Raw genomic sequence first — 65,893 nt, 5'->3', positions numbered from 1 at the left:
TCTCTGGTACATTCCAAAGGTTGCCAGACTGAAAAAGATCCCATTCGTGATAAAGGAACACAGGTATCTGTCATGAAGTGACATACTCATTCCAAAGATATCAATGTAGCCTGAAAACTGGTTGATAAAAGTACCCAAACCTGACAGTGCAATGGCCAGGGGAATGCAGACTGATCCCGTTGGCTTTTTTCCATTTGGTGAGAATGGTTCTAGCACCCCCCGAAAGCAGAACCTTAATACTGCTGTGTCAATGTTCAGCCCAATTAATCCACTGGATCGAAGTGAAGATGGAAACCTGAATAATGCAAAGGACACAGAATTTCAACCTTCGAACATTTCATTACAGGAGGCCCAGAAGGAAGTTATATACGATCAAACAGAAGCGACAAAAGAAAAACCGCCAGCGTCGGACACTGTCAGTGAAAGGAAGTACATAGTGTTTGAGAATAATTTGTTGAATATGTTTGACATATGTCCTCTTTGTACTGGCCCAAGTCAAGGTCACGTCATAAACAAACCTGGCAGTGGATTTGGAACTACGGTTCGCATTATACAGAAACACACAAGCTGTTCCTTTTCCAGAACATGGGACAGTCAACCAATGATGAACCAGATGCCAGTTGGTAACCTAATATTGTGGACGGGCCTTGACATGTGCTGGTTTAAGCAGGGGAACCTTCCGTGCCATGCGTGATATCATACCAGGACGTCTTAGTATATTACCAACAGTCACCTTGGAAACAGTGGAAACAGCTCTTTTCAGGTCATTGACCAAGTCCTGTAGTTAAGTCCTGGGCTGATTCCTCACCTTTCTTAGGATCATTGAGACCCTACGAGGTGATATCTAGCATGGGGCTCCACTCCGATTGAGATTAACCATCATGTTTAGCTTCTTCCATTTTCCAATGATTGCTCCAACAGTGGACCTTTTTTCACCAAGCTGCTTGGCAATTTCTCCGTAGCCCTTTCCAGACGTCAGGAGTTGTACAATTTTGTCTCTGGTGTATTTCGACAGCTCTTTGGTCTTGGCCATGTTACAAGTTTGATTCTTACTGATTGTGTGGGGTGGACAGGTGTCTTTATGCAGCTAATGACCTCACACAGATGCATCTGATTCAGGATAATACATGGAGTGGAGGTGGACTTTTAAAGGCGAACTAACAGGTCTTTGACGGTCAGAATTCTACCTCATAGACAGGTGTTAAAATACTTACTTGCAGCTACATCACAGAAATAAATTGTTAAAAAATCATACATTGTAATTTCTGGATTTTTCTTTTTAGATTATCTCTCTCACAGTGGACATGCACTGATGAAAATTTCAGATCCCTCCATAATTTCTAAGTGGGAGAACTTGCAATATAGCAGGGGTTTCAAATAGTTATTTTCTGCACTGTAGATACTAGATAATAGATACGAAGTTGTTTGGATGAAGACATGTTACATACCAAGTTACTTATGAGCCATGACAGTTTGATGAAGAACCACTTGTACATCCAGTGGAAAATTGGTGAGTACACATTTTTAATGGTCTTGGAATCCTATGTGAATGCTATGTCACTCGTGCTTAGCTGCACGAGGGTCGCGGGAATGCTGTAGCCTATCCCAGCTGTAAATTGGCAGGAGGCAGGTTACATACACGCAGACACGGGGAGAACGCGCAAACTCCACACACGGAGGTCCGGGATTGAGCCCCAGTCCCCATAACTGTCAGGCCATTGCTTTACAGCTCCTCCATCATGCCGCCTCATAAAGTATGTTGTTGCCTATACAGTACCGGCACGAGAGGCTAATGCGTGCTAATGCTATGCGTGCAAATTTCCCCGGCTGATGAGCGAGCCTCACCTGTGACAGCCACAGCTTTATCCCGTCAGCTTGCCCCCTGAGGAGGTTAAAGAAGGAGAAATTTGGGTGTGTTTTCTCAGTTTTGTTGCACAACACGTCGGCATTTTGGCTGAGCTAAAACCAATGGTCTGTAATTTTCAGCACCGATAACGTCAGGGGCGGGTCAAGGATGTTTCTTCCGGGTTCGGCTGTGAAAGCTGGTATATATCCAGATTTTGCTGGGATTTCAGAAATGTTTATTTTCATTTTTTTCAATTAATTTCCAAAATATATGCAATAATAATATTACTTCACATTGGAGGGTTTATTGTACATATTATTGATGTGTCCAGTTATTGAATTAACAATGTCTCAGATAGGAAATGTCATATGTACTGCACCTTGAAAATTTGAGTTTAATCTGAGAGTTGGAAAAGAAGTTTATCTACATAAAATCCCTCTCATTGATAGTGAGCACAATGGGAAAATTCAATTAATACTATGAAATCACCATATTCTTCGTTTTTACCCCAAATAATCAGCATTTTAACTAACTGCATGCATTTTTTGGTTTGTCAAGTTGACTATCCTTGATCATGGGCAAGATTCCAAAATATGCAAAACCATCAAAAAGAAGTAATTTTTATTTAATATCCACCCTTTTCTGAGCCGCTTCTCCTCAAGAGGGTCATGGGAGTGCTGGAGCCAATCCCAGCTATATCGAGCAGGAGGCGGGGTACACCCTGAACCGGTTGCCAGCCAATAGATACTTTTCACAGATGTCACACCGACCACGTGTTTGTTTGTTTTGGACAGCAAGATTGTGTGTACATATCATGGCTAGGAAGCGATAAATGTTTACTGTAATATTTTGGCCACTGTTATCATATGATCTTTTATCTTGAAAGTCCTTTGACAAACGAACAGTCTAACCAGAAGTGATTGAGGCCCGTGTGCTGGAATGAAGAATAAAGAAAGAAAGAAGCCACATGTGAAACTGAGAGCACTGTGGCGACGTCAGCAGGGTGCGACAAGACAGGATGATAAGGAAGTGTGCTCTTGAGGTTGGGAAGCAAAATGTCACCCATGTTAAACTGTACAGTTGGACTCGCATCTACCTTATTCAATAACACGACAGCAATATCATAACTTGGTGTCACCGTGACGGATGCATAACTACGGACTCACGGGAACGAAAAAAAACGAACTCAAGGGGGAAAAAAACGAACGAAGACGACGAAGAGGCGTTCGGTGTTCCAACTCACCCAATTTACCAGATGCGTGAAGCAACACGCCAAACTCATGTTCACAGCACCGCTTAAAAAAAAGAGCTGAAGAGGAAAACTGCAGTTTCCTCCTGCTGTGGATCGGCGAAAAAGGACTGGATATGTGGACAGTGACTGGAGACGGAGATAAGTTGCTAAAAACTTGAGAAAAAATTTATGATTACCTCACTCCGAAGGCAAACCCCATATAGGTTAGATATAAGTTTAACGAGAAGGCGCAAGGGGTGCCAAGCTTACAAAGGGGTTTAGGCAGAATGGGTGAAAGGCTTCGTGGTTAACATTGCAAGCCAAGGCGGGTTCCATCCAATATCCGGGGGGTTTCTGTAATTTCCTTACAGCACCGGCAATCTCTCTGGGAAGGCATTGGCTGGGAATTTCTACATTTACACCTGGGTAAAAAATATAATCAGTTAAAATAATATTTGGTTAGTTTTAAACACAAAGTTGTCCTTCTAATACAGTACAAATACCATATTTCAATGTATATGGCTATTCGCTACAACTACTGATCATTTAGTTTAAATAACAATAATTACTGTCTTGTAAGTGGACTGTACTGTCCAACTCAGAGCGTACAATAGATGTGATCTTTAAACGCAGAACGATACCGAAGGTTTCGAATTTTGTTTTATGCTCACTCAGTCGCTAGTACAACAACAAAAAAAGACTCAGTGTTGTGTGCAAGCAGCATCAGACGTTTAAACGTGTTTGAATCACATTATTTCATCAACAAGGTGTAGATAGATTTCTTGAGGCACCTACCTGTCTACAGTGAAGAAAATAAGTATTTGAACACTCTGCTATACTGCCAGTTCTCCCACTTAGAAATCATGGAGGGGTTTGAAATTTTCATTATAGGTGCATGTCCACTGTGAGAGACATAATCCAAAAAGAAAAATCCAGAAATCACGATATATGATTTTTTAAATTAGTTATTTGTGTGATACAGCTGCAAATAAGTATTTGAACGCCTGTCTATCAGCTAGAATTCTGACCCTCAAAGACCTGTTAGTCCACTTTTAAAAGTCCACCTCAACTTCATGTATTATACTGAATCAGATGCATCTGTGTGAGGTCGTTAGCTGCATAAAGACACCTATCTACCCCATACAATTAGTATGACTCAAACTTGTAAAATGGCCAAGACCAAATAGCTGTCCAAAGACACCAAAGACAAAGTTGTGGAACTCCACGTGGCTTTAAAGGGCTACGGAGAAATTGCCAAGTAGCTTGGTTAAAAAAGGTCCACTGTTGGAGCAATCATTAGAAAATGGAAGAAGCTAAACATGACGGTCAATCTCAATCAGAGTGGAGCCCCATGCAAGATATCACCTCGTGGGGTCTCAATGATTCTTAAAAAGGTGAGGAATCAGCCCAGGACTACACGACAGGATTGGTCAATGACGTGAAAAGAGCTGAGACCACTGTTTCCAAGATGACTGTTAGTTATACACTAAGATGTCATGGTTTGAAATCATGCATGGCACAGAAGGTTCCCTGCTTAAACCAGCACATGTCAAGGCCCGTCTTAAGTTTGCCAATGACCATTTGGATGATACAGAGGAGTCATGGGAGAAGGTTTTAGGAAATGTTTGAACTCTGTAATTGCAAACAAAGGCTACTGTACCAAATATTAACATTGGTTTTCTCAGGTGTTCAAATACTTATTTGCAGCTGTATAACACAAATAAATCATTAAAATAAATCATTCATTGTGATTTCTGGATTTTTCTTTTTAAGTTATCTCTCTCACAGTGGACATGCATCTAAGATGAGAATTTAAGACCCCTCCATGATTTCGAAATGGGAGAACTTGCAATATAGCAGGGTGTTCAAATACTTATTTTCTTCAGTGTATGTTTTGGGTACGAAGTTCCATGTCAATTTGGTCAGGTCTCGCTGAATGCTATACTTGTGTTGCGTTCATCTACTCTGGTTTCAACATGTAAGGTTGAATTACACCGGTTCGTCAAACATGGGAAGTATGAGAAAATTCCTCCTCTTCAGTTCCCATCTCTTCCACAGAGCATTCACAGAGTGATGTCACACGGAAGCAGCTTCAACAGAGCCTCGGTTTGAAACAGACATGGGAGAAATTTGGATTCCAAAGAAAATGTGCACTTTCATTTCTGTTGTGTTGAGAATTAAAAAAAAAAATTGAATGAGATTTTAGCTATATTTGTACGATAGATAAATAAAATACATTTCCTCTGGATTAGCACTTTAAAGAGACAAAAGAATTATATAGCACTCCAAGACATGTTACAACTGTCAATTTTATTTGAATGAATTATGATGAACATCAAATCAGTCTTAGATACATATTAATTTTGCTATTAGAGAAATATGGTCTGAATAGAAGAGTTAGTGTAGGTAAATCAAACAAAACAAAAAAATTACTGATCCAGCAAAAAAAAAACAAAAACAAAAAAAACTGGAAATATGCAGACCACAGGCCACTTCAAATAAGTATGATTGAATTTTGAATAAAAATTTGCATCCGTTATTCCAAAAAGATTCAGATCTGTTTCGTTGTCTTTCCTCATCGTCTCTGGTTCATTCCGGTGACATTCTTTAACTACAGGCACAATCAAAACAGGAACAAGTTTGATCGTTCAGTTAATCGACATTACCATTACAATGGTACACGATCCCATTATCATTATGAGTTTTGAAAAAAACCCATTAGATAAATTTGAAAACTAATTGCCTTTTGTGTGCTTCATCAGACATCAGAGAAGACTTACAGTAACAGCTGCTCCTATGACCCCTTGGAAAACTGCTTTGCCTGTTAATTGCACCTGTAGGACCAAACAATACATGACAGTTACAATTTATACATGCATGAAGAGATGGCTTCACTCTATCTTCTGAGCTCTCTTTTTACAGTGGCTGCATTTTTTCATGTACGAAAGATATCCCCCTCCCGGAAGCTGTCACCTTATCATGATGGAGGCGTTTCTGTGTCCCAGCAATCCCAAGAGATAGGTTCTCTGGGGCTGCACGCCCCTGGTAGAGTTACCCAAAACATAAAGCCTAACCTAACGAAAAGTAAAATGAAAAATATTTAAAAAACATCTCATACCTAATGCTGTTCAATGCGCGATGTTGTACTTTACATAATTGTGAAGTAGAATAAAAAGTAGAATAAAAATTATACACATTGTTCCCACATTATATATCTTCTTTTCCTTTCCCCTTGTCTCGTTAGGTGTCGCCAAAGCGTGTCATCTTTTTCCATGTGCGCCCATCTCCTGCATCTTCCTCTCAAACACCAACTATCTTCATCTCTTCCCTCACAACATCCATCAACCTACTCTTTGGTCTTCTTCTCGCTCTTTTGCCTGGCAGCTCCATCATCAGCACCCTTCAACCAATACCAACTCTTTCGCCTCTGGACGTGTCCAATCCATTGAAGTCTGCTCTCTCAAACTTGTATCCAAAACATCCAACTTTGGCAGTTTTCTGATGAGCTCATTACTAATCCTATCCAACCTGCTCACTCCTAGAGAGAACCTCAACATCTTCATTTCTGCCACCTCCATCTCTGCTTCCTGTGTTCTCTTAAATGCCACCGTCTCTCATCTGCAAATCATGGGTGGCCTCACCCCTGTTTTATAAACTTTGCCCTTCATCCTAGCAGAGACCTTTCTGTCACATACCATACCAGACACCTTCTGCCAGCTGTTCCAACCTGCTTGGACCTGTTTCTTCACTTCCTTTCCACACTCACCATTGCTCTGGATTGTTGACCGCAAGTATTTGAAGTCATCCACCCTTGCTATCTCTTCTCCTTGGTGCTTCACTCTTCCCCCTCCAGCCCTTTCATTCACGCACATATATTCTGTTTCACTTTGGTTAATCTTCATTACTCTCCTTTCTAGTGCATGCCTCCATCTTTCTAATTGTTACTCCACCTACTCCCTGCTTTCACTGCAGATCACAATGTCAGGTGCAAACATCATGGTCCAAGGGGACTCCAGTCTAACCTCATCTGTGAGCCTATCCATTACCACAGCAAACAGGAAGGGGCTCAGTGCGGATCCCTGGTGCAGTCCCACCTCCACCTTAAATTCTCACATCTCACCGCTGTTCTGTTGCCCTCATACATGTCTTGTACTATTCTAACATATTTCTCCGCCACACCAGACTTGCACGTGCACTAACTCAGTTCCTCTCTTGGTACTCCGTCATAGGCTTTCTCTAGGTCCACAAAAACACAATGTAGCTCCTTCTGACCTTCTCTGTACTTTTCCACGAGCGTCCTCAAGGCAAATAATGCATCTGTGGTACTCTTTCTAGGCATGAAACCATACTGTTACTTGCAGATACTTACTTCTGTCCTGAGTCTAACCTCCTCTACTCTTTCCCATAACTTCATTGCCTGGCTCATCATCATTATTCCGCTGTAGTTTCCGCAGTTCTGAATATTGCCTTTGTTCTTAAAAATGGGGACTCCCACACTTTTCCTCCATTCTTCTGGCATCTTCTCTCCTGTTAGAATTCTATTGAAGAAGTTGGTCAAAAACTCAGCCAACTTTTCCGAATTGCTTCCATACCTCCACAGGTATGTCATCAGGACCAAATGCTGTTCCAGTTTTCGTCCTCTTTAGTGCCTTTCAAATTTGAACGTTGGTCTAACTCACATCATACGTGTGGGGGATAGCCGTTAACCACATTATGCATAACACCCTCAATTTCAAATTTCAGCCTCATCATTTGATGTGATACTCTTTTCACCTCCAAGACATTCACCAGCTCTTCCTTTAAAATAAACCTACTCCATTTCTATTCTCATCTACGCCATGGTAAAACAATTTAAACCCTGCCTCTAAACATCTAGCCTTATGACCTTTCCACCTGCTCTTTTGGATGCAGAATATATCAACCTTTGTCCTAATCATCATGTCTAAAGATTTCTGAGCTTTTCCTGGTGTAGTCCTGTCATTCAATGTCCCTACAGTCAGTTGTTGGCTCTCTGCATTCTTCTTCTGCTGATGAATACGCTTTTCTCCTCTTCTTTGTCTTCAACCCACAGTAGCTGAATTTCCACTGACAACCTGCAGGGTGTTGTTAACTCAGGGCACGAAAGACCCGATATGAGATTCTTTTGATGAGCGCTCATATTTGTTTGACTAAGTTTAACACTGGATGCCCTTCCTGACACTATCTTCTGCATTTATCCGGGCTTATGCCCCATATAGGGCTACATTTCCCCTTGTTATAGTGTTCCCCCATTATTCGTGGGTACTACGTTTCTTACACCCCCACGAATAACACAAATCAGAAAATACAGTGATCCTTCTCTTCTTCACGCTTCACCTATTGCAGCTTCGATGCATTACTTTGTTTTTTCACCCCCGAAAAAAAGCCAGATCGGCATACGGTACTGCATTATGGGAAGACACAGTGATACAAGGCGAGTGATTGGTCCCTAGTGCGACATCAACTAATGACAGCATAAGTTGAGTCATCTCTTGTTATGCTAAGTTACAATTTTGTGGCCCCATCATGGAGTGAATGAATCAGCCTCAGCCTCATTTCGGTGGAGACGAGCCCTCGCCATCACTCGCCCATGCCTCATTGGAGCCCCAGCCACCTATTGCCATCACCTCGGCGCCGCACGACCCCCAGTCACCTCTTGCCTATGCTTCTCGGCCATGCTCCACCCCCAGCTACCTCTCGCCTATGCCTCGAAGGCAATCAACCTCAAGCTGCCTCTCGTCCAATTCTCCGCGGCGCTCGACCAGCAGCCGCAGCCTCATGCCCATGTCCCGGCAGCACTCAACCAGTAGCATCTGCCACTGCTCTACCATGCCTCGGCGGTGCTCGACCAGTAGCAGCATCCACTGCATCTCGACCTTGCCTCGGCAGTGCTCGACCAGCAGCATCAGGCATCGCTTCTCGCCCACACCTCAAGGGTTCTTGACCAGCAGCAGCCGCGCTTCTCAACCACCGCTCGGCAGTGCTCAACCAGCAGCCGCCGCCTCTCGACCACCCTTGGACAGTGCTCGACCTGCAGCCGCCGCCTCTCGACTATGCCTCAGCGGTGTTCGACCAGCACCAGAAGCACCGACCACCCCTCGACAGTGCTCGACCTGCAGCCGCCGTCTCTCGACTATGCCTCAGCGGTGTTCGACCAGCACCAGAAGCACCGACCACCCCTCGACAGTGCTCGACCTGCAGCCGCCGCCTCTCGACTATGCCTCAGCGGTGTTCGACCAGCACCAGAAGCACCCACCGCCTCTCGACCATGCCTCAACGGTGCTTGACCACCAGCAGTAGCAGCCACTGCCTCTCAACCATGCCTCGGCAGGGCTTCATCCGCAGCTGTCACCTGCTGGTTCCTCCTTTGCCATTGGGACCATCTTTGCGGACAACCACCTGAGTCACCCCGTAGGGACCCTGGTGCTTCGCGTCAGAGCCTACCTCCTGGACTGCTCACCCAAGCTACCCCTTCGGGTGGCCTGGATAGACTGGGTAGGGGTTTGTGGGTGGGGGTTTAATGAAGTAGCACATCACGGACTCTGGCTGCTATTGCAAGGGCGTACCATGTCATTATGCCCCTCACAACAGAGAGGTGGTAGTCTGGTAAATTTAGTCCATGGAGATGTGAGACCAAGGCTGGCTTGGAAAAGGTAAGAGGCATGGCAAATCGGTTGAGGGTAGGTATCAAGATTTACCTTGGGAAGAAATTTGATTAATGCTCATCAAACACCTGTTTGGAACATCCCACAGGTGAACATGGTAAGTGGGAACACGTGGGTGCCATGACTGGATATTAAACATCAATGTGTAAAAGATATCACGACAGGGGCTCAAGAACACTTCAGAAAACCAGTGTTAGTAAATACAGTTTGGCGCAACATCCTTAAGTACAACTTAAAACTCTACTACGCAAAGCAAAGCCATTTATCACAACACCCAGAAACGCTGCCGCCTTCTTGAAATGGCCAAGGTGAAACTGATATAATGGAAACGTGTTTTTGTTTCAACGAGTCCACACACTCCTGCCTATTTTAGCAAGACAAAAAAAAAAAAACTTGATTGTGCATCTGTTAAAACAGTATGGCTCTGTAGTAAAACAGTGCGAGTACTAGAGTGACTGACTAGACTGCCTGTCTGCCAGTCGTGACCTGTTCCCCATTGAAAAAGTGTAGCACATTATGAAATGTAAAAAAATACAATGGAAAACTGAGAATACAACCGGTGTTGAACAGCTCAAGCTGTATATCAAGCAAAAATTGCAAATAATTCCACCTACAAAGCTGCAACAACTAAGTGTCGTCAGTTCCCAAACATTTATTGAATGTTTATTTAATTAATATGGTAAATGACCCTTTTAGTGGGAAACATGGCCCTATCCTAGCTTTTTTGGAACATGTTGCAGCCACAAAGTTAGAAGTTAATAATCATTGGCTAAAACCAGTTGATCATGGTGGGTGATTCAAAAAGTGAGCATTGGTGAAAAGGGTTTTGAGCTTTTATGAGAGTGGTGAGGGGCCTTGCGATCTTGCTGGAGTTGCAGATAAAGAAGGTAGAAGTTGGCAAAGGTTGCAGTTCTTTCCAGGTAATGGGAATGGCCCAGCCGGTGATGGCTTGGTTCTTGGTGGGTTCTGATTTACAGTTGTCCTTTTGCAATGGTGTAACTGATCAAATATATTGAGCATGGGTGGAAAATTAGTAGGTTTGACAAACATGGTTCTCAAGTTCGCGCTGGAGGTCTTAACCCCCATGCCTGCTGTGTTCTTCTGGAGGGTGGGAGAAGATTAATGTCATCAAGGTACACAAATATGAACTGGTTAAGCCCGTCACGGAGGGTGTCATGGATAAATGATTGGAAAACTATAGAGGTGTTTAAGATGAACGGCATGACAAGGTACTTGAAATGTCTGAGAGGGGTATTGAAGGTGGTCTTCCATTCATTCCCCTCTCAGATACAGATGAGGTGGTAAGCATATCGGTGGTCTGATTCTATGAAAATCTGGGCTTTGCAAAAGGGTTTCTCAAAGGATAAGATAGACTTTTTTTTTTATGGTTATGTCGTTAAGTCCTTGGTAGTCGATGCATTGTCGGAGAGTGGTGGTTTTTTTTCCTACAAAGAAAAAAAACAGCCCTGACCAGATGTGAAGAGGGGCATAAGGAGTCCAGCGGCCAGGGAGTCTCTGGTGTAAACCTCCATAGCTTGATTCTCCGGACATGAGAGACTGAAGAGTCGGGTGGTTGGAAGTGGAGCTCCTGGTAAGAGGTCAATGGCACAGTCGTACGGGAGGTGGGGATGTAGAGAGATTGCCAAGTTCTTGCTGAATACTGGGGGGAAGTCATGATACTCTTAGGGAATTCAGCAACGGTCCATTGAGGTGACAAGAGGGGGGTGGGTCGTCTGGGGATGGCAAAGCAGAGAGTGGAAAGGAGAAAAGCAATGCAGACTTCATCCAGTGATGGATAAATGAATCCAGTCTATGGCAGTGTTATGATTTTGGAACCAGGGAATTCCAAGAACTAAGGGGGTCTCAGGAGAACGAATAACAAAGAGTGAAATGTTGTTGTGGTGATTACCGGTGTAGTGAACAAGGACCTGCCAACTGGGGTGTTGCAGAGTTTCCACGACTCTATAAACTGCATTTTTTTATATTGGCCTGCGGTGAGATGGTTTTGGTGGCTCCAAGAACTAATTAACATCTAACCTCGTAGTCTGGACTTCAAAAGGCACCACCAATCCGGACCAAGAAAAAGGCTGAGGACACGTCCAATGGACCTTAACCGGCTTCCAGTCAAATCTTAATTCCTGGAACATGGACCGATGGCATTACCCACTGGTGTTGAGAGGAATTGTAAACTTGGTGATCTGTGTCAATGGAAGATAAAATGTTTCAATATTTCATGAACACTGCAGAAATATTCTAAATATGTACCTGGATCTTTGTGTCAATGTGTCAACTCTGTAAGCCTTTTCAACTTGGTCTGATTCACCTCAGTGTTGAGAATTGTGCCTCAACTTTGACTTAAAGCAGTGTCTAATAGGATTTTGAACAGTAAGCAACTGATCTGCCACAACCAAAAATAATTATTCTTTGAATGAGAGGAAATTTTTGGGAATGTTTAGTTTATGATTGCAAGAGTTCAAATTTAAAACAGCCATGTGTCTGGTCTTCCACAATCCCAGTTGCCCATCCTTCATTTGAATATGCCTTTGGCGCATTTAAAAACTTTTTTACAAGCTCTTGCTCTTGCTGTTTTGAGTTTCGTTGTTTCCGGTCCTGCTGGGAGCACACCAGGCAGGTGGCTTTGGGCCAGCCCCCTCCCTTTTTTTCTTTCCTTCGGGCTCAGTAATCGACAAAGCAGAACAGACTTAGGAACTGGTTAAGTGCATCACGGAGGGTGTCATGGATTAATGATTGGAAAACTATTGAGGCGTTTAAACTGTACAGCATGACAAGGTACTTGAAAAGTCTGAGAGGGGTATTGAAGGTGGTCTTCCATTCATTCCCCTCTCAGGTACAGATGAGGTGGTAAGCATATCGGTGGTCCGATTCTATGAAAATCTGGGCTTTGCAAAGGGGTTTCTCAAAGGATGAGATAGACTTGTTTTTTTATGGTTATATCAGTGAGTCCTTGGTAGTGAGGTGATAAGCTTACGGCATGGTGCTTTCTGCGTGAGCTGACCCACTCTCGTGCATTCTCTCAGAATCAACTATGTCAAAACACAAAAAGAATTTGCCCCCGGTAGTTTAAGCCACTGTACAACAACAGATGACAAGCTACTTTCAAGACATGAAGACATTTTGAAAACCAGTCACTGAGCAATAAAAGGTTGCTGGTAATCTGACAGAGGGTACCATTTTTTGGGGGGGGGGGGGGCAATTGTGCAAAAAAAAAAAAAGCAAAGTCCTTCAGCAATCAGAGCAGTTTGAATGACTAATAGAGCAATAGTCTCGTCCAATGACCACTGTGCAAAGGGTACCGAGAAATGCCAAGAAATGTTTGGAGTTTAAAGTGACTAGTAGAGGGATAATATGGAATGTCTATTATGCAAATGTTGAAGAAACTCCTCTGTCTATTGTGTAAGTGGTGCAAATACTACTCAAGGACATGTGTGACCAGTTTTGGTCAACAGATGTACAAATAGTGAAGCGTGGCAAGACTACTACAGTGAGTGGATGAGTAATGTATAAATGGTCCAACAGAAATGTGTCAACAAACTCGAGACAAAAATTATCAGCGTGGTGCAGTGGAATTGTAAATTAGCTGTTAAAGAAGTTAATAGCAAGAGGGAATAATTTGTTGGAATTCTGGACAGAGAGCTTATCTTTGAGTTGTCTGGAGAGGCAATTTGGAAAAAAAGACCCCAAAGCACAGCATCTTCCCACCCACCTTCACTTTGCAGGGTAAGGAATTCAATGGAGTATTCCGATATGGATTCAACACCCTGAGTGAGCATGAGGAGTCAACAAGGGGCTTCTTTTCCCTGAACAGGGTGATTGAATACTTAACCGACTTCAGCGGAACAGGAATCAAATGAATGGAGTACCGGGGAGGAGTTTTGCCATAGGGATGTGCACCATTTTCCTGCTTTGCCTTGGATGAGGTTACTGACGAATCCTGCTTTGGACTGTTTGGTGGGATAACTGTTGAGTCTGGAAAACCAGGGTGCATTTGAGAGAGAATTGGCTAAAAGTTCCAAAGTGTGTGTGTGTGGGGGGGGGGGGGGGGGGGGGGAGTTTGAACACCTTATATCTTTTTAATGAATGAATGGCATTTGTCACCATATGAAATTGTACAATGAAATCGTGCATTTATAAAAGCAAGGTAAAAATAAATAAAGAATACAAATAAAAATCACTGTAAAATAGAATGCATAAAAAGCGTTGCTCAAGATGTTGAAATCAGCGTGCCTTTTGAATTAATAACAAGACAGGAGGAAATATGAGAGTTCAAGGTGATGATGCACAGATAGCAGGAGCTCAAACTGTTTAACTGTGTGTAGTGTCCTTAAGAATGTTCCGAGTTCTGCTGAGGCACCGTGATGAGTAAATGTCTGCCACAGAAGGAAGAGGGCAGCCAATTATTTTTGTGCTGCTTGGATTGTCCTCTGATGCCTTGCTCTGTGTCTGTCCAGTTTCCCTACCAGATGGAGACACAACACAATACCAGGCTCTGGATGGAGGTGTGGTAGAAGCTCAGCCGCAACTTTGTTTTTTTGTTTGTTTTGCAATAGGGTGATAGTCATTGAGACTAGTTAAGGATTTCTTTTTTGGGATGGAAATGATTGTCGTAGATTTCAAACGAGTTGGGTTCACTGCTAGGGGCCAGTCAGAGGTTGAAGATTTGCAGAAGATGCTGGAGAGCTGGGGGGCACATCTCTGAGCACCTTGCTGGCACTGAAGCAGCTGTCTATCACCAAGATAATACAATGCAAGCAAATACGCTGTCGAGTTCCTCTTCTCAATACTCGCTTGTGTCTCCTGGTGTCACATAGCAGCCTCTAAAGTTTGTGAGGCTCTGGAGACCCTGCCACACCTCTTGAGGTCTGTTTCTGACGAGATGGGACTCTATCCTCCTCTTGTACTCCTCTTTGGCATTATTGAAACATTTTTTCAGTTCAGCTTGAGCCATCCTGTAAAGAGTTCTGTCTCCTGATCTGAAGGCAGCCTTTAGGAGTGCACGGACCTGGCTGGTCATCCAGATTTTCTGGTTTGGAAAAACCTGGATGCTTTTCTTCACACACACGGTTTCCATACTGAACGATATCTTCAAGTACAGCATCTGTGGATCAGTCCAGCTCCTGTTGTACAAAAACGTCTGTCAGTTTGTTGAAAGCAGCCATGAGATTCACTGGGTGCAGCCTCCGGCCAGGTTATTACAGCATTTGTGGTGGGCCTGGATCTGCACCTGAGGGGGATGTATGGAAGGATAACCACTAGGAAGGTGTGGTCTGACCACATCACACACCAGGGGTGTGGTTTTGTAGCCCTTTTTAATGTTGGGGTACACGTGGTCTAGGGTTTCCAGCCCTTGTTGGACATTTAACATGCTGGTGGAACTTCAGGAGTACAGTGTACAGATTGGCCTTGTTAATGTCCCCGGCTATAATGTGAATGCCTTCAGGGTGGGTCTGCTGCTGTTCATTGATGACGTACAGCAATAGAGAGAGGGCAGATTTAGTTTTAGCATCCCGTGCAATGTAAACAAATGTGATGATGTCAACAGTTAGCTCCCTCGGGACAAAAAACAAGTTGGACATGTAGTCAATGTTGGTTGAACAGTGTCTGTCAAAAACCACAATGTTGTTCCACCAGTCGTCATGCACGTACACACAGAGCCCTCCACCTCTTTTGCCAGAGTTTTCAGTCCAATCCCAGGTCTCCGTTATAATGAGGACGCAGCAATCATTACCAGTGATTCTCCATAAATTGTAATTCCAACTCGCTTATTTTGTTGGCGATGGATCTGATGTTTGTGAGGTACAGGCTTGAAAGAGATGATCTGTGTGGTTTGTTCTTGAGCACGAGACGGCAGACAAACCAACAGCCCCAGCTTCTGCTTCCTCTCCCTCCTCCACCTGCGCTGCTTCGCTGGTCCGAAAAAAATCCACAGCAAGCCCGGGGGTCTCCCAAGCTCGTCTGGAACATTGTGTTTGCAGTGAAAGTCCCTTGAAACTCCTGTTTTGTGTGAGTATACGAAGTCCAAAAGTTCCTTGCGGGTGTAGTAGTGTAGTCCGATGCATACATGAGCAAAGTGCCCCAAAAAACAAAGATAAACAATAAATAGATGCACTGATAAGGAAAGCCTTAAGATGCTGCATCTACGCAGGGTGATATCTTGCTGGATATGAGAAATAAAGGAGACCTGTTACTAAAGGGAATGGAGAGTTTCAGTGATTTTTTGCAATGTCTTGTCCTGACATTCTATGTAGGCACCTTGGAGATAATGATGAACACTTTATTTAGGAAAAGAAATGGAGATGGTCCTAGGTGGGTTGGCAGGCAGTAACATGAACAGGTGGAAGGCAGTGGTGAGAACAGGAATGACGTGGATCAAGAACACGGGAAAATACGCTTGAAGTAGCTGCAATACTTTGGTGATGATTTCTGAGAACAGACAACCTTAATGCAGGTGGTGATGAGGGCTGATTGGTGACGGGTGCGCAGCTTGTGGAAGGTACTGAAAGAGGGAGGAGAGGTGAGAGAAAGAGAAAAAGGCAGGGTGCAAAGCTCATCCAGTCTACCATAACGAAACTGCAGGGCGGTATTGTACCTGACAGTTGGTCAACAAAGGAGAACATCGCAAATGTCAATTTCCAGTTGCTTGTTGATGAAAAGAACAAATAAATGCTAAAGGTTTTCTAGGTATTCGCATGAGTTTTCTCAATGTTTTAGGTGTAGTCTAAATTGTTAGCTGCCTCAATGTTGGCATAACACATTTTGTTTCACTTAGCTGATTCTGTTTCGATGTGATCACTGCATTGCTCCTTGGCTGAGGGTGAAGTAGAGGCACCGGAGAAATTCCGCCACAACACGTCAAAGGCAGGGAAGCTGTGTTAATTCTACTCTGTGGTATTCAGAGGTGTTTCATCATATTGGTTCTGCAAGCCCCTTTTCATGATAGTCAAACTTCTGATCGCCACTTCACATTGTCCATTCTTACAGGCCGCACACACTTACTGCAGATGGTTCTTCTCCCCCAGCCAGTAGACTTAAATATCAAAATTTAGAACCAAAATTTTAAAATTTTTAGGACTCTGGGACATTCAGAGTGTTAGTCACGGTTACAATTCATTCTTAATAACTGTCAAGTTGTCTTTAACTCCCTCAGTCCTTTGCGCCAACTTGTAAAGGGCCTTGGTCTTCAAACACATGAACAACTCAAATCTTCCTCTTTTCACAGTTTATTGATGGTTGAAGTGGTTAGAGGGTTTGGGTGAGAGTGTGATTAGAGGTTGAATAGCTTGAAAACCAGTTGCGTCTGACCGGAAATTGAGGGGTTCCTTTGGGGTTTTCAGTTGCTTCTTGGTTGCTTCAGTTGTTTGTTGGTGATTTATTCCTTTTGCTGGTAGACTTTCTTTGTTCCACACAAGCTCACATGCTGTCTGTGAGCAATATGGGCGCCCCTAGCCTCTGAAAGGAAGTTTGAAGAGTTGTGTGATTGAGGTTTCTCTGCCCCCTGCAGGTCTGGAGGGGGACAGGTGCTCTTCCTGTTAGTTGACTTGACATCTCGGTTCCTCAACCCAGAGAGGTCACATGAGTCCTGGATGCTCATTGTCTTTTTCTTTGTTGATGGTTGATGATTACTTTTGTTCTTCTACAAGGATTAGAACAATGATGCGTCGTACATCTTTGTGCAGAATTGTAGAGGGGATTTTTGTGGGGGTTTTCTTTGCTGATCCTCTTTGATCAGATTTGACAGTAGAGGCGGACGGGGTAGCTGGGGAAGGTCTTGATATGTACATCTATGACGACGCCTTTTTTGTCAGGGTTGACACTGACGACTCGGCCAAGTTTATACTGACCCCTCAAAGTATTTTGGTTTGCCAGCCAGACGATGTCTTCTGTGGCTACCTTCCTGTTTGTTATGGGGCACTTACTTCTGATGAATAGATTAGGGCGCACCAATTGACTCCACTTCCTCCAGAACTGGTCAACTTCAGTTTGGATGGTTCTTAGCCTCTTGTATGGGTAACCTTGAAAGTCAAAGCTTCCCACATCTCCCCTGGGTCCTGTTCTTCCCAGCAGAAGAGAGTTAGGGCTGATGTAGTCTACACACGGCTTTGAGTTCTGGCATCTATGGTTCTCTCGTTGGCCAGGTTAGCAGCCATGTAGAAGAGGGTTTGGAACTCACTCCATATGAAGCACCCGTCTCCTCCCAGGTTGTGCAGAGCGCATTTCACTGAGCATACAGGAGCCTCTGCAGCTCCATTCCTGTGAGGGGAATCAGCAGGGTAATGTTTCCAGCTCCATTATGTTCCATGCTTGGAGACTTCATTCTCAACTTTGGATGTTTCCAGCTTCTTCAGAAAGGCATACAGTTTTTTGAGGGCAGGTCTTGGACCCACAAATTTTTTTCCTGGGTCTGACCACATTTTCTTTGGATGTCCCCTCAATGCTGTGAATCTCTTGTAGGCCAACAGGAAACCCTCAGAGGACTGGTCACTTTCGACATCTGAGTGTAGAGCTCGGGATGCCATGCAGCACAAGACTAGCCCCCATACCTTGAGCCTTGGTTTCTTCTTCACATCATCCTTCACTTCGTAAGGGCCAAACAAATCCACAGATGTGTATTTGAAATGGTTTGGCTGGTGTTATCCGCTCGGATGGGAAGTCGTCCATGATTTGTTGGCATTTGGCTTTGGCTTTGCTGGATGTCACAGCCATTTACAATCTTCTGAGCCAGTCTTCGGCCTTTTATAACCCGTGCTTTCTTCTCATGCGCAGGAGTGTCCCCGCTATTTTCTCATGGTTTGCATTATGGGCTTCTTGTGCCAGAAGAGAGGATATCCATGCATCGCACGGTAAGATTGGTACAGCAGTTTTGTCATTGTTAAAGATCTGAAATATTCCTCCACAGACCAAGAGTCCAGTCTCTGCATCTTTGTATACAACCATCCTGTTGAGGGTGGTGTCTTGGAAGAATGCTCCCTCTTGGGCTGCAAGGAAGAGGTTTCTTTGTGAATCTTCATGTACAGCTTGTTTGACTCTGGACTTTATCTCTTCTGATGAAAGCCCCTCCCAGTTTGGATTACTTGTAGCTGGGGCTTTTGCCAATACTCTTTTCCATTTTGTTGCAGCCCTCCATACCCAGGCAACAACTCTGATCAACTTGGTTAGGCTGTTCTTCCTGATGTCGATCAGTTCTTTCACTGCAGATCCAGCTGGTAGTCTTTGGGTTTGAGGCTTGGGCTCTTTTCCATCTGTGGTGCCTCGTGGAGCATTATTACTAGTATTATTATTATTATTACTCTCATCTGTGACTTTTGCTGGATTACTTGCTAGATGGCTTATCGCATGTGCTTTTCTTCACATGTGATCTGGTCAGTGCTGTTGTGAAGGATTTTCTTTGGAGTTTGTTAACCCCTTCTCTGGCGTAGGCAGCAACTTCTTTGGGAGACTTTTTCGGCCACTTTTCCACAGGCAGCTTGAGGAATTGAGTTCCATTCTGCCACACAGAATCCTCTTGGAGGTCCTCTGGAGCTGCACCTCTTGTCATAATGTCTGATGATGTCCCCCTGGATCCACCACCAGTCATCAGTGGATGTGGTCTTCTGAATTTCTCCAACTCTTCTGAGGCGAATTCCGTAGAAAGCTCAACGTATTACAGCTTTGACTGGTTCTCCCTTCTGGTCGAGTGGTGTGAGCTTTGCTTTGGACTCGATGAGTCTCACTTCACACCCTTTGCCGTCTACCGTCTGAGGTACACCACAGCTCAGTAGCTCTGGTCACTCCCATCAGAGAATGTCGCTCTCCACGTTTTTCGGGTCCAGTTCTGTGGTGTGAGGCTTCTATGAAAGGTAATTTGGCTGAGGCGGACGTATTCTTCAAATTACTGGATTGCTTCTTCCCTCAACTTTTCTGACAATGGCTTGTCCCACGTGTTTCAGGTGTGCTGGTTACAGCCTCTTGGAAAGCTCTCCTGACTAGAATGGCACCCTTCTGTTTAGCAGGAGTACCAAGACATATTGGGTCATAGAGGCTAGCTACTTGGCTTAGCAGTTGTCTTCTAGTCAGTGGCTTGGGAGTTTTTTTCTCTCACCTCTTCTTCCAGGAGGTTTTGACCTACTCTCATTTTCTTTCTTCTCTCTGAGAAGTTGACAAGTTTGCAAGGATCGCAGGGGTACTGGAGCCCATCTCAGCTATCGTGGGGCAGGAGGCGGGGTACACTGTGAGCTAGTTGCCAGCCAATCACAGAGCAGATACAAACAAACAGCCATTCACAGTCACAGTCGCACTTATGGGAAATTGAGTCTCCAATTAATGCACGTTTTTGGGATGTGGGAGGAAACCGGAAAAAATCACGGAGTCACAGAGACAACATGCAAACTACGCTCAGGTGGGGCCAGGATTTGAATCCCTGTCCTCAGAAGTGTGAGGGAGATGCTCTAACCAGTCGGCCACCATGTGGTTCATGTGCTGCACCTAATATTAATCCAACAATCTTCCAAAAGTTTAAACCTCTTATTTTAATGTCTCCTACTAAGTCGATGCACTATACCTGTTTGGCAGAAGAGGCAATGTTGATTACATCCTGAATGCGGTTGTCAAGGAAGTTCCAACTGTTTTGGAAGTCGGGGGAGGAATCCTCAAGCATCACAAGCTCAGTGGTGTTATAGATGCCAGTCAGTGCTGCTCTTTTACTGTACCAATTCATCTGTAACAGATGAAAATATGAGAGAACTGAAAATTAGAACAGTCTCAAAACAAAGATCACTCTTTCTCCCACCTACAGTTCTGCTTGCTGTTGTCTTTTCAGTGCCACCGGCTCTAATGTGTAGATCACCATTTTATAAACTTTGCCCTTCATCCTTGCAGAGACTCTTCTGTCACGTAACACACACCAGACACCTTCTCCCAGGTGTTCCAACCTGCTTGGACCCATTTCTTCACTTCCTGACCACACTCACCATTGCTCTGGATTGTTGACCCCAAGTATTTGAAGTCATCCACCCTCGCTATCTCTTCTCCCTGGTGCCTCACTCATCCCCCTCCACACCCTCTCATTCACGCACATATATTCTGTTCTCTTCGATTAATCTTCATTCCTCTCCTTTCCAGTGCATGCGTCCATCTTTCTCATTGTTACTCCACCTACTCCCTACTTTTACTGCAGATCACAATGTCAGCTGCCAACATCATGGTCCAGAGGGATTCCAGTCTAACCTCATCTGTCAGCCTATCCATTATCACAGCAAACAGGAAGGGGGTCAGAGATGATCCCTGATGCCGTCCCACCTCCATCTTAAATTCTTTTGTGACACCTATGGCACACCACACCACTGTTCTGCAGCCCTCATACATGTCCTGTACTATTCTAACATTTTTCCGCCACACCAGACGTACACATGCAATACCACAGTTCCGTCCTTGGTACTTATTGCTATGTTGTTCCTTGTTCTTTTTTCTGAATGCCGTACCAGGGCAGCACCGACTGCTGGAGAAAAAATTCTTGTGTGTCTTTACACACTTGGCCATTAAAGCTGATTCTGATTTAGATTCCGATATGCCTCTTGTTTAGCTTTCGCCACCTCTACCTTTGTCCAATGTCGCATCTCAATGTATTCTTTTTGGCTCTCCTCAGTCACATTACCATCTCTATCCTTAATCACCCCTTACCTGCTGCACATCCTTTCCATCTCTATCCCTCTGTCTGGCCAACCTTTAGAGTTCCTTTTCTCCTTCTTTCGTGTCCAAACTGGTGTACATGTTGTCATATGTCTCTTGTTTAGCCTTTGCCACCTCTACATTTGCCCTATGGCACATCTCAATGTATTCCTTTCGCCTCTCCTCAGTCCTGTCACTGTCCCACTTCTTCATCTTCGTTAATCTCTTTTCCTGTATGACTTCCTGTATTTTGGGGTTCCACCACTAAGTCGCCTTCTCCCCTTTTCTACCAGAAGATACACCAAGTACTCTCCTGCCTGTACCTCTGATCACCCTGGCTGCAATTGTCCAGTCTTCCAGAAGCTCCTCCTGTCCATCGAGAGCCTGTCTTACCTCTTTACGAAAGGCTGCACAACGTCCTTCCTTTCTCAGCTTCCACGACTTGGTTCTCTGCTCTCCCGTTGCCTTCTTAATCTTCCTACCCACCACCAGAGTCATCCTACACAACACCATCCTATGCTGTTGAGCTACATTCTTACAGTCAGCAAACTCCTTCAGATTACATCGTCTGCACAAAATATAATCCACCTGTCTGCTTCTACCGCCGCTCTTGTAGCTCACTCTATGTTCCTGCCTCTTCTGGAAAAAAGTGTTCAGTACTGCCATTTCCATCCTTTTTGCAAAATCCACCACCATCTGTCCCTCAAAGTTCCTTTCCTGGACTTACCCATCACTTCTTCGTCACCCCTGTTTCCTTCAGCAACATGTCCATTACTATCTGCATCAATCACAGCTCTCTCTCTCTCTCTCTCTCTCTGGGATGCTCAGAACTACTTCTAGTTCCTTCCAAAATTTCTCTTTCAACTCTAGGTCACATCCTACCCGTGGGGCATAGCCGTTTGTCACATTATACATAACACCCTCAATTTCAAATTTCAGTCTCATCATTCGATCTGATACTCTTTTCACCTGCAAGACATTATTAGCTACCTCTTCAAAAAAAAATAACACTTACTCCATTTCTCTTACCATCTACTCCATGGTAAAATAATTTAAACTCTGCTCCTGAACCTCGAGCCATAATACTTTTCCACCTGGTCCCTTGGATGCAGAATATATGAACCTTTCTCCTAATCATAATGTCAACCAACTCCTGAGCTTTTCCTGTCATAGTCCCAAAATTCAAAGTACCTACACTCAGTTGTAGGCTCTGTGCATTCCTCTTCTTCTGACAACGACGAATCTGGTTTCCTCCTCTTCTTTGTCTTCGACCCACAGTAACTGAATTTCCACCAAAGCCCTGCAGGTTAACGGTGCCAGGGATGGGCGTTGTTAACCCGGGCCACGACTGATCTGATATGGTATTCTTTAGATCAGGGGTGTCCAAACTTTTTGCAAAGAGGGCCAGATTTGGTAAGGTGAAAATGTGTGGGGGCCGACTATTTAGCCTGACATTCTTTGAACCATTAACATTAAATACAAATTAACTTTTTGGGATTTGTTTTAATTTAATTACAAATGGCATGCTTTTACTTTTACATTTTTTTTACATTTAGGTTTTTACCGAAATCACAAACCACAAAAAATTAAGAAAACTATAAAGGATATCTAAGTTCATGTGAAACATTACATATTATTCACTATTATATGCTCACTGTAGGAAAAGTGCTGAAAACAAAACAATGATCACTGCATATTCAAACTGTGATTTTGACCATCACAAAAAAATTAATTAACTGAGATTTAAGAATTTATTCAACTCAGAGGACTTAACAAAGGTCTTGCCTGCACTAATGTGAAGGGTGATACTGGGATCTTGACTGCAGTATGTAGTCCATGTCTGGCTCAAGAGCAGTGGTTTTGATGCGCAAGATGTCACGCAGGTGAGAGTCACTCAGTCTCGTCCTCATGCGGCTCTTGTTAATGTTCATAACGGAGAATGTCTTCTCGCACATGTATGTGGAGCCAAACAAGCTCAGCATTTTCTTAGCAAATGTCCAAATTGCTTGGAACCTGCCTTCATCCAGCTGGCGGTAGAAGTTGACAAGAGGGAGCTGTTGGTGCCGACTGCGATGCTCGGCGTCACACTGCAGCTCAATGAGCTCCAGTTGCAGGTGGTCTGGAGCGTCATCAGGGTCCACGGAGAAAGGAGAGGAAAAAAGCGTGATCTCCTTTTCAATAGCTGCAAAGTCCCGAAAGCGCTGCTGAAACTCCTCAACCAGAGATGAGATGTCTGCTGCATACTTTGTCATTTGCGCACTGATATTGATCTGTGGGAAACTGGTCACAATTTCCTGCAGCGACGGGAAATGTGCGGTATTGGGCTGCGCCTGTGACAGGTGTCTTTGGAAAAGTAGCAGCTTGGTCCGAAAGGCTTTGATGTGTGAATACAGTTGGCTTACCACTGCATTTTGCCCTTGAAGGCTTGTGTTCAGCGCATTCAGATGTCGCATTATGTCAACTAAAAATCCCAAATCAGCCAGCCAAACAGGATCATTTAATTGTGGCATGGGTTGTCCCTTTTTAGTCAAGAATTGTCCAATTTCCTCCCTGAGAAAGAAGAAGCGCTGCAGCGCAGACCCCCGACTGAGCCACCTTACGTCGGTGTGATACAAAACATCTCCGTATTCAGCCTGGATGTCGAGAAGAAACTGTTGAAACTGGCGGTGGCACAGCGCTTTGGAGCGAATATAATTAATAGTCTTTATCACCGGTTTCATAACATTATCATATTTCATATATTTGGCACAGAGAACTTCTTGATGAATAATACAGTGGAGTTTAATAGCGCTGCCTCCTTCTTCGCTGACTTTGTTACAGACAAGGCTTGATAATCCACTCCGCTCGCCAGCCATGGCAGGTGCGCCGTCCGTAATAATCCCGGTGACTTTATTCCACTGTGGTTTCATGTCATCTACGGTGGAACAAACAGAAACAAATAAATCTGTTCCTCTTGTTTGGCCCTTCAGACTCTGGAGGTCCAGAAGCTCTTCACTCACGTCCATGTCATTGTCCACTCCTCTTAAAAAGATCAGTAACTGAGCGGTGTTGGACGCATCCGTGCTTTCATCGCACGCTAACGAGAAAAAGTCAAACTCAGTTCCTTTTGCCTCTGTCTCTTAATATCTAATGAAACGTCTTCAATTCTCCGTACCACAGTATTACGAGCCAGGCAAATATTGGCAAACTCTTGCTTCTTCGCGGGACAAATTTTCTCAACCATTTTCATTACACAGTCTAATAAATTCACCCTCAGTGAAAGGTTTGCAGTGCTTTGCAATCAGCGTTGCCACTTCGTAGCTTGCCTTTGTGGCATTTTCATTTGACTCATGGACTCTTGTGAAAAAGCTTTGCTGTGCCGTTAAAACAGCTTCCAGTTGCTTCACTTTTTCACCGCGTTTGTTCCCAGTTAGCTTGTCGTAGCTAGCATGTTTCGTCTGGTAGTGCCTCTTGATGTTGAATTCCTTGAAAACAGCCACAGTCTCTTGGCAAATTAGGCAGACACAGTTGTTTCGTATTTCAGTGAAAAAATACTCAAATTTCCACTTGTCCTGTAAGCGGCGGCCCTCGCGGTCAACTTTCCTTTTTTTGTTTACAGACGCCATGTTAGAAATGGGCTGGGCTGAAACGATCAAGCAAGGTCAAGGGTCACGGCGGCCAGAGTGCGGCCACAGGGCTACTGCCATCTTCTGGTGAAATGAAAAATATGAAAAATAGCTTTTTGTACACATGTATTTTATACTGTGGTCAACAGTGCTGGCGGGCCGCATATTATTGATTTCATGATAGAGGCCGCGGGCCGGTAAAAATTTGTCCACGGGCCGCAATTGGCCCGGGGGCCGGACTTTGGACATGTCTGCTTTAGATGAACGCTCATATTTCTTTGGCACAGTCTTACTCCGGATGCCCTTCCTGACACAACTTTGCATTTATCTGGGTTTGGGACCGGCCTACAGATAGCACTGGCTTGTGGCCCCCATAGGGCTGCATTACCTGAATTTCTTTCTATCATGTCAAAATTTATTATTATATTGTATTATAGCGCCTCATTTTTAAATAACTCTTTGAATCCTAAAAATATGGAAAAATACTGTGCTTAACATATATTTGCTTGCTTTATAGAACGTTTCAAATATTGACATCTAGAAATATGAAAAACAGGCATGACTGCAATGTTTATATGAAACTTTTTTACAAAGGATATGGCACAAATCCATTTAATTCCTACGATGCTAGCTTTATGTTTGCAGATTTTGGGGCATTTGATCTGGATGCCTCCCGGATGCCTCCCTGGTGAGGTGTTCCGGGCATATCACACCGGAAAGAGACCCTGGGGACAACCTCCAACACGCTGGAGAGTCTTTCTGCTGACCTAGGAACATCCTGGGATCACTCCGGAACAGCTTAAAGAAGTGGCTGGGCAAAGGGAAGTCTGGGTATCCCTGCTGAAGGTACTTCCAACGCGACCCGACCTGGAGAACCGGTATAAAATGGGACGGATGGGCGGGCGGGTGGATGGATGGATATTGATAGTATTGACCTATTGAGAGCTGTAAAACCTCACACCACATTGCCTCAATTAGATATTCTAAGCAAAAAGTTCATGATTACACCAAAGGGCATCTAACAGTCAGGTAAAGTGCTTTATTCCGGCAAATGCTGAGGACATAAAAAGTGAGCAATGTGGAATGTATGAGTAGAGAAGGGTGCAGAAGAATAAACTCACTCACATTAATAGATCTGTCTCCAGCATAGTACCAGATGTCATCCACCAGGGTGGAAAGGTGTTTCAGACTTTTAGGGATGTTGTGAGGCAGGAGCAGAATACTCATGGCCTGGGAACACAAAAGCAAAGTCAAGAATCTAATGTAAGAGTTACTTTGGTTAGAAATTTCGTTTTGAACAAGGGGGCCTATCCCTACGCCTATTCATGCTATGACACATCAATCATCATGCACCCATTACCTGTGGCCATGTTTCGATATAGGGGATATGCATCCTCAGTCTAGTCTCAACAGCATCTCTAAGAAAGTCAGCAGTCTTCTTTGGTCTGGAAGAGAGCCATCAAATACTTCTGGAACTTTACCATAACTATTAAATTGTTACATTACTATAGCATTATGGATGTGTGTGTGTGGTTACTTGCACCTACTCTGCTTGGCCCAACTGGACTTGCTTCTGTTGTTCTGCTAGTGTCTCTGCCAGTTGTGAATTACATTGAGCAATGAAATGTAGGACCAGGTCTCCAGCTCCATTATAGAACATCCCAGTGGATGCAGATGACAGACCTAGGGTCTAGCATCAACATACAAACCAGCACAAGAAGTCAAGTTCAACATGATCAGTTCTGAATCTCGTGGAATCACTTCAACTAAATTAGTGCCTGCTATTCACTCCCAGCCATTTTAGAGGATTTTGACTAATCTCCCAAGGGTGCACAATTTAAAATTAATGACAATTATTTTGATCAATATTGTAATCAAGATTATCAGTGAGGCAGCACAGTGGTGCGACTGGGTAAACCCTGTGCCTCACAGTTCTGAGGGCTAGGGTTCAAATCCCAGCCCCACCTGTGTGGCGTTTGCATGTTCTCCCTGTGCCTGCGTGAGTTTTCTCCGGGCACTCCGGTTTCCTCCCACATCCCAGAACATGCATTATTTGGAGACTCTAAATTACCATAGGTGTGATTGAGAGTGAAAATGGTTGTTTGTCTCTGTGTGCCCTGCAATTGTTTGCTAATCAGTTCTGGATGTAGCCTGCCTCCTGCCCGAAGATAGCTGGGATAAGCTCCAGCATTCCCATGACCCTTGTGAGGATAAGAGGCTCAGAAAATGGATGAATGAATGGATGCATTATTAATCACAGTTCTTCCTACTGTTAGGGGAAAGTATTTTTATTGCTCTACTTTTTAAGAAACCAAAAAATCTTTCTACTGTATCTGAATTACAAATTCCAATCACAAATGGTAACTTATGGAAGAAATTACAGTCCTGGCAAACAGTATCCGCCCCTTTCATGATTTCTGGTTGTAGTTTAATGCATATCTGTTACAGACAAAGGTTTCAAATTAAACCAAACCAATTTTAATATCACTCAGAGACATCCCAAGGAAATATCAAATGCATTTTTCAAATGACAATTCAATTTATTAAGGCACGAAAAAAAAATCCAAACCTTTCTGACCCTCTGTGAAAAATTTCCCACTGAACCTTACAAATGGTTGTGCCACCCTTAACTAACTGAAATCAAGTGTTCACGATAATTCGTAATGAGTCTTTCATATCGCTCTGGAGAAATTGTTTGAACTCCACCATATTGGAGGGTTTCTAGCATGAATTGCCCTTTTAAAGGTCACATCACAGCATTTAAATCCAGACTTTGACTTGGCCACTCCCAAACCTGAATTTTTTAGCTTGTTTTTTTTTTTTTATCCATGCAGAGGTGGAATTGCTAGTGCGTTTCAGATCGTTTTCCTCCTGATTCAAAAGGGCTTGATTTGAGGATCCTAATTGATGGCCGGATGTTCTCCTTAAGGATTTTAAGCAGAATTCATTGGTCCTCAACCATAGCAAGTTGCCCTGGTCCTGAGGTAGAAAATAGCCCCAGACCATTACACTGCCACCACCATGCTTCACTATTGGCATAATGTTCTTTTTATCAAATGATGTGCCGTTTTTACACCAGATGTTGTGGAAGATTGATCCCATAAGCAATGCATGGAACCAATTACTATAACCTAAACCTGATGATTATACATTTTTAATGAATAATTTAACCAATTATTATAAACCATTGTCTAATGGTGCTCTTTATATCTCACAGTCCAAAGTAGCATTCTAATATAGTTGGGCATACAAAGGCAGTAATAAATTGCACCTTGAGAGGCCTCTCTGGGAAGCCTGCATTAGACAATAGACAGGAAAGCTGTCATGGTCCTGCCAGTCCCACCCTGGCTGTGTGGGTCCCCGCACAGCTGCGCTGATTAGGAGGCGCACACCTGCGCCTCATCAGCAGTGATTAACCCCTGTATATATAGGACACAGAGGACGGTCGGGCTTTGCTAGATCATCGCCACCCATGCCTTGGTCCCGCATTCCTGATTGTGAACCCTGGTGTAGCAACCTCCGCCTGTCCTCCGACTGACCCCGTAAGCTTGACGTCTTTGATACTCCTGCTATCTCTGATCGATCTCCCGTGTACCGACCCCTGCTTGCACGTGGACCTGCTCTCTACGACTGATGTCTTAGTTACCGGTGCTCTTCTTGACTGTCTGCCTGATTCCCGACCTTGGAACGAATAAACACTTTTCCCAAACTACCTCTGCATCTCCACATTTGGGTCCTCCTCCAAACCGATGGGTCGTGACAGAAAGATCTGGCCAACACAGGACCCAGCAGGAAAGACGCGGCATCGCCGGGACCGACGCGAGGTAAACCGACCGCCGAAGGACCAAGCCTGTCCTATCCGGGTAGGCTCCATGTCACAAGCACCGCCTGTGTGTCATGATTACATCCGGACCACGACCCGCTCACCACCTTATATTCTTTTGGACTCTGATTTTTCAGACTTTGAGGAAGACCTTGATTTATATGACCGGCTGCCTTACTACGATTCAGATTTCGACTGTGAATGTCCTCTCCCTATCTTCAGTCCCACTCAGTTTGTTTCACCTCCCCGTGTTTCCAGCTCCCAAGTGTCTTCGCCCGGTAGGTCCAAGTCCTCGTCCTCCAATCCTTTTTTGGGAACCCGGTTGGCGATTTATCCGGGTCCTCTGCGTGGTGGCCAGAAGAGACGCCCAAGCAGGGTGCCCCCTTGTACCTCCCGCTGCGCAGCGACAAAGAGCGCCGAACTGGCGGTCCTCACGGCCCAGGTTCAGCGGGGATTAGAAAACCAACCGAGCTACGCCCACGTCGCGGTTGCAACAGACTCGCTGCTGACTCACGCCCATGCTGTGGTGGCAACTGACCCGCTCCCGTGCCACGCCCACGTTGCAGTGGCAACGGACATTCCTGACAAATCACACTCACACCGCAGTAGCAACGGACCCGCTACTGAGCAAAGTTCACGTCGCTGTGGCAACGGAGCTACCGCCACGCCATTCCCACATCGTGGTTGCAATCTCACTGCAAGGTCACGCTGCGGTAGCCACTGATCCGCTACCGAGTCAAGCTCACGTTGCAGTGGAAACAGATCCGCCACCTCGGCACACCCACGTCGCGGTTTTAACAGATTCAGCGCAAGCTCACGCTGCGGTAGCCACTGATCCACTACCGAGCCGAGCTCACGTTGCAGTGGAAACAGATCCGCCGCCACGCCATGCTCACGTCGTGGTTTCGACAGACGCGCTACTGACCCATTCTCACGCCACGGTATCCATCGATTCCTTTCCGAACTGCGCTCACTGGTGGCAACAGATTCACTGCCGTGTCACACCTACGTCGCGGTGGCGACAGGCTTCCGGGTAACCCTCGAAGGAAAAGGATGGAATTGGCGATCGAAGATAGGCCTGCCAGAGCGCCTTCAATGACTCAGAAACGAATTGCAGAGGGCTTAAGTTCCGAGGATGGAGTGAATTCAGATAAAGATGAGGCGAACTATTTTCCTCCAGTTAAGAGGGGGAGGACTTTATCATTCCCGTCGCTCCATGCTGTTCCCAAGAATGATCTGTTCATGGCCCCTAGTGTCTGCCAGTTCTCCTCCGGAATCCCTGACTATGAGCCAGTCGGATTCCGTCTGAAGGAGTCGACTCTCATTCATGAACAAGTGCCCAGTTCAGAAGTGCCAAGGCAAACACCAAAAGAGCAACAACGCAGTGTTCTGCCGCCTGTGGGGTTTCAGGAGTCACTCTCCAAATCCCACGTTCCTGTCCAGGAGGTGGCGATGGTTCCGCAGCCGCTTCACGTTCCTGTCCAGGAGGTGGCGATGGCTTCGCAGCCGCGTCACGTTCGTGTCCAGGAGGTGGCGATGGCTCCACAGCCGCCTCACGTTCCTGTCAAGTAGGTGGTGATGGATTCACAGCCGCTTCACGTTCCAGTCCGGAATGTGGCGACGGCTCGTCAGCATCCTCACGTTCCTGTCCAGCAGACAGCGACGGCATCACAGTCCCCTTCGTTCCAGTACCGGCGGCGACCGGCCCGCGGCCATCCCACGCCCCTGTCTCGACGGCAACAGGAGCTGGGGAGTTCAGATGGGCCACCCCGGAACTGGAAGGGCATCGGGATTGCTATGATTGTGATCGTGGTGGTCATGGCTTTGGTCATTCTTTCCGTCGTCCTCCTCACTCCTAATGATTCCCAACCGCTTCATGACCTAGCCTCGGGAGCGACTGATCCCCGGCCGCCTCATGATGAAGCCTCGGTGGCGACCGGCCCCTGGCCACCTTCCAACCGAGCCTCGGCGGTGATCGATACCCGGTCGTCTCGCAACCGCGTCTCGGGAGGGCTTCGCCCGGAGCAGTTGCATGTTTTTGTCTGGTTCCTCCTTCACCGTTGGGTTCGTCCTCGAGGACGTCCACCGGAATCACCCCGTGGTGACCCTGGTGCTTGGCGTCCGGGTCCTCCTCCTGACCTGTCCAGCCAGACGCCTCGCTTTTTGTGGCCTGTCCTGATGCGAAAGCTTCCTCTGAAGCGCCGAAGAGGAAGATGAGCAGTGAAAACGTAAAACTTTTGAATATGATCAAAGACGGCAGAAGTTGCGCTTTTGTGGTGTGCCACTGTGGCTTAAATGAATACACGGTTTAAATGAATACACGGTGCGCTATATAAAAAAGGATGTGGCAAACATCCGTAAAACCGCTTTCATAACTTTTAAAAAAGTGAAACGTGGTGAAATCAGAGGATTGTTCGAATGGAAGGTGCGTGAACATTGTGAATAGTGGATTGCAGAAAAACGATAATGGTGACAAAAATAAAGAGAATGAAGATAGTGCTGACGAACCTAAATCCAGCGCTAGTGCTGCAAGGAGCGATTCCCCCGCCAACCTCACCTTGTGGATGAGGCTTTCCGACAAGCAAAGGTTGGTTTGAAAATTTTCAGTCGTTACAGCCTCAGAAGTGTGCCTCTGTATGGTGAGGCTTCCTCTGCCAACAACGATGCTGCTCGTCATTATGTAGAGGAAGAATTTGCAAAAGACATTGACGACAATAAGGTACAAGCTCTCAAGTTTAGTAATCGTGTTGACAGGGTTATGTCCCTGTACAAGGGAATTTTGAAACAGAAGAAAAAACAGACAACTCCCCATAACCACATTTCATTCAAAGATAAAAACCTCAGTAACATCGTCAGCACACCCAACAGAAGATTCTGTGAGTGAAGCATGTTAATTACGTATGTAATGCAATAAAAATCTTACTGTGTAGCACAATGTTTGAATAAATATTTACTCAGTATTTAAATATATGTCTGAAGTATGCAAAGTATAAATACTGTACTGTTGATATATTTTAAACATTCTGGTACCCACATACAAAAAACAAAACTCCCCCTCTCAAAGGTAAAAAACTCAGCTTCATCACCAGGGCCTCCAGCAAAAGCCTAAGTGATGAATGGTAACTATGCTGTAATACAGTAAGTGTATTGATCAGGTTTTAGAATTAAATATTTACCGAAATACCTCTTTTTGTTTTGTTTCCATATTTTGAAAATTCTGATACCTATTATAGTCATACATGCCCACCTACTTCACGGTTTTTCAGTTTTTCACTTTTCACGGGTGGTTCTGGGCTCAATTAACTGCAAAAAACAAGGAATTACAGTATAGAGATCGTTCGCGTGACGTCACTGTTTGTTTACGATGCCATATTGTCAGTCCAACAAAGCTGCTCAGCAGTGGGGGAGTCGCTGAACCGGAGCAGATTTTTCACAATGCCCAAGACATGTTGTGCTGTCAGTTGTCACAATAGACGAGACAATTCTTCAAAAATATCATTCTATCGAATACCAGCTGGAAAGACCACAAAAGATTGATGGATTTCGGGAATTAAATAGGATGCATGGTGTCCAACGAAATACACACGCCTATGTAGCGATCATTAAATTTCAGGTAGAAATTATTCTTCTCAATCTCAAATTATTAAGAAGTATTTATAATGCCAATTTTACTCATTTGAGAAAAATGCATATAACAAATAGACAAGGCGTATTTCAAAGCATTCAATCTTTACTTCCACATAAAATTGTCTTGCTGCATGATGAAGGTTGTCCTGATTAGATTGGATGCATTATTCTTTAAATTCATCCATCCCTCCATTTTCTTTGCTGCTTATCCTCACGAGAGTCGCGGGGAGTCCTGGAGCCTATCCCAGCTGTCAACGGGCAGGAGGCGGGGTACACCCTGAACTGGTTGCCAGCCAATCGCAGGGCACATCGAGACAAACAACCCCACTCACAATCACACCTATGGGCAATTTAGAGTGTCCAAAATAAAGTTGCATGTTTTTGGGATGTGGGAGAAAACCGGAGTACCCGGAGGAAACCCACGCAGGCACGGGGAGAATATGCAAACTCCACACAGGCAGGGCCGGCATCGAACCCGGGACCTCAGAACTGTGAGGCCAACTCTTTAGCAGCTCATCCACCGTGCTACCCTATTCTTTAAATTGCGATACAATATTGTTTGCCAATCAGGTGTGAAGGTATCACAATCCATTGTTCAAAGAAGACTCAGAGAAAAGAAATATACATGCCATACCACAAGATTCAAACCATTCATCAGCAAAATGAATCAAACAACCAGATTAGATTTTGCCAAAAAGTACAGAGACAAGCGGCAAAAGTTTTTTGAACTCATGAAAATAACATTAACCTTGACTAAAGTGATGGAAAAGCCTCAGTATGGAGAATAAAAACATCTGCATATGATCCAAAAAACACAAGGTAATTTTTGAAGGACGGTGGAGGTCATGATCTGTGAAGCATGCTGGAGGTAATCTCATGGCTTGGGCTTGCATGGCTGCTCTAAAACAGTTCAACCTCTATTGAATTGAAGCCGCTAAAAAGAAATGTAATGTTCAAACTGATAATGTTTTAGCAAATAATAATTTACGTGGGACTTTATGGCTGCAACATGTTTAAAAAAAGATGGGTCAGGGTAAGGTTTACCACTTTGTTGCATCACCTTCACGTTCAAGCAACTTTGTCAGATGTTATACATACATGGCATACAACATACCTGAAATAGCATTCCTCTCAGATCCACGGTGCTACAACAGACAAAAGAGTAAAAAAATAAATGGATAAAATATAATTAAACTGGTCAGTCTAAAATATAACCAATATGGTCAATTTGGTAAAGTTGACAAGAACTGGAACACCAATATATAGTAAACATTGATGTGTGGTATAGACATTTATCAAAAGTGTAGCACAATAATCAGTTTGGTTATGTACACAGTGCTGCAAGGGCAAGGCTTATACTGTGCTTAAAATGTGGTTTGTGCATGACCTTAATTGCTGGTCTAGAGTCAATGGTGGTGAGTTCCAGGGAGGGATAATAATAATGGGGGCAAAGCAGAGAGGAGTTGAGCATTCTGACTGCCTGGTTGAAGAAACTAGCTTTGAGCCTGCTGGTTTTGGTCCAAAGGCTCTGCAGTCTCCTCCCTGATAGCAGCAATCTGAAGAGATAGTTGGATGGATGAGTGGCATCACCTGCGATTCTGGTGGCCTTGTGGGTGAGGCAGGTGTGATAAATGTCCATAAAGAAGTGGAGAGAGTTAGACCTATGATCTTCTTAGCTGCTCTCACAGGAGGTAGAGTCGCTGCTGAGTCTTTTTAGCCAGTGCCTTGGTGTTAGTGGTCCAGGACAGGTCATCGGGAGATGTGTACAACGAGGATTTTGGCACCGCTCACCCAGTCTAATGCAGCAACATTGATGGTGAGCAGGAGATACTGGTTGTGCCATTTCCAATATGATCTCCTTAGTCTTCTCAACATTCAGGTGGAGATTGTTGTCCTTGCACCACATCGCCATCTCACTCCTGTAGCTTGTCTCGTTTTTGTTGAGGAGGGCCACCACAATCTGCAAACTTGATGAAGAGGTTGGAGTTGGATGTGGGTGCACAGTCATGGGTCAGCACAGTGAAGAGGAGAAGGGTCACCACTCTTCCTCGGGGGCCCTGTGTTCAGTATGCTTGTATTGGAGGTGTTGCTGCCGGCCCAAACTCACCCAGTCAGGATGTTCAAAAGCCGTTTGCACAGGAGGTATTGAGTCCCAACCGGTCTAGTTGACGATGAGCTGATGTGGTTGGGTAATTATGAATGCTGAGCTGAAGCTGCCGAAAAGCATTCTGACATGTGAGCCTTTGGACTTCAAGTGGTTGGAGGCTGAGTGAAGGCTAATGGAGACAGCATAATTTGTCGAGCATTTGGACAAATATGTAAACTAGTCGGGGTCCAGCGTGAGAGGGAGGATTTGATGTGTTCCATGACAAGCCGGTCAAAGAACTTCATAATGATGGGAATGAATACAATCAGTCAGTAGTCATTGTAGCAGGAGGGAGATGGCTTCTTGTGGACAGAGATGATGGTGGTGGCTTTGAGGCAGGTCGGAATGACGGCTTGGATCAGTGAGGTGTTGAAGATGTCTCTGGGGACATCAGTGAACTCATCTGCACAGCCTCTCAGGACGCAGCCATGAATGTCATCAAGTTTGGAGGCTTCCTTGCGTTAGTCCTTCCGAGTGCTCTTTGTACTATGTCCAGAGACAGCAGCAGCACCTAGTCATTGGGAGGCGGAGGGATCTTTTCTGCTGGGATGGTGTTGTCTGCTTCAAAGAGACCAAAGAATTCATTGAGGTGGTCAGGCAGCGAAGAGGAGTTATCACAGGTCTGTGGGGGGCGCTTGTAGTCTATGATGGTCTGGATAGCATTCTACAGGATCCTTGTGTCCCTAGTGTCGCTTAAGTGGTCGGATCTGACGACCCCCTCTGACCACACCCGGATCTTCTCCTTGGCTGGCTTTGTCACCTTAGCCAGCCAAATAGAATTAGCATGACAGTAGTGTGGTCTGAGGCTCCCGGGTGGGGGAGGAAGAAGGCTTTGTAGGGTCCTTTGTGAGTTGCATAAACGTTGTCCAGGATGTTTCCTCCTTTCGTGGGAAATGTAACATGTCCATGAAGTTGTGAGAATACAGTCTTGGGGTTGGCATGGTTAAAATCCCCAGCCAGGATGAAAAAGCCATCAGTATGTGATGTCTGTTGCGCAATGATGACCCAGACGAGTTCGTAGAGTGCCTCGCTTCTGTTGTTAGCTCAGCTGGGAGTGATGTAAATGGCTGCCAGCAGAAGAGCCGTAAATTCCCTCGGGAGATATAAAGGATGCCACTTGACAATCATCAACTCTAATAGGGGTAAGCAGTGTTTACAAAGCACTTCAGTGCCATGGCACCAGGCAACGTTAATGTAGCGAGTCTTCCCTCTCTCGACGAGTGCTCTGTAGGCCCGGTAACATGTTAGCTGTCTTGGTTGAATGGCACGCTCACCTATGTTTCCAGAAAAGCGAAGCCATAGCACTCACACTTTTTGTTGATGTGCGGAACAAACGGATATCGTGAATCTGGTTGTCCACCAACCATACATCGAGTAGGGTACACACACACAACCTGCCCAAAAGTGTTTTTTGTGTGTGTATAGTCCATACTGAATGCACACACAACACCATTTTGGACGGCAAGATCGTGTCTATATATCATGGCTAGGAAGTGATAAGTGTATAATGTAATGTTTTGGCTATGGTTATCGTTTGATCTTTTATCTTGAAAGTCCTCTGACAAACGAACACTGTAACCAGAGGTGATTGAGGCACTTGTGTTGGAGTGAGAAATAAAGAAAGAAGCCATATGTGAAACTTGAGTTTGTGGTGTGGTTGTGATTGTATTGACGACAGTGGGGCACGACGAGCGAGGACAATAAGGAAGTGAGCTAGAGAGGTTGGCGGGGAAAAAGCGAAATGAACATCACCCACGTTAAAAAGTACAGTTGGACTCACGTCTACATTATTCAATAACACGATAGCAAGATCATAACATGGTGTCAGACTCACGGGGGGGCGAACAAAGACGACAACGAATTGACCACGATGGAGGTGTACGTTCGGTGTTCCAAGCTCGAGGATGGAGTGGGACTCATCCAATTTACCAGATGCATGGTGGAGATTCAAGCAACACACTGAACTCATGTTCACGGGACTGCTTAAAAACAGAGCTCAAGAGGAAAAGTGCCGTTCCTCCTGCTGTAGATCGGCGATAAAGGACGGGATTTCGGCAATACGTGGACACTGACCGGAGACGAAAATAAATTGCTTAAATCATATAACGAAAAATTATCTGATTACCTCACTCCGAAAGCAAACCCCATATTTGCTAGTTCCACAAGAAGGCGCAAGGTAACTGTGAGTCATTTGAGCACTTTGTGACAGAACACAAGCTGTTGGTTAAAGACTAACTACACAAACAGCGATGAGATGGTCAGAGACTGCATAGTTTTCGTTACCAACTCACCAAGTGTGCGTGAAAACTAACTCAGCCAAGGGCCAGAACTCACGCTGGAAATAGCGATTGAAATAGCCCGCTCCCACAAGTTATTATACTGCAGCCAAAGATTGGAGGTGCACATTATCCACCGCAAACCTGGAAAGCAAAGTTTCACTGCAGGTACTAGTAGACATATTGACAGCCCAAAGACCTCCGTAAAGATATGCAACAAGTGTGGAGGATACCACAGTAAATTAGCTGAATGTCCAGCAAAAGGTAAAAAATGCCTGAAGTGACAGATTCCTTTTTCTGTCCATTCTTACAACTACAAACAACACAATGAAATACCATAATGAAAAGGCCGTAACACGCTTATAAACAAGCCAATTTTCACAAAAAGATGACTAAAAAAACGCAAGTTGTATTGTAGTTTTGCCGTCCGGTATGGCATCCTAAACAAAAGTCATGTGACTCATGACGTCACGTAAAGTATCTATAGCTGGATTTATATCCAAAAATAACATTCTGCAAATGTCAAGCAGAAACGCTTTGGAGTAGGTGCACAATGATGTGTGAGTGCGCAGCAAAGACAGACACATTCAGTTCCCATACAAAAAAAAAAAAAAAAAAACACTGTTGTGTACAGAGAGCGAGAAGCTGTTGCATGTGCATGCGCAACCATTTTGCAAACACCTTTTCTTTCAACCACATTCAATAAACATTTGGGAACTGAGGACACACTGTTGAAGGTTTGTAGGTGGAATTCTTTCCCATTCCTGCTTGATGTACATCTTCAGCTGTTTAACAGTGCGAGGGGTCTCTGTTGTCGTATTTTACGCTTCATAATGTTCACACATTTTCAATTGAACACAGGTCTGGACTGTTGGACCCGCACTCAACAAACCCTTGATGCAAACACCTTCTTCCACCTGTTCAAACCTGCGTGGATTGCTTTCTTCATTTTCTTACCAGACATCATTGCTCCAGACTGTTGACCAAGTATTTGAAGTCCTCCAATAATGCTCTTCCCCCTCCACTCCCTCTGTCTCACGTACAGCACACCTCACCAATGCTTTGCTGTACTATTCTAACATACTTCTGTTCCATTTCAGACTTCTGCATGGAGTAACACAGTTCCCCTCTGGGTAGTCTGGCATAGGCTTTCATTAGATCCACAAAGACACAATGTATAACCTCTTCCTGACGTTCCCATTACTTTCCCATCAACATCCTCAAGCCAAACCATGCAACTGTAGCACTCTTTCTAAACATGAAAACATACCGTGCTTGGAAATACTCACTTCTGTCCCGAGTCTAGCCTCCACTACTCTTTACCATAACTTCATTTTGTTGCTCATGAAATTTAGTTCCCACAGCTCTGCACATCCCCGTTGCTCTTAAAATTGGGGGCACAAGCAAATTTTTCCTCCATTCCTTTCGGCATCTTATAACTCGTTAGAATTCTGTTTAACAAACTGGTCAAAAATGCCAGTCACCTCTTCTAAATGCTTCAATATCTCAACATGTATATCATCAGGACCCAGGCCTTTTAACTTTTCATCCTCTTTAATTAATGCTTTTCTAACTTCCCCCTGACTAATAGTTGCCACATCCTGGGCCACAACACTTGCCTCTCATACTCTTCCTTCTAGCTTTTTTCCTCATTCATCAACTCCTCAAAGTATTCTTTCCATCGATCCAGTACAGTACTGGCACCAGTCAACACAGTTCCATCTCTATCCTTAATCACCCTAACCTGCTGCACATCCTTACCATCGCCATCAATGTGTCTGGCTGACTTGTATAGATCTTTTTTTTCTTTAATGCCCTGTCTGCCATACATGTCATCATATACCTCGTTTGGCCTTTGTCACCGCTACCTTTGCCCTATGTTGCATTTCAATGTATTCCATTCTTTTCTCCTCTGTCCTCTCAGGGTCCCCCATCTTCTGTGCTAAAGTCTTTTCTATATGATTTCCTGTACTTGAGATTTCCTGCACCACCTGTTACGCTCCTCTTTCTGCCCAAAAGCCTGCTTTCCACCTGGCCTTCGTCCTCAGCTCACAGTTGCTGAATATCCAGCGGTGCCCTGCAGGTTAACAGTTTTGGATGTTGATGTTGTTTAGCCGGACCACAAACGATTGTTTGTAATTCTTTATATGAACACTCCTATTTGTTTGGCAAAGTTTTAAGACGGATTCCCTCCTCATGCAACCCTCTGCATTAATCAGGGCTTTGGATCTTCCTCCAGTTTGCACTGGCTTATGCTCCGCAGAGGGCTGCATCGTGAACTAAACTTAAAACTTAAACTTAACTAAACATCACTTGCCCTAAAATTGGATTGGTTGCAAAGACCGCCCAATCCGGAAGTCGACGTTGTAGTTTTGCGCATGAAATAGTTAATAAATCAGCAATAGCTGATAAATAAAAGTAGTGAGCAACATTTAGATAATTGTAACAGAGTAGATGTACAGATACTTCTTAAAAGCATAAGAGGCGGAAGTGTTTTATTTTGGTCTCGTCCAGTCTTCTGGCTTATCCATAACAGGTTCCCAGCGGACAGGGGGATGCTTAGACCGATGTGCTCGCATATTAGTCTGCCGCGGAGTAATATTCAGAAATTGCATTTGTGTGTGGATGGTGGAAGTGTGGAATGAATCTAGCTAGCTAGTAGAAAACAGCCTATAACAACAGCAATGGCGACCCCATCCCAGAAAAATGAGCTGATCTATTTGATTCACATAAATGGCTTATTTTGAGTTTCAAAATGGTCAATTTTGCCAAAATACGACTGATTTGTATATGAGTGAACTCATGCCTGAATATTGACAATTTGTGCCACTTTGGTTTGGTTTATAAACAGTTACACACGCACAACCTGCCCAAAAGTGTTTTGTGTGTGTGTATAGTCCATACTGAAGGCACACACAACACCAACCGCCGACGCTTTCAGAATGTCACTGCAGTCAGGTGACATTTATCGCTTAAGCCCTTCACTTGCTATCTTGCAGGCTAGCGAATGCAATCAGAAGTTAACTTTCATTTTGTCCCAGTTGTGTGCTTCTAGGGAGCAAAGGATGTTCTGCCAACGGCTTGCTCCATCATGAGCAGCGCAGGTGTTACAACAAAGATGTATCGATTTCAGAAAAAACTCCAGCGCCTACTGTATTTATGGAAAGATAATCTGCCTCTTATTGGCTAGCACCAATAAAGGATTTGTACTTTTGATTTACTGTGAGTGAAAGCTCTTCATCAACACACCCACACGCAGTGCAAGTCATAAACTAAACATTTATAAACGCAGACATGAGTCATCGTATATCTAATTTTTGTTAGTCTCATACACTGAATACACATCAGATGAGATCCCTGTGTTCAACGATTTTTATATTGTTTTTTTTTGTATCTACACTCTTCCTGTAGAGACTGTCAAGCATTGTAAATAATGGTAGATGGTCATTAACGTTATTGATTAATTGTTATTAATAATTAATTTAATTCTCATTTTCGTCAGAATACCAAATATATAAATATGCAGTTTTCAAAAGCTGAATGTCAACAGATCTATCCAAGTCTGTTTTCCAAAAATCATCCATCCATTTTCTGAGCTGCTTATCATCACAAGATTCCCAGGAGTGTTGGCATATCTCAGCGACCAGGAGGCGGGGTACATGCTGGACTAGTTGCCAACCAATCGTAGGGCATATAGAAACAACCAGCCATTTGGCCTTACAATCCCATTTACAGGCAATATAGAGTCTCCAATTAAATAATGCATGTTTTTAGGATGTGGGAGGAAACAGGAGTGCCCGGAGAAAATCCACACAAGCACGGGGATTACATGCCAACACCACACAGCCCAGGCCGGGATTTGAACCCCAGTCCTCAGAACTGTGAGGCAGTTACCACATATTCTACTGAATAATTATTCCAAAGCCAAACATCAAAAAAGCACATCAAAGATGTCAAACATTTGATAGTGGAAGAGGGCATAAATATGATTGAGCCAAATGTTGACTGTAAATTAATAATTATTTTGCCAAATTATGACAATTTAAATTCAGGGATTAAATCTGAGCTCTTGGAAATTGAACTAGAATTTCTGAATGCAACTCACCTCAGCACCAGTTGCAATGGCCTCCATAGTCCAGCCATGCTCTGGAACAGATTCCAAAGCAGCATATAGGATTTTAGCTTGAAGTTGCTCCTCTGTTTTATAGTCCTCATCTTGCACATCAACATCACCCTGGTGCTGGTAACTTTAACACAAACAGGACAGAATCAACTTAAGATGAGACTTGTACCATAAGCATGAGCAAAATTAGATTATAATAATAATGACAAGTTTACTTCAGTGCACAGAAATCTTGTAACGTGTGAATGGATGAACAATTTACACGACGAGCTTTTGCAGCAGACTGACCTACTTCTTGGTTTGGTGGACTCATCGGCTACAGACTTAGCTGTTGAGTCTCCCTGGAAAGCTGTTGCTGGGTCATTACCAGCAAGGTGGGTGCATTGTTTTGATTTTGATTCATCTCGAAGCCTCAGAGCAGCACAGCTGAAGCCTCTTTTGGGACTGACACGGTGAAGTTTTGCTGTTGGTACCACCACAACTGCAATGAGCAATATTGTCAATAGACTACAAGGGATTTAGTTCAGGTAGACCTGACCATGACCTGCTTGCCATTGTCATAGTTGCCAAAATGTAAAATCCAATGAAACATTTGTATTTTCTTTTTAAACGCCAACATGGTACGGCCCAAAAAAATTCAGAACAGCTGGATCGTGGAAAGCACACTAACAATCGTATTTCAATCTGAAACACTAAAAGAAGGCAATTATTTTGGATCCTGTCTACAACCTGTATTAATATATTTTATTTATATACCATATAAGTGGTGATGGTGAAACCCACATCTTACACAAGCAGTGAGCAGACCACCCTTGGTTGCACAAATTTGCTTGATTTAGCATGCAATCTGCATCCTGTGATAACAAACTGAAATAAAGCACACATGAAAACCAATCCAGTGCAGTGAACCACAGCCTCACGTCTTCTTTTTTTTCAACACGAATGCACTCAGTCTCTAACAACGAGCTGCTCCTCAGCCTACTTCTACTTCCGAGTTTACCTGACACCGCCCTCCTCTGCTCTTAAAGGGGTACAGTCATAATTACAAACAGAACACACACATGCAACTTCACCTCTGCGGGCATAACTGAGCACACTCGTACATTTTTCAAATGTGAGTGATTGGTGTACACAAAGTTTTCGGCCTTGTTTTAAAATTATCCAAACTCCGTGTATTTAATAAATAGGTACGCAATAACCGGACAACCATGACAACTATTTTTCATGTACAAGTCTCGTTTATTATTGCACCAAAACGCCACAGAAGCTAATGACGGAGTCCACAGTCTAAGTTGGTATATTTTCGTCGTATTTTAAAGAACGAAATCCGTTTAAAATGTAGTCACGTTAATTTGAGCGCAATAGCTGGTCATAAGTTGCTTTACCATAAATGTGATTTCATGTGGTAAACTGATGCCATAAACAGACAGCTCCCAGATCTTTTCCGCTTGAGTACCCCCTTGCGGCCGTTAGAAAAAAATGCACAAATTAGCCGCATCACCTCATAAACCGAAGGGTTGAAAGCATGTGAAAAGTCACGGCTCATAGGCCAGAAATTACGGTACAGAGTGAAGAAAAGTATTTGAACACCCTGCTCTATTGCAAGTTCTCCCACTTAGAAATCATGGAGAGGTCTGAAATTTTCATTGTAAGTGCATGTCCACTGTGAGAATGATAATCTAAAAATGAAAATCCAGTAATCATAATGTATGATTTTTTTCAACCATTTATTTGTGTGATACAGCTGCAAATAAGTATTTGAACACATGTCTATCAGCTAGAATTCTGACCCTCAAAGACCTGTTAGTCCGCCTTTAAAAGTCCACCTCCGCTCCATGCTGAATCAGATGCACCTGTGTGAGGTCGTTTGCTGCATAAAGACACCCGTCCACCCCATACAATCAATAAGACTCAAACTTGTAACATTGCCAAGACATAAGAGCTGTCCAAAGACACCAGAAACAAAATTGTACAACTCCACACGGCTGGAAAGAGCTACGGAGAAATTGCCAAGCAGCTTGGTGAAAAAAGGTCCACTGTTGGAGAAGAAGCTAAACTTTACGGTCACTCTCAATCGGAGTGGAGCCCCATGCAAGGTATCACCTCGTGGGGTCTCAATGATCCTTAGAAAGGTAAGGAATCAGCTCAGGACTACATGACAGGACTTGGTCAATGACCTGAAAAGAGCTTGGACCACCCGTTTCCAAGTTGGTAATACACTAAGACGTCATGGTTTGAAATCTTGTATGGCACGGAAGGTTCCCCTGCTTAAAGGGGAACCTTCCGGTTGTGCGTGTCATGTCAAGGCCTGTCTTAAGTTTGCCAATGACCATTTGGATGATACAGAGGAGTCATGCGAGAAAGTTTTGTGGTCAGATGAGACCAAAATGGAACTTTTTGGTCATAATTCCACTAACCTGTTTAGAGGAAGATGAATGATGAGTTCCATCCCAAGAACACCATCCCTATTTTGAAGCATGGGGGTGTTACCATCATGCTTTGGGGGTGTTTTTCTGCACATGGGACAGGACGACTGCACTGTATTAAGGAAAGGATGACCGCACCCATGTATTGTGAAATTTTGGGAAACAACCTCTTTCCCTCAGTCAGAACATTGAAGATATGTCGTGGCTGGCTCTTTCAACATGACAATGACCTTAAGCACACAGACAGAAAAACCAAGGAGTGGCTCCGTAAGAAGCATATCAAGGTTCTGTCATGGCCTAGCCAGTCTCCAGACCTAAACCCAATAGAAAATCTTTGGAGTGAGCTGAAACTCAGTGTTTCTCAGGGACAGCCCAGAAACCTGTCTGATCTAGAGAATATCTGTGTGGAGGAGTGGGCCAAAATCCCTCCTGCAGTGTGTGAAAACCTGGTGAACAACTACAGGAAACGTTTGACCTCTGTAATTTCAAACAAAGCCTAACTGTACCAAGTATTAACATTGGTTTTCTCAGGTGTTCAAAGACTTATTTGCAGCTGTATCACACAAATAAATCATTAAAAAATCATACATTGTGATATCTGGATTTTTATTTTTGTTATCTCTCTCACAGATGACATGCACCTACGATGAAAATTTCAGACCCCTCCATGATTTCTAAGTGTGAGAACTTGCAATAGAGCAGGGTGTTCAAATATTTATTTTCTTCACTGTATTTTCTTATTTTCTGGTTATTCCGACATACTGCTTATAGATAGCTTGTGAGATGGTGTTGGGGATTGTTGATGGAAATAACCGCGTGCCACTTCCATTCTGCTGTGTGTCAAAGATTGGTGACCCTAAAAACCCTAAAAACTTCCATCCATCCATTCATTATCGATCGGTTTTCCAAGTCGGGTCGCATGGGTCGGGGTCTCTTTACGGTGGGACATGCCTGGAACACCTCACCAGGGTGCTGTACAGGAGGCATCCGAATCGGATGCCCAACCATCTCATCTGGCTTCTCTCAATGCGGAAGAGTAGCGGTTCGACACTGAGCCCCTCCCAGATGAATGAACTTCTCACCCGGCCACTTGTATCAGGGATCGTATTCTTTCAGTCACGACCTACAGCTCATGCCCATATTTTTGTCTAGATAAAATAATTTGCGTAAAAAAATAGACATTCTATACCCTGTAAGAGAAATGTCCTGTTTGTTGTTGAAAAGCTTGATCTCACTCTGATGTCACGGGTCATGCAACAGGATAATGACCCAAAACACACAGTTAAAAACACATGAGAATGGCTAAAAGGGAAACATTTTACTATTCTGAAGTGGCTTTCTTGGAGCCCTGATTTAAATTCTATAGAAAATATGTGGAAAGGGCTGAAACATGCCATCTGGAGAAAGTCTTTTCATAACTGACAGAAGAGGAGCAGTTTGCTCCAGTGGACTAAAATATCTGATGGAGCTGCATAAGTCTCATTGCAAGTGACAAATTTTGATTGCAATCATTTCCTCGAAAAGGTTGCACAAAACATATTTTGGGTACCGTCGTTTTTGTCAAGCCCCATTTCATTACTCTCCATCCATCCATTATCTTTGCTGCTTATCCTCACAAGGGTCGCGGAAGTACTGGACCCAATCCCAGCTGTCATCGGTCAGGGGGCAAGGTACAGCCTGAACTGGTTGCCAGGAATCGCAGGGCACATGGAGACCTACAACAGCCGCACTCACAATCACACCAAAGGGCAATTTAGAGTCTCCAATTGAGTGTTTTGGGGTTGTGGGAGGAAATTGAAGTGCCCGGAGAAATCCCACGCACCCACGGGGAGAACATCCAAACCCCACACAGGCGGGGCCGGGATTTTAACCCCGGTCTTCAGATTTGTCAGGCCAATGCTTGACAGCTGCACCCCCGTGCCGCCTCGTTTTATGACTTTGTTCTTTGTTTTTTTAAATAATTTTGTTGAACCAAAGTCCAAGACCAATATCTGATTTTCATTGATGAATTTTTATGAAATTTCTATTCATTCCTTTTGTCAGAATAAAGTTATTCTTCTGACCACTGTGGCCTTTTCTTTCATTCACGGAGGGGTCATCAACAATTTTGTCCACGTACATACATACCCCTAGCAGAGTCTGTATATTGGTAGATTTGGGGGGAAATATGACTGACCATGAGGACCATCTTATTTTCTTTATTACTGTTTTGTTGAATGACTCTGTAGGTTTGTTAATAAATTCAGAAAAACAGCTGTAACTTTTTTTTCCTTTTTTCAGGCTTCAGGCACATGAATTTCTTGGGGAGTCCAACCAAAAAAAGTGTTTTATCATCGTTGAATGATTGTTTAAGTTTGTAAAGGAATCAAGGAAAACGGCTGTGATTTTCTTTAGATTTCACTGTGTGAGGTTTGGGGCACGTTAATTTAATGGTCATCCAACCAAAATCATGTTTTCTAATCGTTAAGTGAAAGGTAATACTTGTTCTTTTTACATTTTCTTGTACCCAATATTTGAATGTTTGAATGTGAAGATTTTCTGTGGTTTTGACAACGATGAAAATGTTACTCGACTTCGGTGTGGAAAATCACGTTCATAGGATTCGTCCATGATAGAAAACTTTGTCCATGAGTCACGATTGTTATTCTTACTTTCAGTAACATTTCAAGTAATTCGGAAGATGCGCTTCATCTATGTTTGACTGAGAATAATAGATAGCTCGGGTGGACGCCATTGAAAATATGAAAACGTCCGTTTTTCCATCGTATTTTCATCTATTTTTATCTCAACTCATGAAACGAGTATTTCTCGAGTCTGAGATGGAAAAAGATGACACGCTGTGGCGACCCCTAACGGGACAAGCCGAACGGAAAATAAGAAGAATTTATCGACCAACGAGTTAAGGTTTCAGTGACAAATTTCCCAATGATGTCTGAAAAATAGAATTTGGGCCAATTTGTGACATAAAATCCTAATCTGATTCTTGCAAATGATTAGCCGTTTTGATATGGAGGTATTCTTAAAATGTTCGTAGCATACTGTATCGCCAATATTGCACTACAGTACTCTGAAATGGCTTTTAGTTTAACTTCACTCCCATTAAAACAAGATACATGCGTGACCAATCACTTTTTTTTAATGGTACACATTTACAAATTCTGAGAGGGTGTAGCATAACGTTTATTTAACTATCAGGTAATTTTACTCTGCCGAGTTGGCAAACATAAGCTTTTGACTCTCCTCCATAATAACCCACAGCATATCAAAATCTTCTGAAAAGTTCTGCTTTCATCAAATAGATGCCAAATATAGAATAATTACCACGATACAGCCCCCGAAATGCCCTTCCAGTAATGAAAGACAGGAGTAGCGTCGCCATGTCTAGTCCTTTTTTCTCACGGTGCTAAAATTTCCATAGATATACATAAGTAGATCCAATACGCCCGTTTGAGCTGGGTATCCCATGATGATGTTTAGATAATAAGGTCAAAGTCGTCAGCGCATTTTGTGTTTGAACGGCAAAACGACCGAATGTCCAAAATAACAAGGACGCCGGCACGCTGTGCCGCATACAGTTGTACGTAACGCTGTCCAACCGTGACGAGGAAAGTGGGAAGAGCTTTTCAGACGTTAAAATATTTTTTTGTTTGTTCTTCTTTTATACGCTCTGGCGTTGAATAAGAAAGTCTCTGATACTGTAGTCGTACATTTGCACGACTTTTATGCGGGCAGAGTGGGTTAAGTTTCCCCGCAGTGACTGGCTGAATGTGAGTGGGAATTGATGTCCATGTCTATATGTGTGGCTTGCAACTGACTGGGGACTACAGTATAGTCCGCCTTTCGCCCTACGTCAGATGGGACATGCTCCAACACCGAGCGACACACACCAAGATAAGCGATGTTGAAACTGGATGGAAGGAAACATGTTGAAATTTGGTTGAGAAATGAAAATGTTACGACGTACAATGTCCATGCATGAACTTTTAGGAATGTCGCCCCTGCCAACAGGGCCACCACATAGGCACGTCTGTTAGCTTGGGTGGATACCTTTTCAGTGACGTCACGCCGACCCCATTTTTGTTTACAACGCCATTTTGGACGGCAAGATCTGTCTACATATCTTGGCTTGGAAGCGATAAGTGTATACTGTAATGTTTTGGCTATGATTATCGTCTGATCTTTTATCTTGAAAGTCCTTTGACAAACGAACACTGTAACCAGAGGCAATTGAGGCACTTGTGCTGGAGTGAGGAATAAAAAAAAAGCCACATGTGAAATCGAGAGCAAGTATCGTCTCATTATTATTAGATTGACCAAGTGTGGTCGTGATTGTGATTGTGTCTATGTCAGCGGGGCGTGATGAGACAGGATGATGAGGAAGTGAGCTAGAGAGGTTTGCTGGGGGGGAAAGCGAAGTAAATATCACCCACATTAAAAAGTAGAGTTGGACTTACGTCTCCGTTATTCAATAAGACGACAGCAAGATCATAAAATGGTGTCAGAGTGACGGTAGTCCAACTACGGACTCACAGTGGGTGCGAGGGGGCGGTGGGTGAATGAAGACGACGACAGATTGACCACAAGGGAGGCATACATTCGGTGTTCCAAGCCCGAGGATGGACTGGGACTCATCCAATTTACCAGATGCATGGCGGACATTCAAGTAACATGCCGAACTCATGTTCACAGGACCGCTTAAAAACAGAGCTGAAGAGGAAAAGTGCAGTTCCTACTGCTGTGGATTGGAGATAAAGGATGGGATGTCAGCAATATGTGGACACTGAACAGAGACGAAGATAAATTGCTAAAAACTTCCATCCATCCATTCATTATCGATCGGTTTTCCAAGTCGGGTCGCGGGGGTCGGGGTCTCTTTACGGTGGGACATGCCTGGAACACCTCACCAGGGTGCTGTACAGGAGGCATCCGAATCGGATGCCCAACCATCTCATCTGGCTTCTCTCAATGCGGAAGAGTAGCGGTTCGACACTGAGCCCCTCCCAGATGAATGAACTTCTCACCCGGCCACTTGTATCAGGGATCGTATTCTTTCAGTCACGACCTACAGCTCATGCCCATAGGTGAGGGGAGGAACATAGATTGACTGATAAATTGAGAGCTTCACCTTTCAACTTAGCTCTCTCTTTACCACAATGGACCGATACAAAGTCTGCATCATTGCAGACGCTGCACCGATCCGTCTGTCGATCGCCTGCTCCATTCTTCCCTCACTCCTGAACAAGACCCCAAGATACTTGAACTCATCCACTTGGGAAAGGATCTCATCCCCGACCTGGAGAGGGCAATGCCACCCTTTTCCGACTGAGGACCATAGTCTTATATTTGGAAGTGCTGATTCTCATCCCAGCCACTTCGCACTTGGCTGCGAATCACTCCAGTGAGAGCTGGAGATCACGGGTTGAAGAAGCCGACAGAACCCTATCATCTGCAAAGACCAAAGATGCGATGCTGAGGCCACCAAACTGGACACCCTCAATCCCTCGGCTGCGCCTAGAAATTCTGTCCATAAAAGTTATGAACAAATTCGGTGACAAGGGGCAGCCTTGGTGGAGTACAATTCTCACCGGAAATGAGTCTGACTTGTTTCCAGTAATGCGGACCAAACTCTGACAGCGGTCGTACGGGGACAAAACAGCTCATATCAGGGGGTTCTGTACCACATACTCTCGAAGAGCCCCCCACAGTACTGTTGAAACTGGATGGATGGAAACATGTTGAAATTTGGTTGAGAAATGAAAATGTTACGACGTACAATGTCCATGCATGAACTTTTAGGAATGTCGCCCCTGCCAACAGGGCCACCACATAGGCACGTCTGTTAGCTTGGCTGGATACTTTTTCAGTGACGTCACGCCGACCCCATTTTTGTTTAGCCTTGGTGGAGTACAATTCTCACTGGAAATGAGTCTGACTTGTTTCCAGTAATGCGGACCAAACTCTGACAGCAGTCGTACAGGGACCAAACAGCTCATATCAGGGGGGTTCCGTACCACATACTCTCGAAGAATCCCCCACAGTACTCCCCGAGGTACACGGTCGAATGCCTTCTCCAAGTCAACAAAACACCTGTAGACTGGTTGGGCGAACTCCCATGCACCCTCGAGGATCCTGACAAGGGTGTAGAGTTGGTCCACTGTTCCACGGCCAGGACGAAATCCACATTGCTCCTCCTTTATCCGACACTCGACTTCCATACGGAGCCTCCTCTCCAATACCCCTGAATAGACCTTACCAGGGAGGCGGAGGAGTGTGATCTCTATATTTGGAACACACCCTCTGGTCACCCTTCTTGAAAAGGGGGACCACCACCTCAGTCTGCCAATCCAGAGCTACTGTCCCCGATGTCCATGCGATGTTTCAAATGCGTTCCAACCAGGACAGCCCCACAACATCCAGAGCCTTTAGAAACTCCTCCATCCCTGGCATTGTATTGGGGCCCTGCCGCCAAGGAGCTTTTTAACCACCTCAGTGACCTCAACCCCAGATATAGAAGAGCCCACCTCAGAGCACCCAGACTCAGCTTCCTCGTGGGAAGGCGTGTTGGTGGAATTGAGGACGTCTTCGAAGTATTCTCCCCACCGACTCATAACATCCCGAGTTGAGGTCAGCAGCGCCCCGTCCACACCATACACAGTGCTGACGGTGGACCAGAAATTCCTCAAAGCCGTCCTGAAGTCGTTCTCCATGGCCTCACCAAACTCCTCCCACACCCGGGTTTTTGCCTCACCGACCACTGCAGCTGCATTCCTCTTGGCCAGCTGGTACCTCAGGAGTCCCACAGGCCAGAAATGCCTGGACTCCTTCTTCAGCTTCACAGCATCTCTCACTGTTGGTGTCCACCTACGTTTTCATGGGTTGCTGTCACGACAGCCCTTATGGCTACAGCTCCAGTCGGCCACCTCGGCAATGGAGGCGGTGAACATTGCCCACTCGGGCTCAATGTCCCCCGCCTCCTCCGGGACATGAGCAAAGTTCTTTCGGAGGTGGGAGTTGAAATTCCTTCTGACAGGGCTATCTGCCAGCCATTCCCAGCAGGCCCTCACAATCCATTTGCGCCTGCCACATCGGACTGGCATCTTCCCCCACCATCGGAGCCAACTCACCACCAGGTGGTGATCACTTGATAGCTCTGTCCTTCCCTTCACCTGAGTGTCCAAGATATGCGGTCGCAACTCCAATGACACGACCACAAAGTCGATCATCGAACTATGATAGGGTGTCCTGGCCTCTCACAGGTGGTGAGCCCACGGGAAGGGGGACCCATGTTTCCCTTTCAGGCTGTGCCCGGCCAAGCCCCATGTGTACAGGCCCGGCCACCAGGCACTCGCCTTCAAGCCTCACCTCCAGACCTGGCTCCAGAGGGGGGCCCCGGGCAAGGTAAACCAAGATCCTGTTGGTTAAAGACTGTAACTACACAAACAGCGATGAGATGGTCAGAGACTGCATAGTTTTCGCTACCAACTCACCAAGTGCGTGCGAAAAGTTACTCAGCCGGGGCCGGCGCCCACGCTCCTAGAAAGCTATCACCATAGCCCGCTCCCACGATTTAGCAAAAGTGCAGCTAAAGGCTATGGCTACCGACAGTCATGAGGTTCACGTTATCCACCTCAAACCTGGAATGTAAAGGTATATATATATATATGTGTGTGTGTGTGTATATATATATATATATATATATATTATATATATATATATATATATATATATATATATATATATATATATATTATATATATATATATACACATATATATATATACACATACATACACAAACACATACATTTTCTTTGCCGCTTATCCTCACAAGGGTTGCGGGGAGTGCTGGACCCTATCCCAGCTCTCAACGGCCAGCCAATCGCAGGGCACATAGAGACAAACAGCCGCACTCAAAATCATACCTTGGGGCAATTTAGAGTATCCAATTAATGTTGCATGTTTTTGGGATGTGTGAGGAAACCGGAGTGCCCGGAAAAAACCCCACGCAGGCACTGGGGGATTATGCAAACTCCGGGATTGAACCCGGGACCTCAAAACTGTGATGCCGTTTTCCAGCTGATCCACCATGCCGCCCACCAGCATATGCTTTTATCATTATTATTTTTTAAGAGATTCCAACTGGACCATGAAAACTGTTAAGTTTTAAAAAATCCCCATGCAATTATTTATGCTGTCCAAGAACGGGATGCTTTGAGTTCAGTGCCCGGGCTTTTACTTGGTGACTCCACAACCTTTTGGCGCAATATAAACCATCCTACCCTCCCAAACAGACTTTGGGACCTGTCATGGATGGTCGCCCTGAGTCGGTGAGCCGTCAATGCTGCCGTTGACCTGTAGGCGACAGCCGCCGACCTGAAATTCCTGGACTTCCCGTCAAGGGAGGTCCTGAATGCACAATTCATGCTCTGTGGGGTGACCCAGTCAAAGTATACAAAGGAGGAGTTCGAGAGGCACTGGCTCATCATTGCCGTCATCAAAGACACCATCTAGACCTCTAGAAACTTGCTGGTAAGGAGGCACAGACCCCTCCATCCTGTGGCTGTGTTCCAGATGGCTGCAGCCACCATCAAGACTGCACGCAGCAGGCCAAGGACACAGCGACAAAGAGTCATCTGTGCCCAACCGGAGGAGCGAACCGGACTTTCACAAAAAAGGTCTTGGCAGAGACGGCTGGGCTCTACTGGAGAGGAAGGAGTGAAGAAATTAAGACATCGGCAACTGTCACTGGGCATCGTGCCAGGATCCCGGACCATGCTGTTTGGGAGTGTGGGATGAGGCCCAATTTGTTAGGATTCATTATCAGCCTGCAATGAAAACAACTGAGATTTTAGTATTTACCACCTTATTTATTTTTTAAAAAATGTAAGATGTGTGTGTGTGTGGTGTGTGTGTGTGTGGTGTGTGTGTGTGTGTGTGTGTGTAGTTCGGTTTTTTAGCAATTCAAATTATACTGGTCAGAGTTTACATTGTTTTCCAAAAGACATATCAGGGGGTTCCGTAACACATACTCTCGTTTGTACAAACAAAGAGGGCTAATTTTTCCTAACCAGGTCAGCACTCTGTCGTATGTAGTGAACATTTCACCCCGGACTCTTTTACTGGTGGACTCATGTCTGAGATGTGTTTTAAATGTATAAAAACATTTAAACCTGGATCAGTGCCTACCATACAGCCAGTTCCGACAGCTGAACAGATTGTGGTTGCTAAAGGCACACAACTTGAACTTGGATCGGCCGCTGACCCTAGACATGCTTCGACACATGGGTCCTCCTGAATCTGAGATTCAACTTCCTGAAACACTCTCCGCTCCAGCACCCCTGAAAAGGTTTGACCATGGAGGCTGAGGAGTGTGATCCCACTGTAGTTGGAAGTTCTCAAAAAGGAGGACTACCTTCTGTCAATCCAGAAGCACTGTCTCCGATGTCCAAGCGATGTTGCAGAGGCGTGTCAACCAGGACAGCCCCACGTACAGGCAAAGACACTATACAAGCTCAACACAATGACTGTATAACTCCCTCACACCCTCAGTTAATCAATGTATTGTAATCAGACGTATGAAGCATGCCAACTCACCAGTTAACCTTAAGTAAACTGTTACTGGAGACCATACCAGTTAGAATTGGTTTACTCTTTATGATGCAGATATTTTGTGATGCTTATTTTATGTTGTGGATCTCTTGTGATGCTCTTTATTTTCCTTTCATACTTTTGTGATGTGGACGCTTCTGATAGATGCTGTAAGTCCTCTGTATCGCACTTGGGATCTGCTACAGCCATTGTCTGTAACTCATTTGTGCCCGGAATATTCTGCAAGTAAAAGCTTCGAAGAAACTGTTCATCGTCTCCATCCAGCATTTGGATAACCAACATTCTCACGACCCATAATTAAACAAACTCGCGGAAGAAAAAGCGTCCTCCAACATGTTCTAAATGAAAAAGACTTTGCACCTTGCACATCTGTGATTCTTATAATATAAAAAATAGTTCTGACAAACAGAATGTCTCTTGTTCTTTGTTCTTGTTATTTTGTTCTGAATGTCGTACCAGGGCAGCACCAACTGCTGGAGAAATTTTTTTTTTTTTTTCCTAAAACAAGTTTTCTCACTGACTAACAACGTCTTCATCCTCACTATACACAATGTTGATGGAGCACTGCTTCCCCCTCCTGAGACGCTGGATGGCGGAGCAGAATTTTATCGAAGCCATCTGGAAGACTTTCTCTGTTGCTTCACTGAATGCCTCCTCTGCCAGTGTTTTTGCTTCAGCCACCACCAAAGCTGTATTCCGCTTGGCCAGCCGGAACCCATCAACTGCCTTAGAAATCCCACAGTCCAAAAATACCCAATAGAACTCCTTCCTGAGCTTCACGGCATCACTCACCATTGGTGTCCACTCCGGAGTGGAAGAGAATCCAATTCCTCTGAAGAGGACGGGTACCAGACCCAAAGCCCAACTATATCTAGTCGTAACCTTTGATCTCACTCACCAGGTTGGATGCCTTACCTGCCAGAGAGGTAATATTCCATGTCCCTAGAGCCAATTTCTGTAGATGGGAATCGGATCGCCAAGGTCCCTGACTTCGCCTACCTCACAGCTCACACTTTACCTGACCCCAATGGCCCCTCCCACAGGTGGTAAGCACATGGGAAGGGGACCCACGTTACCCTTACGGGCTGTGCCCGGCCGAGCCCCATGGGTGGCCACCAGGTGGTTACCTTCAAGCCCCACCTCCAGGCTGAGTTCCAGAGAGGGGCGCCGGTCCAAGCAAGGGAAACCTAGATCCAATATTTGTATTTGTCATTGGGGGATTTGGAGCCATACTTTGTCTGGTACCTTACCTAGGACCTTTTTGCCGTGAGTGACCCTTGCAAGGCCATGAGGTCCCAGACAACTTAGCTTCTAGTATCAAGAAGAATAAACATTAGCACTCTCCGAAGTGGGAGGGTCCATTCCAATTGTTGATGACCATGCCAACAGTGCTAAAAATAGCAGAAAGGAATACTTGGGTTCATTTTTCCGCGGAATGTCAGTGTTGTATTTTCCATAAACAGTTTGAAAATGCTGTGACAGATTTCACTTCACTGGTAGATGAAGCACTTCGAAAATTACATTGTGAAAAAAAGTCTCCCTCACATTCCGTATGAAAGTGATACGTTTTTGTCTTCTTTACTGTAGCATCCATACTCATGTTTGATAAGATTTCTTAAGCAAGGGCTTAAAATAGGGGGGTGGGTAGACTCACTGACTAACGTGTTTTCCTGTACTGTCGTTGTTTGCACATGCATGGTGAGCGAAAGGTCAGAAAAATACAGTGGATGTCTTTTTTTTTTTTCCCGCGGCACTCCAAACAAAACTGCCTCGCAATCGACTGGTCGACGTATTGAGCATCCCTGGTGTAGTGTGTATGGGTGCTCAACCCTGATTGCAAGTGGTACCGGCCCCTATTCCAAAAAACTGTTATTGATGTAATGACTAAAACAAATCCAAATCCTATACGTAGTAATTAGGACTTGTGTTCCCCACCGCCACGTCAGAGAAAAATAAACCAATATTCACCACAAAAGTGGCACCAGGAAATTTCACAAGTATTCATATTACTGGGAGTGGAACATTATTGGGTAACCTTTCTAGTAGTTGGTGCTATGATATAATATTCATTAATGACCACTTTAATCCTATCTCTCAAGGAGTGGTGGTGGTGTGGAGTTGCTGGACTGTTTGACAGATTGCTTAGGAATGTGACAGGATTTTGTGCCCTTGTAACCTTATTACTACCAGTGTCGATATAACCCGTCATCACAATGGCTAACAGCTATTTTATCCACTGTCTTACTAGAGCATTGGAAACGCCATAAAAAGAGCATGGATTGACAGGGCGAGGACGATCAAACATACATTAACGTTTTTGTTGTTCCTCGTGGTGTTCCATATGAGTATAAATTGGCAGATAAAATAGCTGCAGGGTTTCAGTCCTTATTCTTTGTGGTGTATGACCAACAAAAACTGAGACAGAATTAACTACATTCATTACAACGTACAAAAATTTGGGCAATTGGACTCAGAGAGGCTTCGAAGCTGTACATGAACAGCTATCCATTACGTTACTCATGGCATTCAAAAACAGGATTGCTGTTGACATGTTGTTGGGTGAACCCGAGGGAGTCTGTGCTATATTCAGAGAACGATGCTGTACATTCATCACAAAAAACACAGCGGCTGATGGCAGTCTCACCCGGGCTATTGAGGAAAACTGAACCCTTAATCGTAAGAAAAAGACCGTTCCGGTGTTGACACCTCCGTGTGGGATTCCTGAGTAAATGCCTTTGGAAAATACAGAGCCCTTGTGCCCTCAATTTTGGTATCAGTCGCTGTTTTAGCTGCAATTTTGACCTTGTGTGAATGTTGTTGTATTCATTGTCTGCGTACTCATTTTCAAACTTATTAACACTGCCATCTCAACCAAAAAGAACGGGTGGCGGAGCTGTATCCTTTAATGATGAGGAATGTTAATGACAGTGACAAAGATGATGATTACTATTTTTCATTAAACTTGCCTGACTTTTCACATCCAGATTATGAGTAAAAACATTGTTCTCTGAGTGGATGTGTATTTGTTTTCATAGAAATTATTCTGTAACTGAAAACCATTAGAAGAAGTTACAAGATGATGTGAGAATTTGTGCAAATACATAATAATTAGGAGGGAAATGTTGGATTTGTTGGAAATATATTTATTATGCACTTGAATTATTGTAGGTACATTTAGTATGAGTAGAGCCAAACAAAGTATCATCCTTGCTTTGACTCCTAATCTTCCAAGAAGTGGCCAAGCACAAGTTCATCAATGCACATACATTGTTATCAAAGAATGTGCCTTTGATAACTTTATTGCTCACCCTTCCCTTTGCCCTTGTGTGTTTTCAAAAATAAAAGAAGGTACGTGAGAAGCTGGTTCAGAACTTTATTGGAGACTGTTACTTGCCAGTCTCTCACGTCCTTCTGATCAGGAAGATGACTTCTTGTCTCTGTTTCTTGTGCATTTATTCCAGCAGTTAGGTGACAAACCCAACACATTTAGTATTCCTTTCTGTGAATTTCATTGTTTTTGGTTATTTGATGTTTCTAGCCAACTCAAATTATTCATCCATCTATGCATTTTGTGAGCTGCTTATCCTCATAAAGGTTGTGGGAGTACTGGAGCCTATCTCAGCTACCTTCAAGCAGGAGGTGTGTCAGAGATGTTCCTAGAAAAACAGCTAAGAGAAGCCTGAGGACTGTAGTAAGTGAACTCAAACCTTGATCACGAGGGGCAGGCAGAGAGACCCACTGCATGAGTGCGCTCCCTCAGACTGCCAAAGTGGTAGCCCCTGTCTACTCTTTTTTGATTGCTTTCTCAGGTTAAAGGGTTACAAGCTTACACAGTGAAAATGCTGACACAGATGGCGACACCAACAGCACATAAACACCAAGGTACATCTTTCTTCAAGGTTGCAAGAGTGTCCTGATAAACCTACAAGAGAAAAAGCAGGGCATTGTTTAAAGACATGTTTATGGCATTTGGGGTGTCGGATTCCGCTTATTCGCAGGACTAATCGGGAGAAATGTCCCGACTGACTCTCCAGTTAAAGGGTTAAGCTATCCCTTTACCCCAGCCAACTCTAACGCCGTGTGTGCAGGAGGACGGGAGCTTCTTAAGTCGGTGTCGAGATGAATTCACCTAAGTGAATTAACTGCCTTTAGTTTTGCAGAGCCAATCCGATCTGCCCTCACTTATCAGCCCTTAACGAGTAACCTAACAAAGTGAAAGGGTGACAAAGTGATCGCTCCGCTTTTACAGCAGCTTCATCTCTTATGAATCGATTGCACTTGTCATTGACCTAGTAAATTTAACAATCCTTGTTCGGATCATACAGATTTGTTTTATCTTAAACCGGAGATTATCAATGAGTGACTGATTAAAATAGAATTTCACGACGAGATGCTGTTTATGTCATTGATGATCGATCTTTGATGAGATTGAATGGTAATAATGAGACAACTCAATATAAGAATGACAGATAGATGAAAATGGAAGTTTAAAGTATTTAATAAAATGGTAAAAATTGTTCAGATAAAATTCATTACTCGACAATTAATCCTGCCAGTTGCGGGGTATGGTTGCAATGTTAAGGCAAAATTTAATGTTAATTGAACATAAATCAAAAAAAGGATAAATGATTAAAATGATAATACTGATGGTAAGTAGGATGGAATAAATGATCAAAGTAGTAAAAAGTAATAAAAATTAAGTAAGATTAAAAGCATTCAAAAGCATTAGAAATTTGGCAAAATAGACATTTTTGAGTGAGCCTGTTAGGGATGATCAAGTCCTACGAAGCTCAAAGCCTAATTTAGTAATAAGGAATTTTAGGATTAAGGATAAATTGTCAAGACAACTTGCCCTTCTTAGGTAACCACGTAATATCGCTGGTATTATCCTGCAATTACCTTATTATAGTAGTTGTTTTACTCGCGCCCAATCATAGATGGAGGAGTCAAAAATAAGCATCCCAAGTTGCTCAAAGACTTCTCCCCACCAGCTTGCCAAACGACTATTACTCCCCACAGAAGGACCTGTCTCTTTGTCAGCGAGAAACGAACAAAGAGCCTCGGACTTCCGTATCCAAGGTTTTTATAGCTTTTTTGTGGAACATTCTGGAAGGTTTTGACTGAACCTACACCCAGTGGGAAGGGCTCTCTTTGTTATCCTATCGGGCCCCTTTCGCCATCCCTGGGTTGACTTGTCATGCCCCTCTTAGCTCACTCAAATTAGGGCGAGGCGCCCGCAAACTCAACTGTCATTTCCCCTTTAACCAACAGGTTCATCCTTTAAATGTAACCACAAACTTGCATTCAGTTTCACTCTAGTTTTTAAGCAATAGCATAAATGTATCAACATTCTTGTGAATACAATTCTCTCATGCATTCTCCGGCTCATGTGTTGGCTTGTCTGAGAGAGACAGTCATACACAGGTTATATTCTTTTCACAAAGCATTTTCAAAGCATCATATTCTTTACTAAAGGTTCAATGGAAAAACAGTAAAATAAGATCAGTTGCTTGCAAACATCCTGTGTGGTAACTCAAGGGTGTCACAGGCTTCCTGTTCAGCAACCCAGCGAGGCTCCAAACATCCTGTTTGTCACTTGCAGGCTGGTGTGCTTCGCCGTTGAAAAATTGTTGGAAACCGGAGGGTGTGAATAGCTACTGAAACGCATCCTGTTGATGTTTTTATGTCAAAAACAAGATGTGAATACAAAGATATGAAAATAATTGGGTTCTTAAGGTTCCTGACTTTGATAGATGTATGTGATACAAAGATATAAAAATAATTAGGTTTTTAAGGTTACTGACTTTGGTTTATGTATGCAGTGCGGTGAGATGCTAAGTGGGAAGGCTACGTTTATCAGAGAGATCTTTGCCGTGCTTGTCACCCAATCAAGTACAATTTGGTTTGGCGACATCTGGTGTTCAATTTGAGAGTTGGTTCTAGGGCTCAGCTCAACACATGAACCCGAGCCACAAAAGCCAATTACTATCAATTCGCTCCATTGCTATTCGTGGCATGGCAACTTACCTGACAGGGGGTATCCTCTTGTGGTAGAAAGGTGATATCTCCTCCCAGTGTTGAGGAGTATCGGCTTAAGGTCAGCAGGGAAACACGCTGAGGTCAGGATGGAGAGATCGCTTCCCAGTGTTCAGGAGTATCTGTATGAAGTCGGCAGGGGTGGCATCACCTCCCAGGTGTAACCGGGTCACATTCTAAGACACGCACGCAGCTCACAAAGAGAATAATTCAGACTAAGACTAACAGAAACAAACGAAAGATAAAACATTTCTAACAGCAACTATAATAGTAATGATATGCTTTTATCATGATAACTAACATAGTATTGAATTCTTTCACAAGGCGGCCCACCAGGAACTGGCTGCCAGCATTTTGGAGGGCACTTATAAAAGACCCATTCACACTCACATTCACACCTATGGGCAATTTAGAGTCTTCAATGAACTCACCATGCGTGTTTTGAGGATATGGGAGGAAAGAAACAGTCTCAAAGGACCTGAGGACAAACATCAACTCCATCCTCAAAAAAGCCCAGCAAAGGATGTACTTCTTGTGGCTTCTGAGGAAGATCGGTCTGTCACGCGAGCTGCTGAGTCAGTTCTACACAGTGGTCATCCAATCAGTACTGTGTACCTCCATCACAGTCTGGTTTGGGGCCGCAACAAAAAAGGAAAAACTCGGACTGGAACGGACAATCAAAACAGCAGAACGGATTATCGGAACCACTCTGCCCACTATTGAGGACTTTCATGCAATGCAAACTAGGTCCAGAGCAGGGAGGATTCTTTCAGATCTTCCACATCCTAGCCACTGGCTCTTCCAGCTCCTATATACACCTACCTGTCATTTGGAACACACAAAGCTCTTGTCCTTTGCACTTGTGCAATCCATTTTTCATGATGAATCCGGTCTTTTGGAAATGTGTGAAGAATGAATCCATCCTCCTGAGTATTTGAGCAAAATCCAGCAATACAATGAGCTGAGATTTTGGCTAACACGCAGAAAAAACAGGTAATTTCTCGCCGGTACTATAGGTATAAACACTCGACCGCTACTGCAAAAAGCGTCACTTGCTGGTTCTTCAACACAAAATCCTAGAGATACTTTTCATGGCGAGAGATGAAAAAAATCAAAATACGGCAACATTCTGACGTGCTGTGAACAAACGGATGAGTCCATTGTGGCTGATTCTTTTTGGTTAACAACATACTCAATTTTATCTTTTCGGTGCCAGTGGCACTTTAAGTAGACGTGCAACAGAAAATGTTCATCTCAAATATGCACAGTATAAATACTTACTGTACTGTTCACATATTTTAAACATTTTGGTACCCACATACACACAAAAAACCTCCTCATCTCAAAGGTAAATAAACTCAACGATGTAAACCGCCAGCATCTCAAGCAGAAGATTCTCTCGAGTGAGGAATGTTGATTACGTACGTACTGCAATAAAAATGTTATTGTGCAGCATAAGGTCTTATAATTAGAAATTTAACAAGACACTTATACTGTTGTAAATTTTGTCATTAGTATGCAAAAGATCAATGCTGTACTGTTGACATATTTGAAACATACTGGTACCTACATACAGAGAAATAAACCCAACTCCGTATCTCAAAGGTAAAAAACTCAGCAAGTTTGCATTTCTGTAGGTCACCCAGTGATGAATGGTAACTATACAGTAATATAATATAGTCAGACTTTTTAATTTATATGATTAAAATTTATAATACTGTATACATTCATAGGGTTTTATAATGAAAGATTTAACGGAATACCTCTTTTTGTCTCAAAGATACAAAGTACAAATACTGTTTACATATTTTAAACGTTCTGTTATCCACATAAACAGACATACCCCCTGACTTGGCTGTTTTTCACTTCTCGCAGGTGGTTTGGACCCAATTAACTGCACAAAAACAAGGAATTACTGTAGTTCGCTGAGCTGGTGTACTGAGGAACTGAAGAATGATTTGTTTGATTGTGTAAGGAAGCTCTGAAATTGTCCGCCTATCCATCCATCCATCCATCCATCCATCCATCCATCCATGTTTTTAGCAGGATCTTGCCTGCTGCCTGGCGTTTTTGTGCAGCCACCTGTTTTGGACTGCATCTCGATGGCGACCGGTCCACAGCCACATCATGTCCACATCTCAGAGAAGACCGACCCACGGCAGCCTTTCGCCCAAGCCTTGGAGCTTCTCCACCAGCGTCGGCAGCCGCTGGCTTGCGACCACGTCTCAAGGTGCCTTCGTCCGAAGCCGTCACCTGCTCCCGTCTCGTTCCTGTTATGCCTTTGGATTCTTCCTCGAGGACGTACACCCGAGTCGCCCAGTGGGGAGCCTGGTTATTGGCATCCTGGCCGACCTCCTGACCTGCTTGGATAGACTCCTCACTTTGGGTGGCCCCGACGGCCACCAGACAAACTAGGTTGAGGGGGTTTGTGCCCTCCCCTAGCCCCCCTCCCGCCTTCCCCCGGTCATTTTTGTTTCGTTTTATTTTTTGTTCTGTCGCGTCCAGGACGCTAGGTAGATAGGCCTCTATCAGGGACATGGCCAGACCAGTGGGTGGTGCTTCCTGTGAGGGGCATGGCCCAGCCACTGCCCTGGCCAGTGCCCCCTCTGACAGCTGTCACACAGCTGCGTTAGATTTTAGACACTTAACTAACCAAGTATTTAAGTGGTGAATGTGTCATCAGCATTTGCCAGTTGTGTGTGCTTTTCTGCATCCTGGGATACTGTGCGTAAATTCACAAGTTTAGTGTCGAGCATTCCTTTGTCACAGCGAGCCTGTGCCTCTTTAGTTTGACCACGTTTTGTCCATGTTTCTAAGTTTGCCTCGTAGTCATCCGACCTTGTGCATGTTTTGTATCTTGCCTGTTGCCTAGCGTTTTTGTCTTCGTCCTCCTTCTGGAATTACTGGAACTACTCTTAATATCATGCTCTCGCCTCTGAGTCCTGCATTTGGGTCCGCCCCCGTGCTGCTTGCCCATGACATCAATGGGTGTAATCGAAAAAATGACTGATCCTACCAAATGGTGTGCACCCATGGTACCTGTCATGAGAAGGATTGGAAAGACAAGAATTTGCATGGACCTGAAAAAACTCAACGAAAATGCGAAAAGTTTATCTTACCTACCTTGGACGACATACTCCCCAAGCTAGCGAAGAGTACCATGTTCTCCAGCCTGGACGCTGAGAGCAGATTCCGGCAAAGTCCTCTTGAAGAGAACAGTGCACGTCTGTCCACCTTCATGACGCCCTAGGCTGATACTGTTTTAAGCAGCTACCGTTCAAGATCACATCAGCGCCAGAAATCTTTCAGTGAAAGATGTCTGATCTTCTGCATGGGAATGAGGGGACATGGACGATATTATGGTTTTTGGAGAAACACAAGAAATACACAACCAGAGGCTAAAGCGAGTTATGGAGACCATCACCGCCGCAGGTCCATGACTTAACAAGGAAAAATACAAGCTTAGCCAACCAGAGCTGAACTTCCTGGGACAAGTCATGACCACGGACGACATAGCACCTGACCAAGCGCGGACAAAAGCACTAACAACAATGGAAACTCCTCAGGACGTGAGTGAGCTTAGACGCTGCTTGGTATGGTGAACTACCAAGGAAGTTACCTACCAAACCTCTCCACCTTGTTACAGCTGCTCAACGAGCTACTCGAGACAGAGCGTGATTGGTACTCGGGTCAACCGCAAGACAGAGTGTTCACAGAAGTGAAACAGCTAATTTCATCAGCACCAGTCTTTGAATTCTTTGATCTGGCAAAGACAATTGAACCTCCGTAGAAATTGCGTGGGCCGCGTCGCTGACCAATCAGAGGCCAGAGATGTGCCTAAACCACGCCCCTTGTTGTCGTCCGCCATAACCTCAGACAAAGTCGCATGCTTCAGTAGAGCTTTTGTTTGCATTTTATCACGTCTTAGGGATCCTTAACAATAGATATAGTTAACAGGTGTAGTCACGGCCTTTGTAATAGTGACGACAGGTATCCTGATAGGCTAGTTGGTGGAATTCAATTTGTACTCTTTCTAAAACCGAAGACCGACTACGAAAAATGTCTTCGATGGATCAAACTTTGTGGAAGACCGCATGATCAACTGAATCCATCTAAAATCAAGCGGAATAGATATGTTTGCACGAAGGTAAGCCCTATTTTTGATTTTCAATACATGTCTCATATAAATGAATTAGCAGTTCTTCGCTTGCATAACATAGCTACGTGTGAATGATTGACACACTTGATCTGTGTTGAGCGATACTTTGTGAGGACCTGACTGCACAAACGTGTCTCTTTGTTGGCGGCTAGCGAGCTAAGCTAAACCGGACTAGCGAGTCCTAAAAGCCTTCGACGTGCACCCAGACACCAAGACTGAAGGAAGGATGTTTGAGGACACTAAAGTAGTGATTGTCGTACTTGGTCGTACGTAGGTTCGGCACTAATTCAAGAATAATTATTGAGGGGAGCGCGTGGCGTTACACAAAGAAAACGAGAGAAACAACTCGTAAATCTAGCCTCGCCTTCTTCTTTTCCTTCATACGGCGGTTCACAAACGGCTATACAGATACACATTATACAGATTCTGCACACAACTGTGATAGGTAACACGAAAATAGGAAACTGTCGATGACGAATTCGTCTTTGGGTTATAATATATTATATTATGTGGCTTCTCGGTCTTCCTCTGACTCCGGAAAGATCTCGCGCTAATATCAATGGTTTCTCCGTCGATATGCATGGAAATACCATTGAAATACCCCTCGCTGAAATACTTGAAGCCCTGCTGTCTGCTCTTCAACGATATTTCACTATTCGGTAAGAATACGAGTGAAAAATCAGATGGTAAATTGGACAATTTTGCTCTCGACTTTTCTTCCTACAACGCCATTTTGTCTAATGTTTGTCTGAGGTTAGCAACAGTGGGGTGACGTGACTTCAGGAGGCGTGGTTAAATGCTGTACGGTTGGGTCAATTGTTGTCAGTGCAGATGCAAGCAGTTACGGGCTCGGAGGAGTCCTCCTGCAGAGCAAAAAAAAAATGTAAGAATGTTTTGTTGGGTATTTGGAAGGCTTTTGTTTGATAGGTTGATAGTAATGACCGAAATAAAGTGGGAAAACAAGAGTAAACGTATTTTTAAAGTTATGCTAAAAATTAATCTTTGTATAGTGATTTGCGTACTATACTTGAAAAAGCGGGGAGAAGTCACGTATTGTAAAAGTTCAAGTGCATAATACTGCACATTTGTAAGAGCCCCGAGTCCCATGATGCATGCAGCGCGGAATACTCATGTATGCCAGTTAGCCTCGTAGCCTGTTCTAGAGATGTGCTGTATGTCACGTCTTCAATAAATGCTGTTAGAAACAATGTCGTCCACCTTGCGCTACTTGGCGATGTAAACGGTACAGTACCTATTCCAGCTGTCGGACAGGAGGTAGGGTACACCCTGAACTGGTTACCAGCAACTTGCAGGGCACATGGAGACAGACAACAGTTGCACTCACAATCACACCGAAGGGAAATTTGCAGTGTCCAACTAATACATGTTTCTGGGATGTGGGAAGAAACCGGAGTGCCCAAAGAAAACCCACGCCGGGACGGGGACCGAACTCCACACAGGTGAGGCCCTGATTGAACCCTGGATGTCAGAACTGTGAGACCAACACTTTACAGCTGTCACCGTGCCATCCATCCATCCTTTTTCTTACCTGCTTATCCTCAGAAGGGTCACGGGGAGTGGTGGAACCTATCCCAGCTGTCAACGGGGAGGAGGCAGGGTACATCCTGAACCGTTGCCAGCCAATCTTGGGGCACATCGAGACAAACATCCACACTTACAATCACACCTGGGGCAATTTAGAGAGTCCAATTATGCGTGCTTTTGGAATGTGGGAGGAAAACGGAGAACCAGAGAAAACCCACGCAGGCACGGGGAGAACAAACAAATTCCACACAGTCGGGTCCGGGGTTGAATCCAGGATCTCAGAACCGTGACGCCAACGCTTTTCACCTTTGCACCGTGTTGCCCGCGTCACCGTGCCGCCGTTCTGAAATTATTTTGTGGGAAAAAAAACAGAAGGATTCAGTGAACTGGAGCGCCGAAGAAAAGGAGTCGGAGGAGGAGTGATGAACACAGGAGCAAACCTTGTTTTTAATACAGACATCTACAGAGTGAGCCCATTAGGCGGGAACTCGCGAACCAAACTAACACTGGAAGGGTAACAACAAAAATAGTCCGTGCGGAACCCCACAACCCAACTCAAGGTCCCGCAGGTGAATTATGTAAACACCACACAAGCCCCTCCCGAGAATTCACCCATACTCAAAATCCCCGTGCCGTGGAGGGACAACGACCGACCCCGGCGGTTGTGAACTGCACGGGCCGAGGGGGGCGGGGCCGCACTGTCCATTGAGTCAAGGGACAAGAGCCCTGGCGGGGTCAAGGGCACCCCAGCAGGTGCAGGGGCGCAGGGCAAAGTTGGACAACCCCGGCGTGGGGGGAGAGCCAACCCCAAAGGCTGGGCAATGTCCAGGTGAGCGGGTTTGACCCTGTCCATAGAAACAAGTCTCGGGTCTACCGCCATGAGCAGGCTCTTATCTTTGTGCTCCAGGACCCTGAATGGTCCGCTGTATGGGAGAGTGGGGGGGCATGGTGGGCATCATATTGAATGAACCCGAAATCCGCAGAGCGCAGGCAACGGAGGAGCCGGGGTGCCATGTTGCGATGTGGGAACTGGGGTGAACCCTTTGGCGGCCTCCAGCAGGGAGGACCATTGCCTGGCTGCAGACCAAGGCACTGTGG

General features: G+C 44.5%; 1 protein-coding gene across 3 annotated transcripts; it reads right to left on the bottom strand.

Annotated features, from left to right (window-relative positions):
• Positions 1-5,368: 5,368 nt before the first annotated feature.
• coq9 (coenzyme Q9 homolog (S. cerevisiae)) lies at positions 5,369-47,261 on the bottom strand. 3 transcript variants are annotated; one of them, XM_061823327.1, is made up of 9 exons: positions 46,769-47,245; positions 41,310-41,484; positions 41,004-41,145; positions 26,574-26,716; positions 26,387-26,471; positions 26,152-26,256; positions 20,316-20,471; positions 5,858-5,911; positions 5,369-5,688 (listed from the first exon to the last, which is right to left on the bottom strand). In XM_061823327.1, exons 1-9 carry the CDS (start codon positions 46,824-46,826, stop codon positions 5,653-5,655), a joined length of 954 nt encoding a protein of 317 aa, XP_061679311.1. In that variant the 5' UTR covers positions 46,827-47,245; the 3' UTR covers positions 5,369-5,652. The 3 variants fall into 3 exon arrangements, with proteins under 3 accessions (XP_061679311.1, XP_061679310.1, XP_061679313.1); XM_061823326.1 differs by having other exon boundaries at positions 41,310-41,502; positions 46,769-47,234; XM_061823329.1 differs by lacking the exon at positions 20,316-20,471 and having other exon boundaries at positions 41,310-41,502; positions 46,769-47,261.
• Between the last annotated feature and the right edge of the window lie 18,632 nt (positions 47,262-65,893).

This window comes from Syngnathoides biaculeatus, chromosome 6, assembly GCF_019802595.1.
Source record: "Syngnathoides biaculeatus isolate LvHL_M chromosome 6, ASM1980259v1, whole genome shotgun sequence".
Classification (NCBI taxonomy): Eukaryota; Metazoa; Chordata; class Actinopteri; order Syngnathiformes; family Syngnathidae; genus Syngnathoides; species Syngnathoides biaculeatus.
The sequence above is the reverse complement of the archived record's forward strand: the minus strand, read 5'-3'. Positions and strand labels throughout refer to the sequence as shown.

Excerpts from the sequence above, each read along its gene's own strand:
- coq9 (XM_061823326.1), bottom strand. The coding sequence starts at position 46,826 with ATGGCGACGCTACTCCTGTCTTTCATTACTGGAAGGGCATTTCGGGGG. Across the intron at positions 26,472-26,573 it reads GTCCAGTTGGGCCAAGCAGA|ACCAAAGAAGACTGCTGACT; the intron begins GTAGGTGCAAGT and ends GCTCTCTTCCAG. Across the intron at positions 20,472-26,151 it reads CTGGAGACAGATCTATTAAT|ATGAATTGGTACAGTAAAAG; the intron begins GTGAGTGAGTTT and ends CATCTGTTACAG.